This window comes from Stylophora pistillata, chromosome 1 (assembly GCF_964205215.1).
Source record: "Stylophora pistillata chromosome 1, jaStyPist1.2, whole genome shotgun sequence".
NCBI classification, from domain to species: domain Eukaryota; kingdom Metazoa; phylum Cnidaria; class Anthozoa; order Scleractinia; family Pocilloporidae; genus Stylophora; species Stylophora pistillata.
Genome location: NC_142519.1, coordinates 49,003,460 through 49,075,548, shown reverse-complemented (window position 1 = coordinate 49,075,548; position 72,089 = coordinate 49,003,460). Strand labels below are relative to the sequence as shown.

General features: G+C 39.1%; 1 long non-coding RNA gene and 3 pseudogenes across 3 annotated transcripts; 1 reads left to right on the top strand and 3 right to left on the bottom strand.

The window, feature by feature from the left end:
• Positions 1–22,578: 22,578 nt before the first annotated feature.
• Positions 22,579–26,799, bottom strand: LOC148742891 (uncharacterized; annotated as a pseudogene). The gene is made up of 7 exons (XR_016001469.1): positions 26,709–26,799; positions 26,461–26,524; positions 26,163–26,285; positions 25,369–25,788; positions 24,934–25,119; positions 24,386–24,720; positions 22,579–23,380 (listed from the first exon to the last, which is right to left on the bottom strand). The product of XR_016001469.1 is annotated as an uncharacterized LOC148742891 (transcript).
• A 14,510-nt stretch (positions 26,800–41,309) lies between these two features.
• On the bottom strand, positions 41,310–51,505 carry LOC148742888 (uncharacterized; annotated as a pseudogene).
• LOC148742890 (uncharacterized) lies at positions 46,611–49,678 on the bottom strand (annotated as a pseudogene). Its single transcript, XR_016001460.1, has 4 exons — positions 49,416–49,678; positions 48,981–49,166; positions 48,445–48,767; positions 46,611–47,426 (listed from the first exon to the last, which is right to left on the bottom strand). The product of XR_016001460.1 is annotated as an uncharacterized LOC148742890 (transcript).
• On the top strand, positions 46,878–50,144 carry LOC148742889 (uncharacterized). Its single transcript, XR_016001467.1, has 2 exons — positions 46,878–47,309; positions 49,434–50,144. It is a non-coding gene; the product is annotated as an uncharacterized LOC148742889 (long non-coding RNA).
• Positions 51,506–72,089: the final 20,584 nt, after the last annotated feature.

The window sequence follows — 72,089 nt, the reverse complement described above, 5'->3', positions numbered from 1 at the left end:
TTACCGAAAGAAACAGGTAAAGTTGGGAAAAATTTAAAGCGTGTAAGGCAAGGTGAGAAAAATATTTTATTTGATCTAATGTCTTTTCTGGGCTATTAAACCCTGATGAAATTTAAAGAGGGCATAACATACTTTCATTACCCAAGTTAAATGGCGACAATCTGCTTCAAGGAAACTTAGTGCGGCTGCTTAGTCCAGTGTTTAAACCAATCAGTGCCGCATTGTTTAGGTAGTCGTCTGTTGAGATTCTTGCCAGAGTTTATGAAGTAAGACCATTAAACACGTAATGTTATAAGCCAGTTCTGTATAACCACTTCAATTTTTGTTTTAATGTATTTGTCTGACGTTATCTCTGCATCAGTTGCTAACAAATTCGTGTTGTGGAACACTTGATAAATATTATTCACTTACAGCCTCTGTAGTCTGACCAATGTAGCAAACGAGTCACCATGCAGCCTCTTGATGTTGTTTTTGTCTAAAAATCTATAAGTATTTCAAATTTTTTCAAATCAAAATACTCTGCTCGCGTAAATAAGCAAGTAAAGTAAACCAAGAGAAAAAATACGTTAGCCACCAAGATAGGTAGAGAATGTCTCATTTCTGTAAATATAGCTAGCTAAATGGATTTTTCATTCTGCAATCACACAATCCTTTCATAAAATGGGATTGATAACTTTGAATTAAATTCTCGATATCAAAACTGTGAACTGGGAACATATTTAATAGGCAAAATAAATCAGACCTGTATACCGCCTTTTTGCAATTGTCTCCCGTTTTATCATGATTAAATTTACTTGTTGTAACAAATAGTCAATGTTAATCGATAGTTTTTCTTTGTAATCCTTTTTTTTTTTCAGTTGGGAAAAGACAAGGAAGTGATGGGTAAATTGTGTCCTCTTAAACATATTTTTTTATTTCGGTCGGATAAATAAAACGGCAAATGGGTCTAAAGATTCTAAAAACAAAAAAGTGCAATGAAGTCCCTAACTGAGCAACAGAACTACACGGCTCGAAAAGCTACGAAACAGAAATTGAAGTCTCAATTTGTTTCAGGAGTCTTCTCCGTCTGGAGAAGATCCTTGGAATTTGAGTGGAAGCCCCCAGAAGTTTAGTTATCAGTTATCATTTATCCCAGGGGAGAAGGGGAGGGGGTGGGTGGAGGATTTTGGTTTTGTCCCTAAAGCCCTGGTAAAACGGCGCATGATAGTCGATGATAGTTGAAGCGCGCGCTTCCGTTTGACCACCAACTATCATGCACTATCATCGACTATAACCAACTATCATTCCTTTTGAGCTTGTTCAAATTCTTCATGATAGTCCATGATAGTTTATCTCGTTTGACCACGCGTATGATAGTTCATGATAGTTTCAGGTCAGCTGTTTTCCCCGAAAATCGGCGGGCTCGTTTGGTAATCTCAGCCCCGATAGCGGTCAATATTTCCTGCAATCTTTCAAAGTTCATTCGCAACATTTCCTTGTAAGCGGCAGTGTCCTCCACTCGCAATTCTTCCAATAATTTCAACGTACCCCTTTCGTTTCTCTTTTTAATCCATTTCCTTGTCCGTCCTCTCTTCCACCAACGCTCTCCAGACTCATCCTCCGTACATTCCTCCAACAAATCGATTACTAGTAAGCAAGCTGCCGCCCTCTTTCGTCGTGATAAATTCATACTTCAACAAGTTTGTTTGTCTCACGCGAAGCTATGTTAGCGCTCACATTTTACGCAGAAAGAGCCTGGAACTAGCTTCTCGCGTGACTGCTGGTGAACTATCAGTAACTATCACGAACATTTTTGGCCGTTTGACCATGGGAATGATAGTTGGTGATAGTTGACGATAGTTTGAAGAGAATCAACTATCATCGACTATCATGCGCCGTTTGACCAAGGCTTTAGGCGGTAATAAATGGCTAATCCCTTACCTTTTAGAGTACTTTAGAAAGATAACAAACACAGCTGTATCCCTTTGATTTCAACATATATAAACAATAGCCTCTTTTAGCGCGAAAATATGCACGGATATAAGTGATGTAGCCTGAATTTCAGCTCTCTCTTCGAGTGATTAGGGACTTTAAGCAGTCAGGACAGCAACGCCACGGAAGACGTCGATTAAAAAATTAGTTTCTACTGTTAGTTAGAATTTCAAAAATGACTGCATCTGTTTACCGTCTCATAGGGCGCCAGACCTCAAACTCAACATAACACATAAAAGTAGCGTTGACTTCCAAAAGTAAATGAAATTAATTTGCCGCCGCGGTTTCGCTTAGCAGACGACGCAAATTTTGGTTATTTCACGTTGTCGTTTTGCAAAGGACGGCTAAGAAATGTACAAAGTTTTAAAACGCACGTGCTGGGCTATTGTTCTGCCAATTAGATCTATTGTTTTTTCCACGTTCTCGTTGCCGTAGCCGTCGTGGTTTGCTTAAAGTCCCTACTTAGCGAGCGTAGGAGGCGGCTGAAATTCAGGCTATGAATGATGCGAAAGTCGTGAGTTTCGAGGAACAGACAATGTTCAGGGGCAAATATACGACCATTTTTGGGGAAAAATGGAGAATGGTGTGTTTATTATCCCTCAAATATGTTTAAAACGCTCTCTATTGGCGGACATATTCCCGAATTTTTTTTTATACGCAAGATGGATGTGTACTCAAGAATAATTTGGTTATTTACAAGAGGGTTAGCTTAGTGAACATAAATAGGTAGAATAAATTGGACCTGAATCCTGCCTTTAACAGTGCAACAGGACAACAGGGCAACAGGGCTTAATGTCATCCAATTCTGTTTCTAATCCTACTCATGATTACCAAATTGATTTTGTTAATCACTCATATGATTGCGGGTCAAATTAGACTAAATATGGGTCAGTTATCTACTGGCGTCCAGAAGTGTCTATGATTTCCTTTTCTAGCTAAAGTTAAAAACGTTCGAGTGCTAAAAGTATGAGAAGTATGTGCGTGTGAGTGTTTAAGCCCAGGGACCTTCGAAAACCATAATATGCCACTAAAAGAGAGTGGCATCATTTGTAGAGAGTGTGTGAGCAAAACGAAAGCAGGTTTCTCTGTTTTGCAGTTACCTTTATAAGATTTCTCAGTTATCAACGGATGACCAAATCCACCTTAGCAGGGCTGTGATTTCTTTTAGAAAACACAGAAAGCTTAATTACTGGTGATTATATTCTCAGACAAAGTTTTTTTAAAATCATCTATAGATGGTTACAGGAAAACAACATCAAGAAATTTCATGTAGATTTATTTTCTCCATCGGTCAAGCTGCAGTGGTTGTAAGTGAATGACATCGATTGCCAATTCTATTAACGCATACTTAACCTATGATTAATACTACCTCGCCACGCGTTGAAAAAAAAGCGAAGTTCAAACACACACAAACACACACACACACATATATATATATAAATTCTTGGACTTGATATGAATGTATTTCAAAGAGCGCTCAACTCTTAGAGGAGCATTGATAATTATTACGAACTGGTTCAAGACTTCAGAAGCAGTTCATCGTGAACCAGTTCGTAATAATTATATATATATAATTGGTTTTTTAAAGGCTTCATTACGAGAGCTTTCCCTTCCACTTTTTTGGGATTATCTACTGTATTTTTTTAATAATAATAGAAAAATCAAAGAAAATCAAAGAAAATCAAAGACACAACCAGATAACTATTCCAATTGTAGTCTGATTTGGCCTTTAATCATGTCAGTGATTAGTCAGATTAGTAACGATTGAAATCGCATTTCTGTTAAAATACAGAACCGCGATGTGATGGTTAAGGCAAAATTGTCCTCCAGAAGAAATTTTTTTATAGGTATTGTGGTTGATGTTATAACCTTTGACTGGGTGATGATATGGGTTGAATAAATTAGATTAACAAAACGTAAATAACGTTCCTTAAACCAATTTTTTTTAATGCACTGGGACCGATGACAATGCAAATGGAATTCTTATCAAAATTTGGAACCGTGTTTTTGGTAAAAGAGCGCGTTGAGATATAAGATTTGCATCAGTTTCCATGCTTTAAGCCTCAGTATTAGTCCCTTAAAATTTTGTGTCGTGGAGCACACAATAGATGTTTTTTTCTCACGTACAACTCTTACAGCTCGACAAATCGGGTAGATAAATATTACGCAGTTTCTTGATGATGTTTAAGTGTAACATTCATTGGGGTTTTAAAATCTTTCTTCTTGATAATAATTCATTGTTACTAGTCATAAAGATACATACGCTTATACAGACGAAATAGATGCCCTAAGAAGGCGGAAATGGTCACCTGCTACAGTCAAGAAATCTTGTTCAAGTATTCAGTAACTGATAAAAAAAAGTTATTCACCTCTGTTCGACTCACACGCTCTAACAGTCATGTCACTCTCTTTCAATCGCATATTATGACTGTCGAAGACTCCTGAGCTTAAACACCTCAGACTCAGCTTTAACAAAAACTGCAGCCTTACAAACTCTTTCTGATGCAAGAAATCAAAGAAGGAGCTTAGTACCGAGGTTAACGAGACTGCGCTGTTAATAAAGAGATTTTGAGGTCATATTCTAATCAACCCATCAAATATCAACTTGTGAATGTATTACTTACAGTCTAGTCAACTCGGAGTAGTTACTGAAGACTCCAGCTGGCAGCTTCTTGATTTTGTTTTCATTTAAGTGCCTAAGAAATGGAAATAAATTAGATTTAATATGTAGCCTTAATGGGTAATCATGATTCCTAAAGTGAGCCAGTCTATGTTATTCTGTCGTTTTACAAAAGAGCTTGAGAACTATAATAGCTAAAGTTCTTGGAGGTAACATTTCACAAATAAGGGCAAGTGTTTTATCAGGGTTTCTTGATCACGAGGAAACTGGAAAATCACGCATAATTATATTCAGTTTACCTTTCTTTTGCTTCGTTAACACATGTATATTTTGCCAGCTAATGTAATGAAAGGTGTTTCATTTAAATCAGAGGCAGTTGCACTCTGCATTGATCTCTTCCTCTTCAATTGCAATTTTGAGAAGCGGAAGAAGCAGCAATGACTAAGTCTACCTGGTTTTGAACTCTAAAAGTTACCACAAGGAAGTTTTTGTGTTTGAACCTTCGAAGCCTAAAAGTACACAGCAGAAACATAAGTGGGCTGTTCATGTTTTTGAAATTGAAATGGTGCACGTGACAAAATAGTTCCCTTTTACTTGAGCCGGATAGTGTGTTCAAAGATTATGATTTTCACCGAGTGCAAAGTTTTGAAGAAAGGTTAGAAGGCGTGGACACCTTTTCCCAAAACTTCTGGCTTACAAAGTTCGTCTGAACAAACGAACAAGCACTTGTTCAAGTACTGCATTCTTTGGCAAATTGATTTCCAACCACGCTTGCTCATCTGCGTTGTTTACTGGGGCTATCAATTTTCGAAATGGTGAATGACTGAAAAATTTAACATTATACCAACGTTTTCAGATCTCTGAAACGGACGGCAGATTCATTGTTCGCTCTTAGTAAAACTGAAGAAAGGCACGATGTTCATCGCATGTTATTCAGCACCAAGAAAATACCAATGAATAGCTGTTTTCTTTAATGTTTTTGTCAAGTTTTCCCGTGCGCGTGAACGCTGCATTTCCCAAGCGTCTTCCCACAGAATAACTAATGGTGAATGACACGAAAACATGATGTTTGGGATTGTATTCCTGCTCCACGAAAACGCTAGCATATAGCTTGTTTTCCTAAACGTTTTACTATAGTTTTCCCGAGCGTACGAAAGCTGGATTTCAGTTTCCAAGCGTTTTACCGCAGAATTACCAACGGTGAATGCCATGAAAACATGTTTGTTGACTGTGAGAGCGATCTTCCCAGTAACAAACACGACGTAAGAGTGAGTGTTCGCAAGAATCAAACAAAATCGGAAACAAGCGGCAAAAATGTGAAAAGCGAAGTTTGCTCAAACTCCGGCTACTAATAGTCGATACTGAACTACTCATCGCTATGTGGTTCATTTCTCGAATAGATTTTTGTTTTGGCGGAAAATGGCGATACTAGATTTCAGGGCCAGATGTGGGCAAATTAGGCTTGGAAATTAGCAATTTTCAAGAAAACCTTGTGCCTTAAAAAAAGAGCCAGAAGATATTCACATGCAATCAGCTTATTTCACAACTTTTCCAGGTTTTACACTGTAATTTATATGACATTTGAAAAGAATTCTGATATTGTGCGAGATTTAAAAGATCCCCCCATTTTTCTTTAAGGAAATCACTACCTAGCTTGAAAATACAATTTACTCTACTACCTTTAGCACAAATTAACCGAAACTTAGAGGTCAAACCCCTTCAAAAATGGGCTTCTAGCTGGTATGACTTTTGTTCTGGGGAAATAAGGCTGTAGTCAATGAGAGAGCGCTTAAACTCGCACATATTCGCGAAATCAGACAAGAGACTTTGCGACCGACCTTGACAGACAGATCTATAATTTCCGCCCATTCTCAACGAAAAAGCTCATTGAAAATATAGTGGTCATTCCTGTGGTAGTTGAGTCGTGCTATTTACATGTATTAATTTTTTTGTTGTCGCTTTTACCGTTATTCTTGTATTATCTTTATCTTTAACATGTATATGTTAACGTGCTTGTGTGTTTTGCTGGCTGGGAAGTCCATATAGTGAAAAAACTGTAAGCTGGTCAACCTCGGGCTTGAAAATGCTTCCCGAGGTCCCAGGACTCGGGCAGCATTTTCAAGCCCGAGGTTGACTGGTTTATTTTTTCCTACGGTAAATCGGCTTTCAAGTGGGTTTGTTTACGCCACTGTGTTTTTGAATTGGCTTACGGGCCTTCTACAAACGATTCATAAAAAAAATTTCATAACAGCTAACTTAGATACTAGACACCAATGTATATGTTACAGAACAGATACTTCTCAATTTTACAACAAACTAAGAGCGAATGTCTCCAAGGATTAAACGAAATCGTAAATTAGGGGCAAAAATGCGAAAACTCGAAATTGTTCAAACTCCGGCTATCAGTCGTCCCTATAATAGTATTTATCTCTAAATAAGGTTCATTTGTCAAATAATTCGGTGTTTCGCCAAAAAATGACGAGAATCATTTTGGTGGCCAGATACGATGAAATCGAGCTGCCAGGTAGTAATAACGTCTACCGACTACAGTTATGAGCGCTTGCCACAGCTACAGGTACAGCCTTGTACCAGGTTTGAGAGCAAGGCCACAAATGGCTTTTTCCTTCCAACTGTAATTTCCGATATGGCAAGACCAAAGGATTCACAGATACCCCGTAACATAGGTACAGAAAAGGGGCCAAGCTAAGAGTTCAACACTAACTCACAGATGTTGTAGGAGTCATATATGATTAAATGTGAATGCTGAATGCTGGCTCAGAAGCAAAGCGAGAAAATTAACTGCTAATTTGCTGGTTTGTGAGAAAATTCCCAAAGCTAGATAGTCTCTCCCCGTTGCTATCTTTTGCATTCCTCATGGCTTTAGAGACTTCATCAGTCGGGTCCGCTTGTCTTCCCTGTTCTCTCTCCATTTTGAAACTTGGAATTGAGGTAATGCTTTTGATTGTCAGTAACCTTTGTACTACGGGACTGTGTCGATTTCAGTGCCCATCCCATCGGAAGAGTAGTGGGTACAGTTGGTAGTGATGGTTTACTACCTTCTAGGACCGTTGGGCATTTACTCGATCCACAATCCAGATTAGTCGCATATTCTATCGTGGCCCTGTCAAAGAGCGTTTCATACTCTAGAACATGCTTGTGCTTTCCATAGCCCAAGTGTTGAACCAGCGATGAATGCCGTATAAACGTCTTGACACATCCCTCTTCTACGCATGTAAATAATGGACAATTGTTAGCAACATCAACATCAACGCCTGTCTCATCTGAAGACTCATCTACACAATAGGAGTTGCGGGGGTTCGGCCACCTATTCGTCTGGGTACTACTGGAACAAAGCTTGTGATAATCTCGCTAGTCGAGGGCCTGATCTCCATCGTCGGCAGTTCCGATTGTTCAGCGACATCGCAGTTTGTCCAGGGAATACTTTTTCCAGAGCCAATGTCGTAGGCTCTCCACGTTCTTATCCCTTCCTGGCCGTAGCAAAGGTTTCTGACAAAACTCACTTTCTCCCACTTGAAACTCTTGATGGATGGAGCATTGGGAGGACTGCACACTTTCACAATTACGCCACACACACCCCTTGGAAGACTCCATAGCTTCTTTCATCAGTACAGCAATCTCAACGTCGTGTCTAGAATTGAGATATTTCGCCATGTGTGACTTTATAGTGGCTGCCTTGCGATCGGAAGCGTCCTTTCCTCGACTCCCTGTGGCTCAGAAAAGTCAATCCGAGAGATCTGAAGGTCATGACGTATGGCAATCTGAGGAGCTGTAATCAGAGTCTGCGCAAAATGATAACATCCAGCGTTGTAGCTTAGAATATGGATGGTCTCCAGTTCTGGCATAATAGTTTTGAGTTGAATAAAGACGTCATCAAGTATGGCTGACATCGAGCTCCTGTCTTGGGCGGTAGCACTCTCAAACACATGAACGAATGTCATCATCTCCATTTCTCCGCTGTTGCATGTAATCGCCACTGCTATATGCCACGATATACCTCTTTTATCAAATCAATCCGACTGGCTTTCCCGGAACTTACGTGGAAGATATTTCATCACCCAGTCAAGTACTAGAAAAATGGGTGGGGCGCTAAGGCCGCTCATGATGTCAAGTCTGCATTGATCCTGATTTATAGACCGCGATAAATGGGCTTTCCAGCATTTAATGCTCTGTTTGGCCTGGGAAATAACAAAAGACAGTTATTCATTTTCATTGTCCGAGCATTCAGCCGTTTCTAAGCCTTCCTCAATCTCCCTCATTACAGACGAGACAAGCAACCAGCGGTCACAGCTGTCACAATGGGCGTGGCCACAAGTCACAGAACAATTTGGGTCGTCAGGATCACTCAGAGCGTATGCTCTACAGTGGTCAGGGACAGCGGAGCTGAGAGTTAATTCACCACTTTCGAAGTTCCTCGATCCGCTTTTCTATTTGCTCCATGTTGGGATAAGATTTGTGGCACAAAGCACTTGGAAATGCTTTACCGCCAGTCAGGTCCGAGTTCACGGCGGTGGTGTGAGCAGATTGTGTCTAAACTCTGCGTCTCGTCCTCGCGGAAAACACCCACTCTAGCAAGTATAATTTCACTTTCCGTTTTCATTCCAGAAAATGACCAGTAAGAACAATGATTCGAAATATCCTTTGAGCAATTGCGTAAGTAACAATTTCAAGACTCTTGCTTTTATCTAACCCATCAGACGAGCAGTCTGTTCCAGTTATTCTCTGAAAGGAGCATGAGAATGCCATTGCTGAGTTGCATAGCGTGAGACAGGCCGTGGGAAAAATTCCCTATAATTGAATAGGGATCACAACTTGTTTATGAATAGCAACCATAACAACAATGATAAATAGTTCATTTCAAGGCTTTTAGACCAACAATTGAGTAGCCCCTAGTGATCACTGATGAAATCTTGATTCTTTAAACTATAAATTATCTCCAGCTGGCGGCTGTTCTAAAATAGAAATGGTATCAATTGATTAACCCTTGTACCTGTAAAACGGCATCATTCACCTGAAAAAATACTGTGAATGTGCTGCATAATTATGCACTGTTCACATAAAAATATCATCCGTTAGTAATATAACAAGCATTCCGTTAGCTGCTGTATTTTCTCAAAAAATTAATAAATAACAAAACTCCACCACAACAATAAGATATATTTTAATCGACTTTGGGGCTTTGGGCTGGAATGATAGAGCTGTCTGTCACCGTCGGTCACGCAATCTCTTGTTTGATTTTCCGAAAAACTGCAATTTTGAGCACACTTTCACATAGCACAACCTAATCTCCCCAGAAAAAAAAAACTATATCGATATCAGCTAAAATCCCACTTCTTCTGCATTCTAAGCAAAAACATTTCATTTGAGTTGTGATAAAGGTAGTGGGGTAAATTATTTTTTGAAGTTTACTAGTTATTTCCAATGAAAAACAGAGGGCTTCCTTTCAGGTCTCACTCAATACCTTATTGTTTTTCAAATGTCATAGGAATTATAATATGAAACCTGCAAACATTGCAGAATAAGCTGATTGCAAGTGGTTCTCTTTTGGGTTTATAGTTACGGCAAGCCGTCAGCTTTACAATGGCTAATTTTTTAGTCTAATTTTTCAATACTTGGCCCTGAAATCGGGTATCATCATTTTCTGCAGAAAGAAAACACCATTTGACAAATCAAGCCCATAGCGATAAATAGTTCAATTTGGACTACTAATACCCAAATTTTGGACGATTTTAAAGTTTTTGAAAATTTGAAATTTACCGCTGAATTCTTGATCAGTTTATGGACGCACACTCTCAAGCGGTAATAAAAATGAGGCCTGAAATAAATTCAGGCCTGTACGGGATTCGAACCCATGATCTCTGCGACACCGGTGCCGTGCTCTACCAACTGAGTTAACAAGCCAACTGGGAGCTGGTCATTATGTTGGTTCGTAATAAACCCGTCAATTGAAGAATCAACGTTTGTGAAAATATGAAGGTCATAGATTTGTACTGCGGTTAAAGAACGAGTATCAGAACGAGTATCAGAACGATCGCGGTAACGATCACCGTGGTGTTCGTTACCGCGGCTCAAGTGGTAGTGAAAATAAGGGCTGTAAAAACTTCAGGCCTCTACGGGATACGAACCCATGACCTCTGCGATACTGGTGCAGTGCTCTACCAACTGGGCTAAGAAGCCAACTGAGAGCTGGTCATTAGGTTGGTTCGTAATATACCCGTGAAAGGATGAATCAACGCTTAAGTAGGGTTCATTACTGCAAAGATCGCTCTCATACTCGCTCTTTAACCACAGTTCAAATATATGACTTTCATATATTCATAGACGTTGATGATAGTTGTTGATTGTTTTCCAGCTCCACGAGAACTCTGGTGAACATTTTTCTGTAGTTTTCTTAAGCACGCGGAAGCTGCACTTGCCAAGCGTTTTCTCACAGAATAACTAATGGTGAATGCCATGAAAACATGATGTTTGTCGATTGTTTTCCTGCTCCACGAAAACGCGAGTTTATTGCTTGTTTTCCTGAGCGTTTTACTGTTGTTTTCCTAAGCGTGCAAACGCTGTACTTGCCAAGTGTTTTCTAACAGAATTACTAACGACTATGATTAGGCCATGAAGACGTGTTCTTCGTCTATTCTTTTCTTACCCCCTTGAAAGGCTAGTGAACAGCTTGCATTGTTTTCCTGTACGAATTTCTGAAGTTTTCGTGAGCGCACGAGTGCTGCCATCTTCTAACCGTTTTCACACAGAATTACTAATGATGAATGGCAAGAACACACGATGTTCGTCGATTGCTTTCTTGCTTCATAGAAACGCTAATGAATAGTTCGTTTTCCGGAACGTTTTTCTGCTGTTTTCCAACGCGTTTGAGCAATGCATTTTTAAAGTGTTTTTTCTGGAAAATGATGACTGTCAACGCCCTGAAAATAAGACGTTCGTCAATCGTGATCATTATTTCCTGCTCTTTAATCCTGCTCCATGAAAATGCTAGTAGATATCTGGTCTAATCTAGGAGATTGACCCCGATTAGGTCATTTCAGGCAAATCAGTCATTTGAGCCGTTTGGATCATTTGAGGAAATTGAGCTTATCGGGTCACTTGCACTAATTGGGTCGAAAAGCGATTAACCGAGCGTAAAACGGCTGTGAATGGCAGAATACATGGTATTTTCCAAACGTTAACCGATCAGCAAGACATGTAAATGGTAAAACGCAGAAAAATGCGTTTCAACAAATTTATCTCGAATTCACAATCGTGGAAAAATGTTGGAAAATGCATGCATTCGACCATTAAACTCTTTTGAACATTTCGTTCACCGGGTGAAAAATGGTTGCGAACTGAAGAAAACATGACATTTTCTGTACGTTACACGAACGGCAAACCCAGGAAAACATTACGTTTTCCTCTATTTATACACATTAACCTTCCCGGAAAATGCGTGTTTTCAGCCGTTCGTTCAGGTGAATACGTTGTTGTTCACTCGAGAAATGCCAATGAACAAAACGAAAACAAACTGTTTGCCATGCGTTAACCGAGCGGTTAATGCCGGAAAATGAATTGTTTTCGGCGAAGAAAAACTAACGAATAACTAAACGGATACTGGGATTTACCGATGCGAAAACACACAGAGAACGTCCGGTTTTCCGTTAGCAAAACACAGGTAAACGTTGGTAAAATGCAGCGTTTTCCGTAAATTCTACCTTCATTTTCCATAAGGTGAACGCTAGTTTGTTTTTCAATATGTGTTATTTGTATGTAATGCTTGTTGTATAGGTTATTAAGACCCTACTTTTTTGTTGTTGTTGTTTTTTGTTTTTTCTTATTTTAGATCAAATTGTGCCATTAATACGGTCTTTGCTCTAGAGGTATTTGCTCTTTGGTCCTCTGTTGGACGGAACAATGGCTAATTCTTTGTTTACTGATTCCAATTTTTAATTATCTCAGACGCCCTTTTGCTTGCTATTAATAACAAAGTCTATTTTAGTACAAATTTGGCAAAGGGCGTACAGCCAGTCACTTAGCGGGAACGTGAATATTTTACTTACAGTTCAGTCAGCTTCCTGTTGTTACTGAAGAGTCCAGCTGGTAGCTCTGCTATCTCATTGTCCTGTAAGTACCTACAAAAAGAAGTTTACCCTGAATTTACGGTCTGTTTTAAGTTAATATTTCAGGTTCAGAGTCAGTTTGTGGTTAAAGTAGTGAGTGTCGAAGGTTAATATAGAACAGAGACCCAATGGTGTTTATAGGGTAGCAATTTTTTAGCTACATAATCGTTCCCAAAACTATACTGACTCTTGCTTCTCGTTTCTATTCAATTTTGCTTATCGTACCGGTTTTTGCTGGTCTTGCTGATGTATGATACCAGAACAAGATGTTGCGAAGCAATTTTCCTTAGGGCTAGGTATTTACCCGCTTTACAGGTTTATTTCATGAAGCTTTGAGGTGTCGTCAATGTTCTTTGTGTCCAAAAGATACTAAAGGGCTGTGCTAGGTCATAAAGGGGTAAAGGGGAGAGCAGGTGTCTGGGTTTTGTCTATCTATGTACTGGGAAAGGGGAATTCTAGCAGTTAGCACTAGATCAAACACTCTTACTAGAAAAGTGCTGGAGAACTTGAGCTGAAGCTATTGGAACTGTCCTCCATTTGGAAAGGAAGTGGCTTCTTTCTTTCATTCGTTATCAAAGTGTAAGATTTTTATCAACAACTCGGGGCTATGCACTTTGTTGGTTATTCATCATCTCACATTCGACTTGCTCTCATAAAATAATTGTTAACTAGCATTTGGATAATTTTGGTGCTGTCATTAAACACCCCGAAAGGTACCCCCATTATCTCTGTAAAAAATCTTCTGACGAAGCAAGAGGCTTGGGTCGAAACTCCACAGAAATATGTATTAAACAAACATGTGTTGAAGTAACCACAACATTCTGATTAAATAAAAATTGAGAAACTTCTTAGAATTCCAAACTGAGAGATAACAAATTGCCTTGAACGAAAACTCAAAAACAGTAAACAAATCCATAAAAACAAAACAACCAAACATGCGCGAGAAAAATTGTCCACGTCAATTTTCCAGTGTCAAGGTTAAAGTTCTTTGACCTTATTGACTAATTTGTAAAATCAGGCGCGCTGCGCGTGAATACAAAAACAATACAAAAAGGAAGGAGGAAAATTGCAATTTCAAATTAAAAAAGAAAGACATTTTCTACAATCTGATTGTTACCCAATCCCTACAGGAATATTTTCCTAGATTTAAGAATAAAGTCGTACATCTTCAGCGTTGTTGCCATGACGTAACATTTTCTCGTATTTACAGTTTTTTTTCCACACTTTTGGAAAGGGAAACAAACTCGCTGAGGACCTAGCAAAGAACAATAAAAACTATACGCAAAAACTTTCCAGGAAAAATGTTATCCTTTCCAGTGAAAATAAATATAAAGTAAGAATCCTCACTTACAGCTTCTGCAGCTCAACCAGTGAAGTAAACACGTCACCAGGTAACTTCACAATCTTGTTATTACGTAACCTCCTACAGAGTCATTCATGTTTTCCACAAATGGTACATTATCAGATGAATAATATATAATTACATCCAAGACATAAAATAGGCCATAAAAAGTTCAATATTATTGAGTTGGTCTTAACTGACACTCTCTAAGCCAGCCTAAGCTCAATGAATTCCTTAGTATCAACACTGAAGACAACCACAAGTATGGTCTGGTGCACTTAATCTCGAGTACTTGACACTGAAAAAAATGCCAACCAACTCCAAGTGGTCTCTGCCACAAAAATGAGAAGCCCAACTGCACCTACCACTGTACGATGGTTCGCTCTATTTAAATATCAAGCAGTACATTTCGCCACTGGAAAGCGCAGCAACTCATTTCTTACCACAAAGTGCATGGTGATATGTAGTCTTTCAACTGCATGCATTTTAATTTAGTGGATCAAACTTTTTATTCCCTGCTTTGGAGAATGATACTTCCCCAGCCTATCAAGCCTGATTATTTTTTTAAAGATCTATGCTTAAATAGTAAAGTTGGCTTGCCATTTTAGCCGGCAGAAATTTGTGCTTTAAATTTGCAAATAGCGAAAAGGTAGGCAATTGCCGGGCAGATTAAAAAAAGAATTATCAAGCTAATCTTTAAATCCTCGAGTTTTTAACTTACAGATTTATCAACTTGAAGTTCGTATGGAAGGCTCCGGGTGATAGCTCTGCTATCTGATTGTCATGTAAGGACCTGCGTCAAGGATGTGCCGAGAAGTTAAGGTTTGACCTTAACTTTAAACCAATCAGAACTCCATTGGAGGCCCTATTTTAATTTCAAGTCTTGGGAATGATAAATTTCCTAGCCTTTCAAGCCTGATTATTTTTGTAGAGATCTATGCTTAAATAGTAAAGTCGAGAGAGTGCTACGAATGTAACATTTGATCTAGATTTTTAAAACTAATCAGAGCCAGCTTGCAATGAAATTACAAGGTGCTCTTGTCATGGAACAGCGACCCAATCAATAAGTAGATTATTATTACTAGTATTTATGTGGCTATTCACATCAGCATAACTGTCTTGATTCTTGTATTCAGTCGGTCGTTTGTGGAAAGTCTTGCTAGTCTAGTTGACAATGAAGCAAGACGATTGGACAAGTGATGTTGTGAGTCAGTAATGTCTAAAGCTTGATTTGTAGGGGAGAAAAGTGGGGAGAAAAGTTACCCCTGGTATCCGACTGAGAAAAGAGTACTGCAGTAGGTCTACACATTATATAAAAGGGTTTATAAAGTCCCTCGCAGTTCGGAGAAACAGTTATTGAATTATCTTGTCGAATGGCCCATTATTTTCAATTCAGGATATGCATTCATTGTATGCAAAAAGTCCAAATCGATTATTATATCTCATGATTGCTTATGTTAGTGGAAAAACCCCATAAAAAGGTGTTCCGCTGACCTGTTTGAAATCATATTTCTGTCAAAATATTCTATATATCCTAAACAATCCATCAAATTTTTTACCTTATGAATGTCTTACTTACAGTTCAGTCAACTCGGAGTCGTTATTGAAGACTCCAGCTGGCAGCTTCTTGATTTTATTTCCATTTAAGTACCTAAGAAATGGACAAAACTGAAACTAAGAACGCTCCTTAATGGATAATTATGAATCCTACAGTGAGTCTATGTTATTTACCCTTTGACCATTTTTTCTTTAAATTGGGCTAGATAAACTAACGGGCTCTCTGCTCAGGGAAGAGAGAAAATGTTCCTTATCCTCGGAGAGGATTGACGGTTTTGTCACAAGGCGCTTCGCCCGGTGAAACAATACAGGGCTTAACTGATCAAGGGTGGTGTGCATCATACGGTAAGCACATACGTGTCAAGAAAGGCAATCTTAGTGTGAGTCTATGCTATTTGTCCTTTTCAAATATTTTTTGTTTAAATTGAGTTATAGATAAACTATACTAAGAATGGGTTTAAAATACCATTTAACTGAAAAGTGTCATGAAGTACTTTATGTTATTGCTTAGCTTTTCCCTCTGGAGAAAAGGGGAGAGTTGCGTTTTTCCTCCTTAGGATGGCTTATCTTCTGCTCTGCCAAAGATGTCTGACTGAGCATTTATTGAAACTACGGAAAATATCTGCACGCTTGATACGTTTAGAAAGTTATGGTCTATGATTTGTTGTACGTGATGTTGTAAACCAGTTATGTCTAAGGCTTGATTTGTACTAGCTCTAATAATTTAGGTCATAAATTATAATCACATCGCCATCGGCTTCTGTCTCACGCAGATATTACTATAGGAATATGGAGTGTCCTAAGAAAATAAATAGGCACTGGGGCGAGGGGGGCTGAGATTTATCTATTTTCGTAAGAGGCAAGAACAAAACAAGGAGCTTGGAAAAACAGTTACCCCTGGTGTCGGACTGAGAAAAGAGTACTGTAGTACTCTTATAATCATTTAAAACATTTTATGAAGGCCCTGGGAGCTCGAAGAAACAATTCTTAAATCATTTTTTCGAATGCCCCATTTTCTTCAGTACAGCATATGCATACCTGGTATGCCGAGAAATCCAAGTGGACTATTTTTTATTTTGATTGCTTTTGTTAGGGGAAAAATGACATGAAAGGTGATCCGCTAACCTGTTTTGAGACAGTGGGATTAGTTACGATTGATAAAATACAACACCGTGATTTTAAGATTAAGGTCAATTTGTCTTTCTCAACAATTCGTTTTTCAATTTTTATTGGGACTGATAATATTACCTTGGACTGGGTGATCATATGGGTTGAATAAACTTGATTGATATAACGGAAATTGTGTTCCTCCAACCCCTTTTTCTTTTTAAAGTAGTGGGATTGATAACAATGGCAATGGGATCTCGAATCCTGCCAATTAAGCGCGTGATAGGATCTGTATTAGTCGCTTAAAAATGTGTCGTGAAGCAGACACATTTTTAAGACGGAGATGTTTTTTTTTTAACTTGCAACTCTTGCAGTGTGATAGATGGACCAAAGAAATCTCCACGCAGTTTCTTGATTGTGTTATTAATGAAAGTTCTTCTAACATTACTTTATTGTTACCAGTCAGGAAGATGTGTTCGCAAATGCAAATGAAGTAGGTGCTCTAAGAGGGCGGAATTGGTCACCAGTGATGGTTAAGATATCTTATTCAAGTCACCTGTAACTAATGAAAAAAGATACTCTCCTCTGATTAACTCACACGCTCTAAAAGTCATTCCGCTCTCTTTTAATCACGTATTATCCCTTTCGAAGACCCCTGAACTTAAATACTCTTAAATTAACTTTCCTTCTCGTCAATAAGTTTCTAAATGACTTATTAAACGTACTTAATGAAATATTTGAAGGAGAATGAACACAATATTCCCGTTTGACCTAAAAATAAGACTGAGTGTTTGTCCTTTTATTATTTTTTCCCTTGAAGCTCACAGTTTCTCTCAAGCCTCGCTCTCTTAATTTTGCAGAACAGATAACGGACAAATATCGGAGCATTTCTTCGAGGCAAACGATGGCCGGTCTTGTTGGCATGCTTAAAAACGGCGGAGGTCTCGGTACGGGTTAAAGATATAGCTCTTTCGTGTTCTCTCATTCTCTTCTGCATAGGTCTTCTTGTTTCACTAATCTAAATTTTACCACATTCACAGTGACTCCTCTAAACTGCACTGTACTGTCTAGCTGGATTGAGAGTGCCTTCTGGTCGTACTAAATGCGATCTTTAATATTGCGCGAATGCCTTGTCGTTTGCAGTTTCCCTCTAGCCTCGCTCTCCATTTTTCAGAACAGAAAATGGACAAATATATGAGCATTTCTTCGTACCAGACGGAAGCTGTTGTTGATAGATTTATGGCAAATGACTGATAATCGCTGTATTTGGGAAGAAATCAAGTAGTGGCTCCTTCATCAAGTTGTCTCAAGTCTGTAGATGGTGGATATATCCTAAATTTAGGTTAAACATCAATTTTATCATCTATGTATTTTTGTTGTCCCAGTTTCTGTCTGGCCAAAGAAAATTTAAAATTCTGCAATACGTCTCTTCGAATGGCTGCCTCCAGGTGGTAGCTCATCTATTTGGTTATCATCCAAGTCACTACGAGAAGGATATATCCTTAATCTAATGTCTTCTCTGGTTTACTAAACCTAAGTTTTTTTTAGCCCTAATGAGATTTAAAGAGGCCATAGCATACTTTCATTATCAAAGTTAAATAGCGCTATTTCGCTTCCGAGTAACTTAGTGCGGCTGCTACTAGCCAGCAATTTCTTAAGCACAAAAGAACCGTAAGGTGTTGTTGCGGACTTCGCCGAGTTAATTGTTTTTTTTTTACGAAAATCTATGAGCGATGTCTAGTTACTTTCTCGATTTTTGTGATAGTTTTGATCAATTGGTAACCGGACCTCTTGCTTCGCGGTTGTCCTATTTTTTTGATCGATCGTATGATTACAGACCGAATTGTACTCCACCTGGTCAGATATTAACGCCTGAGTTTGTTATGTACAGGCGAGTCTACCCGGAGCTGTCATTGAAAACTCCAGGTGGTAACTCCTTGATTTGGTTTCTATACAAGTAACGAAATTGGCAAAGCTAAAAGGGTAATCACAATTATAGAGTGTGGTTTATGTTACTGTGTTCTTTTGAGCATAATTTTTCAATTTTGTTAGAAAAAATTTAACTAGGAATGGCTGGACCTGGAGTTCTTAGGAGTAGAGCTCTTAAATTATCTTTTCGAATGGCCGAGTTTCTGCAGTTCAGCAATTCCACTACAAAGCTTACAAGAATGAAAGATTACGCCATTATCTTTATTGGGAAGCACTGGATAAGTTATGGTAATTGACTTCCTGAAAAGGGAGGGAGGGATGGCATAACAGTTCAACTCGTTATGTACATTGATAGATATGATACTTGTACACATACCATTCACGAGTTTTATGGTTGCGTTTGGCAGGGATGTCCTAGATGGTTTCCAGATCGCGGTGAAGGCTTGTGAACATCCCGACCGCACCATAGGAGAACTTTGGGAACTCACCCATGGTAAGAATTCACGAGGTGTGCCACTTTCCCAAAGAATAAAGAGACGTTTTGCCAATTGTGTCAACACCTGGCTGAAAATTAATCAAGAGGCTAGCCGTTGACCATCGTGGGTGACAATGCGAGAATTCCGATCCAGGCCCGGTATGTGCGAGAGTATAAGGAGCGGGAGAAAATCAAGTTAGTTTCTGAGCAGTTTCAGAAGAACCCAGGTCGTAAAACCGTCGGTGGCTTTATTGACGTTAAACTCCTTCTGGGGCAAGTTTGGGGAACGCCTCAACAAATCCACAGCATAACAAATCACAGCTCCACACGAACTGTTTCAACTGGTAAACAACCCTCTCCTGAACATACCATGTTTTCGTATTTCGTCTAAACTGTCGGCGATAAAGAAGGAGAAGAAACAAGAGACGGAAACCGAAGAACATTGTGCAGATCACTTGGTAAATATGACAAGGCCTGAGAGTATCAGGAGGAGGCACTCTCAGTCAGAATAGAAATCGGCGGAAAAAAAGGGAAGCGGGAAGCCACGGAAACTTACTGAACTAGGAGGTCGTGCTTATAAATGTTTGGGACGAAATTAAGCGCCCTCTTGCAGATGAGAGACGCAATTGAGATGTAGTCACGCTTTATCAGAGAAGCCTCCATTACTGGAAGTCAAAACTGTGAAACTAGTCAAACGATACGGACTGCGGGTCTTTAACAAGCGGGTAGCGAACAGAGAGACTTTCATTTCGTATCCTTATGGATATGCACGATTGCCTTTGGACGAAGATGTGGACATGAGCAATGTAGATAAGTTAAGTAATTAGTAAGATAAAGAAACAATGCTTCGATTTTATGTTTACGGTTTTTTAAAAGAATCGTGCATGAGAGATTGAAGTTTTACAGCTCGAACGACGTTCGAGTGTGCTAAGGAACGTGATATTCACGTTGCCATTGGTGGAATATACGTTTGACGATTTAGTATAGTTACATTTTTGAGAATGTTTAATAACGAGGTTTATTAATTATGGGTTGATTGCTCGTTTTACAACCTGAGTGGTTTTTTAGCTTGAATAATTTTCTTTGCTATTTGCTCCATCAAGGTCGTCTTGCCCGCCAAGTTGCTGACAGCTTTCACCATCTTGTCATTAGCAACGCACTTGTTTAATAAACTCCTAGCGTTGGCACAGACGATGTCATGTTGTTTGGCAATTCAGTCCAGCCTGTTAATATCAAGATCTCCTTGAGTCAATCTCTTTTTTAAATTCGTTCCAGGTCCCTGATGTTGATGCCATTTCTTTTCTGAGGGAGAGTAAGGGTAGAATTCTACGCCCAGAGTTCAAGAAATATTCTTTGATCTCTTCTACGAAGAGATAGCCGAAAATTGATGTTACTTGTAAAAACGTCTCATTACCCAAAGAAAACGTTCCTGAAGAGCATTCTCCGCAGGAGCATAAATAAAGGCTGGCAATTGCAAACTCTCCTATATTCCATTTATGCTTACTGACGTACGCCTTGCTGCTGTAAGACATCTTCTGCCCTTATAAGACCTATCAGAGTTGTTTGCTCAGTTGGTAAGAGCGCCGGATTGTGTTGTGCGAGAGGTCGAGGGTTCAAGCCCCGGCCGGATCAATACTCATGGTCTCAAAATAGCTAAGGGGAGTTTGCTACCTTTCTAGAACAAGAAATGGATAGATAGTCTAGTCTTCTCGGATAAGGACAAATAAACCGTAGGCCTCGTCTCCTGCAGGGTTAGGGGTAGCAGACGTTAATTTCCTACGCACGAGAATACTGTGTGGTGGATGTCCTCCCCTGGGGTGGGATGGGGGGTGCTGGCCCTGAAAAGCCCTTATGGGGAGTGGTCAATTTAATCTATGTAACCTATGTAAAAATTGGATAAGGTTACACCTGTGTGATCAGTGATGGAGGTACAAGTCATAAACCAAATTAAAAACTAGACAAGAAAGTCTGCAGAATTGTAGGTCGGACAATTTGCAGGCTCGGATATAAATTTTTTGCCTTTACTTTCTACACCAGACTTGTTAGCATGTACATTTTGTTTCCCAATTCAGGCATACTCTGGGGCCTTAAGTCGCCGTAACTTTGGGCGACTTTGAGCAATTTAAGGTGACTTAAGGCGACTTAAACAAGATTGGCAAAAAGAACATTGCAACTTTAGGCGATTCAAGTGGACTTCAAAGTGACTTAGGGTAATTCATGATATAAACATTAAAAAAATGCAATAAAAAAATGGGGTCAACGTGCTTGTTTAAGCGTCAGCAGGCTCTTAAAATGGGGTATTTTTACTGGTTGTGCATTAAAAATTCGAAACAAAATCACCTTTATACAGAATTTAGCCTTGGTAACTTGAAAGACACAAAATTTTACTTTAAAATTAAAGCTTTTTTTATCAAAATAAGTAGCATTGCTTCTTTTTAGCTGTTTTTGATGGCCTGGTTGTGGGGATTTTGCACTTTTTCGGACAGTTTCGTGGTTAGCTTGAAGTCCTCGCCTTGGCCAAAATACACCAAGTACGGAACTATTTTCCAAAAAGAATTGTTCTCCGATCAAAATTTTTCCTTCTTCAAATATGTTCTTTCTTAGACTATTCATAGCCAATACCAAAAAAAAAAAAAAAAAAAAAAAAAAAAAAAACAGGTGTCACCGTGCTTGTCTCCTCACAAACTGCCGTGAAAGGTGGACATGGTTTTGAGATCACAGTCAGGATAGAGAATTTGCACGCTGAGGACTGGGGGACTGGGACGAGACACAAAATGGTGCCCACCGTGTTCGAAGTATGCACTCGATATTAAGCTTGTTTTCGGTTGTTTTCATGTGTTTGATATCGCCAACACAGAAATTCATACTTAGAAAGCCTGCATAACTAACAGATATGAGGTAAGTCAAGATTTGATGAGATTTTGAAGCTATAAACCTTTAGTTGAAACTGTTTTGTTGCGCTGGCGTTTTGTTAATTCCAGTGAGCTAGGGTTTAAAATTTTTTGCTTTGGGGCAATAAAGGCTTGACAAAGAAACTTGAAAAAAAAGACTGTTGATTCCTATTCTTTGTATGTTTTCTTTTTTGGTTTCTATACACAGCAAAATGGGAATTCTTCACCCCATCACTCTAATAGGAGTTCTTAATTAAGAAATATTTAAAGAGGGAGCCCAGCTCGCCATTAGCGGTTTTCAGTGAGGACCTTAAAACTAACAATGTATACAATGAGTAATCATGTAATTAATAAGTCAAAACTCACGCTGGAAATATGAAATATGAAATATCGAAAAGTGATATCTACAGTAGAATGTAGTATGCTCTGAAAAATACAAACTGTACTTTAAAATTTGCTTTTTATACTTCCCTGAGAACCACACTTCAATGTCTCACTGGTCCTCATTCTGACTACCACATTTTCTGTGCAAAAATTATTTCAAAGCATTAATTGCGCAAATCACAATCTTAATTTGCATTATCTATAGAGTACTGACATATTTGCGCCAGCACCCGCTTGTTTGAGGAGACTCTGGGTTTGTTGTCAAACCTCTCCATCAGAACTTGCTTCACCCCTTCTTCCTTGCCTCTTTGGCATACCACTTGTAGGTGAGGGAGACCCAAACCTGAGCTTGTACACTTAATGGCCATTGAGGCTGAAATGTACTTCTCTCTAACTAATGGCTGCAGGGTATTGACCAGAAGTTTCTTTTCTTTCAGGAGCTTTTGATAGGATGCCACCCATGAAACTTTCAAGCTGTGCTTTTGTATCAGTTTGACATTTAGAAACTTGTTCACTATAGCTGGTAGAGTGTTTACACATCTGCAAGAGCATTGTGAGCTTCATAGGATTTACACAGAAGATCTTGTACAAGGTTTTCTTGGCTATGGGATTTCCTTTCAGGGAGCAATTCCCTGAGTGCTGGAAGAGAGTCTGTAAAGCCAGAAACTGTTTTAACTAAGTCCTCCATGACTCCATTTTTCTCTGCTGCTTGCACCAAGAACCTGGCATCAAAGGATTTGCAATTGTGTACAACTAAAATGCAAGGCATTCTTGATTTTCAATTTTCAATGAAGGTCTTAAGGGCCACATCAGTTGCAATGGCATCAGTGATTGGCTTCCCATCATAAAACAGTATTCCTCTTTGGAGGGTAAGTTTGTTCACAGCAGATGCTTCTGGTGATATTACATTACAGGGCTTGATATAAATAGAGAACTCATCTTTACCATCTGTTGCTGCAATTTGTAGGATTTCAGCATCATTACCTGTTTTACAATATTGTAATCCAATTATTACTTTATAAAGATAATACAAAGAAAAGTGTAATAAAAAAGCTTAGTGCATCCATGCAGGGTATATCTAAAGTAAAAATAGGAGCCATTTCTGAATACCTGTCCTGCTAATTTGCATCTCACCTATTTTGTTTAAAGGGCACCTAAACCCCAAATTTTTTTTTCGCGTAACAAAAAAGGGTTTTTTTTTTGGAGTATTTCTATGCAAAAATTTTTTTATTTGGTCAAATCTTCAATTTTCTGTGCCCAGTCAAAATACAGAAAATCGGCCGCCATCTTGGCTCAGAACGGAGTTTAAAGAGGAATGGTTCTATGGCGGGTAATGTGACGTCAACTCGAGAACATGAAAGTCTGCATTTCACACATTTTCACTTGTTTGGGAAGGTTGTCGTCGATATTGTCCGAAATATGCCGACTAGGTGTGCTGTAGGAGGAATGTATGAAGCGCGATACCTTCTTGCAAATTTCGCACATTGCTACATAGTCCTATGTCCAACACACTTAGTCGACATATTTTCGGACAATATCAACTACAACCTTCCCAAAAAAATGAAAATGTGCGAAATGTAAACGTTCGTGTTCTTAATTTGACGTCACATTACCTGCTACAACCATTCCTCTTTAAACTTGGTCGTTAGCCAAGATGGCGGCAGATTTTCCTCATTTTGACTGGGCAGAGAAAGTGGAAGATTTGAGCAAATCAAAAAGTTTTTGCAAAGAAATACTCCAAAAAATACCCTTAAGCAAAAAAAAGTTTTTCGGTTTAGGTGCACTTTAAGAACAAGGCATGATAAAACAAAGGAATCTATGTGATGCAAATTATTAAGATGAGTATTCAGCAATCTAGCAAAATAGAAAAACAATTCCATCATTAAACATAATTATTCTCTAATGTGCAATTCAGAAATACCCTGCTAAGACAAACATCATTATATTCACTTTGTTACATTTTTACTAAACTAGCTGCCGCCACCCTGCAAAGCTAATTTCCTCTTCCAGATGTTTCCAAATCAAATATGATTTGATGGTAGTCTTTGGTCAATGATACTTTCTCAATCTTTGAGGCTGCAGGTGGTACTGGAATTTCCTGAGCAGCATTGTGTCCATGAAAGCCCATTCCACAACTATACCGTTGCCCTTCTCTGTTCTCAAGCTGTTTTGTCTTTTTCAACTGCTTCTCTTTCTTCTCAATTCTTTTCTTCTTGTACTCTCTTGTTCTCTGTTTCTCTTTCAAACTTAGAGTTTTTCTTGTCCATTTTCTTTGCAAACTTTAAAGAAATGGAACCTGGAGATACTTGTGTCTTCATAAAAGCCTAAGAAAAATTCACCAGTCTTAGTGAAAACCATATTCTAAGTTATAATATTGTGAGGTATTACTGATTTGTTTTTTTTTTTTTTTGGTGACTTATGATATGCAAGGTACTGGTAGTACAACACTGGACATGGTGGATAATGTGTAATGTTCAAATTATGGATCTCACAAATTGGGAAGTGTACAAAATGCTCATAATATTATATCTGCTCACCTGAGAAACATTAGATTGGTCTAAGTTCTTTTGGCGAACAGCACATGCAACACCGGAAGTCATTGCTTTCGCTAGATCCATAGTGTCTGGTCTTTGGAGCTTTGCTTCCTATAGTGTTGTTGAGTGCTTCATTTACCTGGTTCAACCCAAGGGGTCAGCTAGCTTCTTGGCATTTGAAGCATAAATCTAAATTGAAGAAACAAATGATTTTTATTCACTAAAATTTGGTATCTCATAAAAGCTTGTAAAACTGAAAAAGAAATTGATAGTCCCCTAACACTTATAACTTTATCCCTTGTAGTTATTAATTAGAATACAATCATAAGCACGAACACTATTTTCTAAGAGTTGTGTTCCTCTACTACATGTAAAATGGTGGGAATAGGGAATTTGTGAGGAGCGAGCTGTGCCACCATACATGTACACTGTACTTACTTCTAGGATCTTTTCCAGGGACTGCCTCAAGCTTTTGTCCATCAGATCCTTGCCATGGGGAAGGCCTCTGTGTTTGTAGGATGCAGAATTTTTTAAGTAGCCACACCAGTTGCCACAGGAAGAATGGTCACCATAAGCATGGGGCACAATAGACTTCACACCATTTCGCACACCTTCTTCATCATCCTTACTCTGCTTTAGTGCGTAACCAAAGCATCGCTGGAAATACTGTATCACCATATCTGTCAGGCTTTCTTTTGGGTCTTGATGCTGTATAGTGAGCTACCAAAGGATCTTTCAGCATGGACTACGTCTGACCATTTTTCAACCTCATGCTCAACTTTTTTCCTCACTTTGCTTATGGTGGATGAGTCATCATCCCCAACATGTACAGATACAACTACATTTTTTTCTCCACAACTGTTAAGCAGAGTAAAACCACAAAAATAAATTTTTTTGCCATAAAAAGTGAGGGCATTCAAACTACACCAAGGCATTATCCTAAAGTATTTTCTTTTCTGCATTTTTAACATACTCATATTATAAAATGAAGGTGCATTTTTATGTTTGCTTTCTTGTCAAATTTTGAATCCTTATTACCAAGGCTGTAAGGTATTGTAACACTTTCCACTGTTTATGGCTCAAGTGTCATTACTATAACACTGATATCATAAGAACAGATTCCACAAGTCTCTCTTTGCAGCAATAAACTGTGATTTTAACATGTTAACAACTATATTATAATTGTTATTTTATATTTTATTTTTACTCTTACATACCTGGTTAGTAATTACCTTTTGACTAGATCAACACAAACATCAGCTTCCATAGCTTTTGACGAGCCTTCCCAGTTGAGCCTGCAGTTGTGTATGTGAGACTTTTTTGACTGTCTGCTGGCAGTTTCACATGTTGCACACCTTTGCAAAAGACATTGTGAGTAAAGGTCCTGGGTAACACTTTCAATAGGAGGCAAATATGGGTGAGGTCATATGTCGAATGATTCTGTACTTTTTTGGTCAAATTGAAAAAAAACCATAGCTCTTGTTGTTTACAACAAGGTGCTAGTAGACAAAATACATGTATATACATTACCTTTTTGACCTTGAACCATAGCAAATCACCTTGCCAGTTTTTAGGCCAACCATGGAGCCAACACCTAGCGGTGAAAGTGAGGATATAATATTTTATTCATTTGTTTAATTAATTTTGACTATTGGCTGACACCAGAACTGTCAGTAAGCTAAAGAACAATCCAGAGAAAAAAAATAGCAGCTTTGTATGAAAATGCATATCCAAATGCGCCCTTTTCAATTCTTTCAGATGTAGAATTTGGAGTGTACCTGTCAGGCTGTTGTGGGCTTTTCCCCTTTTTTGCCATCCTATGTCATATGATGCTCCTATCTCCACATTTCCCTTTTCATTATCATCTTTCCACAGGTTTCTTTCGCATTCTAAACTTTCCAGACAATTCCTTTGCCAACTTTTTAATTTGGGGCCCTACTTCCGTCTCGCGAACCTTCAGCGTGGACTCTCCAAGTGATGGTATATTAATGGCTGACAACAACCCGTTTACGTGGGTAGGACCTATTCCTACGTGTAGCATTCCTATAGATATGTCCATTCAACATTTCAAAAAATTGGCTAGATCTTAAATAGATGCTGGAAAACAATATTTTTATCAACGTTAAATGTAAACAAACCTGCAGCGAGCTTCCTGTTTTCACTAAAGATTGGTCTCCCTCGCGTTGTTCCGGTGCTACGGTGGGTCTTGTTTGTTCGACCGATATTTGTCTCTCTACATTCAGAGTTTGAACAGCATATGTAAAGTAAGGATCCTAGCCCAGACAGTGTTTCTCATATGCAGTCGGAGAGCCGTAGAGCTGTTCCACAGGCTTCACAGCGTCCATCGAAAACCTCAGTGAGGACATTTAATTCTACAACTCGACGGCTGCAAAGTGGAAATCCACTGGGGACATCCGGATCATGCATATTCTTTTCATTTTCTTGTTTCTTAAGAGCAGACCAGGAAGCTTTCAGCCAATTTTTGGCATTCTTATTGCGAATAAAAGCTTTCGCTTTTCAAAAGCGGCCCTTGTCCTTCTCACGCTCGCGGGAAGAATGGCCGCCATCTTCGATGTTGCAATGTTATGCGCAGAAAAGGTTGCGCAGTGCAAAACAAGGGAATCACCATAAGTAAATTTGTCCTCCTGCTGAGCAGTTGTTTAGAGGTATTGTGGTTGATGCTATAACCTTTGACAGGGTAAATTTGCCTCTGTTCAACTCACACGCTCTAACAACAATGCCACTTTCTTTCAATCCCATATTATGGTTGTCGAAGACCCCTAGGTTTAAACACCTCAGACTCAGCTTTAACAAAAATTGCAGCCTTACAAACTCTTTCTGATGCAAGAAATCAAAGAAGGAGCCTAGAACCGAAGTTAACGAGATTGCACTGTTAATAAAGAGATTTTGAGGTCATAAGAAATACCTAAGAAATGGAAATAAATTGAATATAACATCTACTTAACGGGTAATCATGATTCCTAGACTGAGTCTGTTTTATAATGATAGTAAACATAATAAACAGTTTTGAACGTGGAGAAACACTTAGCTAAAAGCTAGTTTACAGGTTTTCCACCAAACAACTGTTTTATTGAGTCCTTTAGAAAAGAGCTCGGGAACTACAGCTAAAGTTCTTGGAGGTAGCATTTCATAAAAAGGGCAAGTGTTTTATCAGGGTTTCTTGATCACGAGGAAAGTGGAAAATCACGCAAATATTTAGTTTATCTTTCTTTTGCTTCATTAACACATGTACATTTTGCTAGCCAATGTAATGAGAGGTGTTTTCATTTTAATCGGAGGCAGTAGCACTTTCCATTGCCCTCTTGAATTGCAATTTTGAGAAGCGGAAGAACTAGCAATGTGTAAGTCTACCCGGTTTTGAACTAAAAAAGTTACCACAAGGAAGTGTTTGAGTTTGAACCTTCGAAGCCTAAAAGTACACAGTACAAAGATAAGTGGGCTGTTCATGTTTTTGAAATTGAAATGCTGCACGTGACAAAATAGTTCCTTTTTACTAGAGCTGGATAGTGTGTTCAAAGATTATGATTTTCACCGAGTGCAAAGTCTTGAAGAAAGGTTGGAAGGCCTGGACACCTTTACCCAAAACTTCTTGCTTACAAAGTTCGTCTGAACTAACGAACAAGCACTTGTTCAAGTACTGCATTCTTTGGCAAATTGATTTCCAACCACGCTTGCTCATCTGCTTTGTTTACTGGGGGTATCAAGGTTCGAAATGGTGGATGACTGAAAAATTTAGATTCTGTCCTCGTGTACCGGTTCACAAGAGCCGATACAAAAGACCGGACAATACACAACAGCTAACCAATGACTCCTAAACAAAGAAAGAACAATGGCAATTCCCTTGTGAACTGGTACACCAGGACAGAACCAAAATTTAACATTAGACCAACGCTTTCAGATATCTGGAAACGGACGGCAAATTCATTGTTCGCTCTCAGTAAAGCTGAAGAAAAGCACGATGTTCATCGCATGTTATTCAGCACCAGGAAAATACCAATGAATAGCTTTTTTCCTTAATGTTTTTCTCAAGTTTTCCCGTGCGCGTGAACACTACATTCCCAAGCGTCTTCCCACAGAATAACTAATGGTGAATGCCATGAAAACATGATGTTTGGGATTGTTTTCCTGCTCCACGAAAACGCTAGTATATAGCTTGTTTTCCTAAATGTTTTACTATAGTTTTCCCGAGCGCAAGAAAGCTGGATTTCAGTTTCCAAGCGTTTTACCGCAGAATTACCATCGGTGAATGCCATGAAAACATGATGTTTGTTGACTATGAGAACGATCTTCGCAGTAACAAACACAACCTAAGAGTGAGTGTCAGCAAGAATCAAACAAAATCGGAAACTAGCGGCAAAAATGTGAAAAGCGAAATTTGCTCAAACTCCGGCTACTAAATATATCTTATTAACCAAGCGCGAGGGCCGTACGGGGAGAATATCGGCCCGAGGTCTTGACAGTACGGACCTCGCTGTGCTCGGTCCGTAAAAAAAAGACCGAGGGCTGATATTCTTCCAGTACGGTCCCGAGCAAGCTTGGTTAATAAGAGATTTATTACACGACTGAAGTTCGAAGGGACACAAGAGCGGTATCATTCGGGACCATTCGGGACAGCGCCCGGTCCAATACTGACAGAATATTGACCGACAATAGAGCATTTCGATTGGTTGATTTTAGTTATTGGCCCTCTGACTGCCCGAGTTATGTAATGATAGTCCATACTGAACTATTCATCGCTTTGCGGTTCATTTCTCGAATAGATTTTTGTTTTGGCGAAAAATGGCGATACTAGATTTCAGGGCCAGATGTGAGCAAATTAGGCTTGGGAATTAGCAATTTTCAAGAAAACGTGATGCCTTAAATAAAGAGCCAGAAGATATTCACATGCAATCAGCTTATTTCAAAACTTTACCAGGCTTTGCACTGTAATTTCTATGACATTTGAAAAGAAATCTGACATTGTGCGAGATCTGAAAGATCCCCCCATGTTCAGGCTTTATGGAAATTACTTCCTTGCTTGAAAAAACAATTTTACCCTACTACCTTTATCACAAATTAAATTAAACTTAGGGGTCAAACCCCTTTACAATTGGGCTTTTAACTGATATGACTTTTGTTCTGGGGAAATAAGGCTGTAGTTAGTGAAAGCGCTTAAACTTGCACATATTCGCGAAATCAAACAAGAGATTTTGCGAACGACCGTGACAGACAGATCTATTATTTCCACCCATGCTCAAAGAAAAAGCTCATTAAAAATAGAGTGGTCATTCCTGTGGTAGTTGAGTCGTGCTATTTGCATATATTAATCTTTTTCTTGTCGTTTTTATCGTTATTCTTGTTTTATTTTTATCTTTAACATGTATATGTTAACGTGCTCGTGTGGTTTGCCGGGTGGGAAGTCCATATAGTGAAAAACTGTAAGCTGGTCAACCTCGGGTTTGAAAATGCTTCCCGAGGTCGCAAGACTCGGGCAGCATTTTCAAACCCGAGGTTGACTGGTTTATTTTTTCCTACGGTAAATTGGCTTTCAAGTGGGTTTGTTTACGCCACTGTGTTTTTTAATTGGCTTACAAGCCTTCTACAAACCATTCATAAAAACTTTTCGCAACAACTAACTTAGATACTAGACACCAAAGTATATGTTACAGAACAGATACTTCTCAATTTACAACAAACTAAGAGCGAATGTCTCCAAGGATCAAACGAGGTCGTAAATAGGGGAAAAGAATGCGAAAACCCGAAATTGTTCAAACTCCGGCTATCAGTCGTCCCTATAATAGTATTTATCTCTAAATAAGGTTCATTTGTCAAATAATTCGGTGTTTCGCCAAAAAATGACGAGAATCACTTTGGTGGCCAGATACGATGAAATCAAGCTGCCAGGTAGTAAAAACGTGTACCGACTACAGTTATGAGCGCTTGCCACAGCTACAGGTACAGCCTTGTACCAGGTTTGAGAGCAAGGCCACAAATGGCTTTTTACTTCGAACTGTAATTTCCGATATCTCAAGATCAAAGGATTCACAGATACCCCATAACATAGGTACAGAAAAGGGGCCAAGCTAAGAGTTCAACACTAACTCACAGATGTTGTAGGAGTCATATAAGATTAAATGTGAATGCTTAGAAGCAAGGCGAGAAAAGTAACCGCTAATTTGCTCGTTTGTGAGAAAATTTCCATAGCTAAATGGTCTCTCCCCGTTGCTATCTTTTGCATTCCTCATGGCTTTAGAGACTTCATCAGTCGGGTCCGCCTGTCTTCCCTGTTCTCTCACCATTTTGAAACTTGGAATTGAGGTACTGCTTATGACTGTCAGTAACCTTTGTACTACGGGACTGTGTCGATTTCAGTGCCCATCCCATCGGAAGAGTAGTGGGCACAGTTGGTAGTGATGGTTTACTACCTTCTAGGACCGTTGGGCATTTACTCGCGCCACAATCCAGATTAGTCGCGTATTCTATCGTGGCCCTGTCAAAGAGCGTTTCATACTCTAGAACACGCTTGTGCTTTCCATAGCCCAAGTGTTGAACCAGCGATGAATGCCGTATAAACGTCTTGACACATCCCTCTTCTACGCATGTAAATAATTGACAATTGTTAGCAACATCAACATCAACGCCTGACTCATCTGAAGACTCATCTACACAATCGGAGTTGCCTTCTACAACAGTTGCGGGGATTCGGCCACCTATTCGTCTGGGCACTACTGGAACAAAGCTTGTGATAGTCTCGCTGGTCGAGGGCCTGATCTCCATCGTCGGAGATTCCGACTGTTCAGGGACATCGCAGTTTGTCCAAGGAATACTTTTTCCAGGGCCAATATCGTAGGCTCTCCACGTTCTTATCCCTTCCTGGCCGTAGCAAAGGTTTCTAACAAAACTCACTTTCTCCCACTTGAAACTCTTGATGGATGGAGCATTGGGAGGACTGCACACCCCTGGAAGACTCCATAGCTTCTTTCATCAATGCAGCAATCTCAATGTGGTGTCCAGAATTCAGATATTTCACCATCTGTGACTTTATAATGGCTGCCTTGCGATCGCAAGCGCCCTTTCCTCGACTCGCTGTGGCTCAGAAAAGTCAATCCGAGAGATCATGACGTTTGGCAATCTGAGGAGCTGTAAACAGAGTCTGCGCACAATGATAACATCCAGCGTTGTAGCCTCGAATATAGATGGTCTGTAGTTCTGGCATAATAGTCTTGAGTTGAATAAAGATGTCATCAAGTATGGCTGACACCGAGCTACTGTCTTGGGCGATAGCACTCTCAGACACATGAACGAATGTCATCATCTCCACTTCTCCGCTCTTGCATTTAATCGTCACTGCTATATGCCACGATATACCTCTTTTACCAAACCAATCCGACTGGCTTTCCCGGAACTTACGTGGAAGATATTTCATCACCCAGTCAAGTACTAGAAAAATGGGTGGGGCGCTGAGGCCGCTCATGATGTCAAGTCTGCATTCATCCTGATTTATAGACCGCGATAAATGGGCTTTCCAGCATTCAATGCTCTGTTTGGCCTGGGAAATAACAAAAGTCAGTTATTCATTTTCGTTGTCCGAGCATTCAGCCGTTTCTAAGCCTTCCTCAATCTCCTTCATTACAGACGAGACAAGCAACCAGCGGTCACAGCTGTCACAATGGGCATCGCCACAAGTCACAGAATAACTTGGGTCGTCAGGATCACTCAGAGCGTTTGCTCTACAGTGGTCAGGGACAGCGGAGCTGAGAATTAATTCACCACTTTCGAAATTCCTCGATGCGCTTAACTATTTGCTCCATGTTGGGATAAGATTTGTGGCACACAGCACTTGGAAAGGTTTTACCGCCAGCCAGGTCCGAGTTCACGGCGGTGGTGTGAGCAGATTGTGTCTAAACTCTGCGTCTCGTCCTCGCGGAAAACACCCACTCTAGCAAGTATAAGATCACTTTCCGTTTTCACTCCAGAAAATGACCAGTGAGAACAATCATTCGAAATATCCTTTGAGCAATTGCGTAAAGTAACAATTTCAAGAGTCTTGCTTTTATCTAACCTATCAGACGAGCAGTCTGTTCCAGTTATTTTATGAAAGGAGCATGAGAACGCCATTGCTGAGTTGCATAGCGTGAGACAGGCCGTGGGAAAAACTCCCTATAATTGAATTGGGATCACAACTTGTTTATTAATAGCAACCATAACAACAATGATATATAGTTCATTTCAAGGCTTTTAGATCAACAATTGCATAGCCCCTAGTGATCAGTGATGAGATCTTGATTCTTTAAAATATAAATTACCTCCAGCTGGCGGCTGTTCTAAAATAGAAATAGTATCAATTGATTAACCCTTGTACCTGTAAAACAGCATCATTCACCTGAAAAAGTACTGTAAATGTGCTGCATAATTATGGACTGTTTACATAAAAATATCATCCAAGTTAGTAATATAACAAGCATTCCATTAGCTGCTGTATTTTCTCAAAAAATTAATGAATAACAAAACTCTGCCACAACAAGAAGATATATTTTAATCGACTTTGGGGCTTTGCGCTGGAATGATAGAGCTGTCTGTCACCGTCGGTCACGCAATCTCTTGTTTGATTTCCCGAAAAATTGCAATTTTGAGCACACTTTCACATAGCACAACCTAATTTCCCCGGAAAAAAAAAACTATATCGATATCAGCTAAAATCCCACTTCTTCTGCATTCTAAGCAAAACCTTTTCATTTGATTTGTGATAAAGGTAGTAGGGTAAATTATTCTTTGAAGTTTACTAGTTATTTCCATGGAAAAACAGAGGGCTTCCTTTCAGGTCTCACTCAATACCTTATTGTTTTTCAAATGTCATAGGAATTATAATATGAAACCTGCAAACATTGCAGAATAAGCTGATTGCAAGTGGTTCTCCTCTGGGTTTATAGTTACGGCAAGCCGTCAGCTTCAAAATAGCTAATTTTTTAGTCTAATTTTTCAATACTTTGCCCTGAAATCGGGTATCATCATTTTCTGCCGAAAGAAAACACCATTTGACAAATCAACCCCATAGCGATAAATAGTTCAATATGGACTACTAATAGCCAAAGTTTGGGCGATTTTGAAATTTTTGAAAATTTGAAATTTACGGCTGAATTCTTGATCAGTTTATGGACGCACACTCTCAAGCGGTAATAAAAATGAGGCCTGAAATAAATTCAGGCCTGTACGGGATTCGAACCCATGATCTCTGCGACACCGGTGCCGTGCGCTACAACTGAGTTAACAAGCCAACTGGGAGCTGGTCATTATGTTGGTTCGTAATAAACCCGTCAATTGATGAATCAACGTTTGTGAATATATGAAAGTCATATATTTGTACTGCGGTTAAAAAACGAGTATTAGAACGATCTTCGCGGTAACGAACACCACCGTTGTGTTCGTTACCGCGGCTGAAGTGGTAGTGAAAGTAAGGGCTGTGAAAACTTCAGGCCTCTACGAGATACTAACCCATGACCTCTGCGATACTAGTGCAGTGCTCTACCAAATGGGCTAAGAAGCCAACTGAGAGCTGGTCATTTGGTTGGTTCGTAATATACCCGTGAAATGATGAATCAACGCTTAAGTAGGGTTCAATACTGCAAAGATCGCTCTCATACTCGCTCTTTCACCACAGTTCAAATATATGACTTTCATATATTCATAGACGTTGATGATAGTTGTTGATTGTTTTCCGGCTCCACGAGAACGCTGGTGAACATTTCTCTATAGTTTTCTTAAGCACGCGGAAGCTGCACTTGCCAAGCGTTTTCTCACAGAATAACTAATGGTGAATGCCATGGAAACATGATGTTTGTCGATTGTTTTCCTGCTCCACGAAAACGCGAGTGTATTGCTTCTTTTCCTGGACGTTTTTCTGTTGTTTTCCTCAGCGTGCAAACGCTGCACTTGCCAAGTGTTTTCTAACAGAATTCCTAACAACTATGATTAGGCCATGAAGACGTGTTCTTCGTCTATTCTTTTCTTGCCCCATTGAAAGGCTCGTGAACAGCTTGCATTGTTTTCCTGTACGATTTTCTGAAGTTTTCGTGAGCGCACGAGTGCTGCCATCTTCTAACCGTTTTCACACAGAATTACTGATGGTGAATGGCAAGAACACACGATGTTCGTCGATTGTTTTCTTGCCTCATAGAAACGCTAATGAATAGTTCGTTTTCCGGAACGTCTTTCTGCTGTTTTCCAACGCGTCTGAGCAATGCATTTTTAGAGTGTTTTTTCTGGAAAATGATGACGGTCAACGCCCTGAAAATAAGACGTTCGGGAATCGTGATCATTATTTCCTGCTCTTAATCCTGCTTCATGAAAACGCCAGTAGATATCTTGTCTAATCTCGGAGATTGATCCCGATTAGGTCATTTCAGGCAAATCAGTCATTTGAGCCGTCTGGATCATTTGAGGAAATTGAGCTTATCGGGTCACTTGCACTAATTGGGTCGAACAGCGATTAACCGAACGCAAAACGGCTGTGAATCGCAGAATACATGGTATTTTCCAAACGTTAACCGATCAGCAATACATGTAAATGGTAAAACGCCGAAAAATGCGTTTCAACTAGTTTTCTCGAATTCACCATCGTGGAAAAATGTTGGAAAATGCATGCGTTCGACCAGTAAACTCTTTTTAACATTTCGTTCACCGGGTGAGAAATGGTTGCGAACTGAAGAAAACATGACATTTTCTGTACGTTACACGAACGGCAAACCCAGGAAAACATTACGTTATCCCCTATTTATACACATTAACCTTCCCGGAAAATGCGTATTTTCAGCCGTTAATTCAGGTGAATACGTTGTTGTTCACTCGAGAAATGCCAATGAACAAAACGAAAACAAACTGTTTGCCATGCGTTAACCGAGCGGTTAATGCCAGAAAATGAATTTTTTTCGGCGAAGAAAAACTAACGAATTACTAAACGGATACTGGGATTTACCGATGCGAAAACACACAGAGAACGTCCGGTTTTCCGTTAGCAAAACACAGGTAAACGTTTGTAAAATGCAGCGTTCTTCGTGATTTCAACCTTCATTTTCCATAAAGTAAACGCTAGTTTGTTTTTCCATATGTGTTATTTTTATGTAATGCTTGTTGTATGGGTTATCAAGACCCTGCTTTTTTGTTGTTGTTGTTTTTTTTTTGGTTTTGTTTTTTTTTTTTTTTTGTTTTTTCTTATTTTAGATCAAACTGTGCCATTAATACGGTCTTTCCTCTAGAGGTATTGGCTCTTTGGTCCTCTATTGGACGGACCAATGGCTAATTCTTTGTTAACTGGTTCCAATTTTTAATTATCCCAGACCCCCTTTTGCTTGCTATTAACAACAAAGTCTATTTTAGTACAAATTTAGAAAAAGGCGTACAGCCAGTCACCGTGACCGTGAATACTTTACTTACAGTTCAGTCAACTTCCTGTTGTTACTGAAGAGTCCAGCTGGTAGCTCTGCTATCTCATTGTCCTGTAAGTTCCTACAAAAAGAAGTTTACCCTGAATTTACGGGACCAGTCACAGCGGGACCGTGAATACTTTACTTACAGTTCAGTCAACTTCCTGTTGTTACTGAAGAGTCCAGCTGGTAGCTCTGCTATCTCATTGTACTGTAAGTTCCTACAAAAAGAAGTTTACCCTGAATTTACGGTCTGTTTTAAGTTAATATTTCAGGTTCAGAGTCAGTTTGTGGTTAAATCAGTGAGTGTCGAAGGTTAACATAGAACAGAAACCCAACGGTGTTTATAGGGTAGCAATTTTTTAGCTACATAATCTTTCCCAAAACTATAGTGACTCTTGCTACTCGTTTCTATTCAATTTTGCAAATCGTACCGGTTTTTTACTAGTCTTGCTGATGTATGATACCAGAACAAGATGTTGCGAAGCAATTTTCTTTAGGGCTAGGTTTTTACCCACTTTACAATTCTATTTCATGAAGCTTTGAGGTTTCGTCAATGTTCTTTGTGTCAAAAAGATACTAAAGGGCTGTGCTAGGTCATAAAGTGGTAAAGGGGAGAGCAGGTGTCTGGGTTTTGTCTATCTGTGTACTGGGAAAGGGGAATTTCAGCAGTAAGCACTAAATCAAACACTCTTACTAGAAAAGCGCTGGAGAACTTGAGCTGAAGCTATTGGAACTGTCCTCCATTTGGAAAGGAAGTGGCTTCTTTCTTTCATTCGTTGTCAAAGTGTAAGATTTTTATCAACAACTCGGGGCTATCCACTTTGTTGGTTATTCATCATCTCACATTCGACTTGCTCTCATAAAATAATTGTTAACTAGCATTTGGATAATTTTGGTGCTGTCATTAAACACCCCAAAAGGTAACCCCCTTATCTCTATAAAAAATCCTCTGACGAAGCAAGAGGCTTGTGTCGAAACTCCGCAGAAATATGTATTAAACAAACATGTGTTGAAGTAACCACAACATTCTGATTAAATAAAAATTGAGAAACTTCTTAGAATTCCAAACTGGGGGATAACAAATTGCCTTGAACGAAAACTCAAAAACAGTAAACAAACCCATAAAAACAAAACAACCAAACATGCGCGAGAAAAACTGTCCACGTCAATTTTCCAGTGTCAAGGTTAAAGTTCTTTGACCTGATTGACTAATTTGTAAAATCAGGCGCGCTGCGCGTGAATACAAAAACAATACGAAAGGGAGGAGGAAAATTGCAAATTGAAATTTAAAAAAGAAAGACATATTCTACAATCTGATTGTTACCCAATCCCTACAGGAATATTTTCCTGGATCTCCGCACTTTTGGAAAGGGAAACAAACTCGCTGAGGACCTAACAAAGAACAATAAACACTTTACGCAAAAACTTTCCAGGAAAAATGTTATCCTTTCAAGTGAAAATAAATATAAAGTAAGAATCCTCACTTACAGCTTCGGCAGCTCAACCAGTGAAGTAAACACGTCACCAGGTAACTTCACAATCTTGTTTTTACGTAACCTCCTACACAGTCATTCATGTTTTCCACAAATGGTACATTATCAGATGAATAATATATAATTACATCCAAGACATAAAATAGACCATAAAAAGGTCAATATCATTGAGTTGGTCTTAACTGACACTCTCTAAGCCAGCCTAAGCTCAATAAATTCCTTAGTCTCAACACTGAGGACAATCACAAGTATGGTCTGGTGCACTTAATCTCGAGTACTTGACACTGAAAAAAATGCCAACCAACTCCAAGTGTTTTATGCCACAAAAACGAGAAGCCCATTTCACCTACCACTATACGATGGTTCGCTCTATTTGAGTATCAAGCAGTACATTTCGCCACTGGAAAGCGCAGCAACTCATTTCTTACCACAAAGTGCATGGTGATATGTAGTCTTTTAACTGCATGCATTTTAATTTAGTGGATCAAACTTTTTATTCCCTGCTTTGGAGAATGATAATTCCCCAGCCTGATTATTTTTTTAAAGATCTATGCTTAAATAGTAAAGTTGGTTTCTTTAGAGAGTGCAATGGTTTGTTAGTTACTATGTAAACATGCCTGGCCTCGTTTTGTTTGCCATAAAAAAGGGGCCATTTTAGCCAGCAGAAATTTGTGCTTGAAATTTGGAAATAGCGAAAAGGCAGGCAATTGGCGGGCAGATTAAAAAAAGAATTATGAAGCTAATCTTTAAATCCTTGAGTTTAACTTACAGATTTATCAACTTGAAGTTGGTATGGAAGGCTCCGGGTGGTAGCTCTGCTATCTGATTCTCATGTAAGGACCTGCGTCAAGGATGTGCCAAGAATTTAAAGTTTGACCTTAGCTTTAAACCAATCTGAACTCCATTGGAGGCCCTATTTTAATTTCAAGTCTTGGGAATGATAAATTTCCCAGCCTTTCAAGCCTGATTATTGTTGTAGAGACCTGTGCTTAAATAGTAAAGTCGAGAGAGTGCTACGAATGTAACATTTGATCTAGATTTTTAAAACTAATCAGAGCCAGCTTGCAATGAAATTACAAGGTGCTCTTGTCATGGAACAGCGACCCAATCAATAAGTAGATTATTATTACTGATATTTATGCGGCTATTCACATCAGCATAACTGTTTTGATTCTTGTGTTCAGTCGGTCGTTTGTGGAAAGTCTTGCCAGTCTAGTTGACAATGAAGCAAGACGATTGGACAAGTGATGTTGTAAATCAGTAATGTCTAAAGCTTGATTTGTACTAGCTCTAATATTTTAATTCACAGATTATAGTGACATTGTCATCGGTTTCTATGTCACGCAGATATTGCTAAAGGGATATGGAGTGTCGTAAGAAAATAAATAGGCACTGGGTTCAGGGGGCTGAGATTTTCGCACCGGAAAAGAGCGAAACCAAGAAGTGGGGAGAAAAGTTACCCCTGGTTTCGGACTGAGAAAAGAGTACTGCAGTACGTCTACACATTATTTAAAAGGGTTTATAAAGTCCCTCAAAGTTCGGAGAAACAGTTATTGAATCATCTTGTCGAATGGCCCATTATTTTCAATTCAGGATATGCATTCATTGTATGCAAAAAGTCCAAATCGACTATTATCTCTCATGATTGCATATGTCAGTGGAAAAACCCCATAAAAAGGTGTTCCGCTGACCTGTTTGAAATCATATTTCTGCTAAAATATCCGATATATCCTAAACAATCCATCAGATCTTTTACCTTATGAATGTCTTACTTACAGTTCAGTCAACTCGGAGTTGTTATTGAAGACTCCAGCTGGTAGCTTCTTGATTTGATTTCCATTTAAGTACCTAAGAAATGGACAAAACTGAACCTAAGAAGGCTCCTTAATGGATAATTATGATTCCTACAGTGAGTCTATGTTATTTACCCTTTTGACCATTTTTTGTTTAAATTGGGCTAGATAAACTAATGGGCTCTCTGCTCAGGGAAGAGAGAAAATGTTCCTTATCCTCGGAGAGGATTGACGGTTTTGTTACAAGGCGCTTTGCCCGGTCAGACAATACTGGGCTCTACTGATCAAGGGTGATGTGCATCATACGGTAAGCACTAGTCCGTGTGATTTGGTTTTCTGTAGACACTGCATGGTGTTCAGGCGTCTGTCTGGTTCCTTCGTAACTGACGTGTCAAGAAAGGCGATCTTAGTGTGAGTCTATGTTATTTGTCCTTTTCAAATATTTTTTGTTTAAATTGAGTTATAGATAAACTAAACTAGGAATGGGTTTAAAATACCATTTAACTGAAAAGTGTCATGAAGTCCCTTTATGTTATTGCTTAGCTTTTCCCTCTGGAGAAAAGGGGAGAGTTGCGTTTTTCCTCCTTAGGATGGCTTATCTTCTGCTCTGCCAAAGATGTCTGACTGAGCATTTCTTGAAACTACGGAAAATATCTGCACGCTTGATACGTTTAGAAAGTTATAGTCTATGATGTATTGTACGTGATGTTGTAAACCAGTTATGTCTAAGGCTTGATTTGTACTAGCTCTAAAAATTTAGGTCATAAATTATAATCACATCGCCATCGGCTTCTGTGTCACGCAGATATTACTATAGGACTCTGGAGTGTCCTAAGAAAATAAATAGGCACTGGGGCGAGGGGGGCTGAGATTTATCTATTTTCGTAAGGGACAAGAGCAAAACAAGGAGCTTGGAAAAACAGTTACCCCTGGTATCGGACCGAGAAAAGAGTACTGTAGTACTCTTATAATTAAAAAATTTTATGAAGACCCTGGGAGCTCGAAGAAACAATTCTTAAATCATTTTTTCGAATGCCCCATTTTGTTCAGTACAGCATATGCATACCTTGTATGCCGAGAAATCCAAGTGGACAATTTTTTTTTTTTTTTGTTGCTTTTGTTAGGGGAAAAATGACATGAAAGGTGATCCGCTAACCTGTTTTGAGACAGTGGGATTAGTTACGATTGATAAAATACAACACCGTGATTTTAAGATTAAGGTCAATTTGTCTTTCTCAACAATTCTTTTTTTGATATTTATTGGGACTGATAATATTACCTTGGAAGGGGTGATCATATGGGTTGAATAAACTTGATTGATATAACGGAAATTGTGTTCCTCCAACCCCTTTTTCTTCTTAAAGTAGTGGGATTGATAGCAATGGCAGTGGGATTTCGAATCCTGCCAATTAAGCGTGTGATATGACCTGTATTAGTCGCTTAAAAATGTGTCGTGAAGCAGACACATTTTTAAGACGCAGATGTTTTTTTTTAACTTGCAACTCTTGCAGTGTGATAGATGCACCAAATAAATCTCCACGCAGTTTCTTGATTGTGTTATTAATGAAAGTTCTTCTAACATTACTTTATTGTTACCAGTCATGAAGATGTTTTCGCAAATGCAAATGAAGTAGGTGCTCTAAGAGGGCGAAATTGGTCACCAGTGATGGTTAAGATATCTTATTCAAGTCACCTGTAACTAATGAAAAAAGATACTCTCCTCTGATTAACTCACACGCTCTAAAAGTCATTCCGCTCTCTTTTAATCACGTATTATCCCTTTCGAAGACCCCTGCGCTTAAATACTCCTAAATTAACTTTCCTTCTCGTCAATAAGTTTCTAAATGACTTATTAAACGTACTTAATGAAATATTTGAAGGAGAATGAACACAATATTCCCGCTTGACCTAAAAATAAGACTGAGTGTTTGTCCTTTTATTATTTTTTCCCTTGAAGCTCACAGTTTCTCTCAAGCCTCGCTCTCTTAATTTTGCAGAACAGATAACGGACAAATATCGGAGCATTTCTTCGAGGCAAACGGTGGCCGGTCCTGTTGGCATGCTTAAAAACGGTGGAGGTCTCGCTACGGGTTAAACATATAACTCTTTCGTGTTCTCTCATTCTCTTCTGCATAGGTCTTCTTGTTTCACTAATCTAAATTTTACCACATTCACAGTGACTCCTGTAAACTGCACTGTACTGTCCAGCTGGATTGAGAGTGCCTTCTGGTCGTACTAAATACGATCTTTAATACTGCGCGAATGCCTTGTGTTTTGCAGTTTCCCTCTAGCCTCGCTCTCCATTTTTCAGGACAGAAAATGGACAAATATCTGAGCATTTCTTCGTACCAAACGGAAGCTGTTGTTGATAGATTTATGACAACTGACTGATAATCGCTGTATTTGGGAAGAATTCAAGTAGTGGCTCCTTCATCAAGTTGTCTCAAGTCTGTAGATGGTGGATATATCCTAAATTTAGGTTAAACATCAATTTTATCATCTATGTATTTTTGTTATCCCAGTTTCTGTCTGGCCAAAGAAAATTTAAAATTCTGCAATACGTCTCTTCGAATGGCTGACTCCAGGTGGTAGCTCCTCTATTTGGTTGTCATCCAAGTCACTACGAGAGGGATATATCCTTAATCTAATGTCTTCTCTGGTTTACTAAACCTAAGTTTTTTTTTTAGCCCTGATGAGATTTAAAGAGACCATAGCATACCTTCATTATCAAAGTTAAATAGGGCTATTTCGCTTCCGAGTAACTTAGTGCGGTTGCTACTAGCCAGAAATTTCTTAAGCACAAAAGAACGATAAGGTGGTATTGCGGACTTCGCCGAGTTAATTGTTTTTTTTTTTTTTTTACGAAAATCTATGAGCGATGTCTAGTTACTTTGTCGATTTTTTGTCATAGTTTTGATCAATTGGTAACCGGACCTCTTGCTTCGCGGTTGTCCCATTTTGTTGATCGATCGTATGATTACAGACCGAATTGGGCTCCACTTGGTCAGATATTAACGCCTGAGTTTGTTATGTACAGGCGAGTCTACCCGGAGCTGTCATTGAAAACTCCAGGTGGTAACTCCTTGATTTGGTTTCTATACAAGTAACGAAATTGGCAAAGCTAAAAGGGTAATCACAATTACAGAGTGTGGTTTATGTTACTGTGTTCTTTTGAGCATAATTTTTCAATTTTGTTAGAAAAAATTTAACTAGGAATGGCTGGACCTAGAATTCTTAGGAGTAGAGCTCTTAAATTATCTTTTCGAATGGCCGAGTTTCTGCAGTTCAGCAATTCCACTACAAAGCTTACAAGAATGAAAGATTACGCCATTATCTTTATTGGGAAGCACTGGATAAGTTATGGTAATTGACTTCCTGAAAAGGGGGGGAGGGATGGCATAACAGTTCAACTCGTTATGTACATTGATAGATATGACACTTGTACACGTACCATTCTCGAGTTTTATGGTTGCGTTTGGCAGGGATGTCCTAGATGCTTTCAAGATCGCGGTGAAGGCTGGTGAACATCCCGACCGCAACATAGGAGAACTTTGGGAACTCACCCATGGTAAGAATTCACGAGGTGTGCCACTTTCCCAAAGAATTAAGAGTCAAGAGACGTTGTGCCAATTGTGTCAACACCTGGCTGAAAATTAATCAAGAGGCTAGCTGTTGACCATCGTGGGTGACAATGAGAAAACTCCGATCCAGGCTCGGTATGTGCGAGAGTATAAGGAGCGGGAGAAAATCAAGTTAGTTTCTGAGCAGATTCAGAAGAACGCAGGTCGTAAAACCGTCGGTGGCTTTATTGATGTTAAACTCCTTCTGGGGCAAGTTTGGGGAACGCCTCAACAAATCCACAGCACAACAAATCACAGCTCCACACGAACTGTTTCAACTGTTGAGCAACCCTCTCCTGAACGTACCATGTTTTCGTATTTCGTCTAAACTATCGGCGATAAAGAAGGAGAAGCAACAAGAGACGGAAACCTAAGAACATTGTGCAGATCACTTGATAAATATGACAAGGCCTGAGAATATCAGGAGGAGGCACTCTCAGTCAGAATAGAAATCGGCGGAAAAAAAGGGAAGCGGGAAGCCACGGAAACTTACTGAACTAGGAGGTCGTGCTTATAAATGTCTGGGACGAAATTAAGCGCCCTCTTGCAGATGAGAGGCGCAATTGAGATGTAGTCACGCTTTATCAGAGAAGCCTCCAGTAAAGAAGTCAAAACTGTGAAACTAGTCAAACGATACGGACTGCGGGTCTTTGACAAGCGGGTAGCGAACAGAGAGACTTTCATTTCGTATCCTTATGGATATGCACGATTGCCTTTGGACGAAGATGTGGACATGAGCAATGTAGATACGTTAAGTAATTAGTAAGATAAAGAAACAATGCTTCGATTTTATGTTTAAGGTTTTTTAAAAGAATCGTGTATGAGAGATTGAAGTTTTACAGCTCGAACGACGTTCTAGTGTGCTAAGGAACGTGATATTCACGTTGCCATTGGTGGAATACACGTTTGACGATTTAGTATAGTTACATTTTTGAGAATGTTTAATAAAGAGGTTTATTAATTACGGGTTGATTGCTCGTTTTACAACCTGAGTGGTTTTTTAGCTTGAATAATTTTCTTTGCTATTTGCTCCATCAAGGTCGTCTTGCCCGCCAAGTTGCTGACAGCTTTCACCATCTTGTCATCAGCAACGCACTTGTTTTATAAACTCCTAGCGTTGGCACAGACGATGTCATGTTGTTTGGCAATTCAGTCCAGCTTGTTAATATCAGGATCTCCTTGAGTCAATCTCTTTTTTAAATTCGTTCCAGGTCCCAGATGTTGATGCCATTTCTTTTCTGAGGGAGAGTAAGGGTAGAATTCTACGCCCAGAGTTCAAGAAATATTCTTTGATCTCTTCTACGAAGAGATAGCCGAAAATCGATGTTACTTGTAAAAACGTCTCATTACCCAAAGAAAACGTTCCTGAAGAGCATTATCCGCAGGAGCATAAATAGATGCTGGCAATTGCAAATTCTCCAGTATTCCATTTACGCTTACTGACGTACGCCTTGCTGCTGTAAGACATCTTCTGCCCTTATAAGACCTATCAGAGTTGTTTGCTTAATTGGTAAGAACGCTGGATTGTGTTGTGCGAGAGGTCGAGGGTTCAAGCCCCGGCCGGATCAATACTCATGGTCTCAAAATAACTAAGGGGAATTTGCTACCTTTCTAGAACAAGAAATGGATCGATAATCTAGTCTTCTCGGATAAGGACAAATAAACCGTAGGCCTCGTCTCCTGCAGGGTTAGGGGTAGCAGACGTTAATTTCCTACGCACGAGACTACTGTGTGGTGGATGTCCTCCCCTGGGGTGGGATGGGGGGGTGCTGGCCCTGAAAAGCCCTTATGGGGAGTGGTCAATTTAACTTATGTAACCTATGTAAAAATTGGATAAGGTTACACCTGTGTGATCAGTGATGGAGGTACAAGTCATAAACCAAATTAAAAACTTAGACAAGAAAGTCTGCAGAATTGTAGGTCGGACAATTTGTAGGCTCGGATATAAATTTTTTGTCTTGTCTTTCTACACCAGACTTGTTAGCATGTACATTTTGTTTCCCAATTCAGGCCTACTCTGGGGCTTTTAGTCGCCTTAACTTTGGGCGACTTTGAGCAATTTAAGGTGACTTAAGGCGACTTAAGCAAAATTGGCTAAAAGAACATTGCAACTTTAGGCGATTTAAGTCGACTTCAAAGTGACTTAGGGTAATTCATGATATAAAAATTAAAAAAATGCAATAAAAAAAATAGGGTCACCGTGCTTGTTTAAGCGTCTGCAGGCTCTTAAAATGGGGTATTTTTACTGGTTGTGCATTAAAAATTCGAAACAAAATCACCTTTATACAGAATTTAGCCTTGGTAACTGGAAAGAGACAAAATTTTACTTTAAAATTAAAGCTTTTTTTATCAAAATAAGTAGCATTGCTTCTTTTTAGCTGTTTTTGATGGCCTGGTTGTGGGGATTTTGCACTTTTTCGGACAGTTTCGTGGTTAGCTTGAAGTCCTCGCCTTGGCCAAAATACACCAAGTACGGAACTATTTTCCAAAAAAAATTGTTTTACTATCAAAGTTGTTCCTTCTTCAAATATGTTCTTTCTTAGACTATTCATAGCAAATACCAAAAAAAAAAAAAAAAAAAAAAAAAAAAAACCGGGTGTCACCGTGCTTGAAAGGTGGACATGGTTTTGGGATCACGGTCAGGATAGAGAATTTGCACGGTTAGGACTGGGACGAGACACAAAATGGTGCCCATCGTGTTCGAAGTATGCACTCGATATTAAGCTTGTTTTCGGTTGTTTTCATGTTTTTTATATCGCCAACACAGAAATTCATACTTGGAAAGCCTGCATAAATAACAGATATGAGGTAAGTCAAGATTTGATGAGATTTTGAAGCTATAAACCTTTAGTTGAAACTGTTTTGTTGCGCTGGCGTTTTGTTAATTCCAGTGAGCTAGGGTTCAATATTTTTTGCTTTGGGGCAATAAAGGCTTGACAAAGAAACTTGAAAAAAAGACTGTTGATTCCTATTTTTTGTATGTTTTCTTTTTTGGTTTCTATACACAGCAAAATGGGAATTCTTCATCCATCACTCTAATAGGAGTTTTTAATAAAGAAATATTTAAAGAAGGAGCCCAGCTCGCCATAGCGGTTTTCAGTGAGGCCCTTAAAACTAACAATGTATACAATGAGTAATCACGTAATTAATAAGTCAAAACTCACGGTGGAAATATGAAATATGAAATATCGAAAAGTGATATATATAATAGAATGTAGTATACTCTGAAAAATACAAACTGTACTTTAAAATTTGCTTTTTATACTTACTGAGAACCACACTTCAATGTCTCACTGGTCCTCATTCTGACTACTACATTTTCTGTGCAAAAATTATTTCAAAACATTAACTGCGCAAATCACAATCTTAATTTGCATTATCTATAGAGTGCTGACATATTTGTGCCAGCACCCGCTTGTTTGAGGAGACTCTGGGTTTGTTGTCAAACCTCTCCATCAGAACTTGCTTCACCCCTTCTTCCTTGCCTCTTTGGCATACCACTTGTAGGTGAGGGAGACCCAAACCTGAGCTTGTACACTTAATGGCCATTGAGGCTGAAATGTACTTCTCTCTAACTAATGGCTGCAGGGTATTCACCAGAAGTTTCTTTTCTTTTAGGAGCTTTTGATAGGATGCCACCCATGAAACTTTGAAGCTGAGCTTTTGTATCAGTTTGACATTTAGAAACTTGTTCACTATAGCTGGTAGAGTGTTTGCACATCTGCAAGAGCATTGTGAGCTTCATAGGATTTACACAGAAGATCTTGTACAAGGTTTTCTTGGCTATGGGATTTCCTTTCAGGAAGCAATTCCCTGAATGCTGGAAGAGAGTCTGTAAAGCCAGAAACTGTTTTGACTAAGTCCTCCATGACTCCATTTTTCTCTGCTGCTTGCACCAAGAACCTGGCATCAAAGGATTTGCAATTGTGTACAACTAAAATGCAAGGCATTCTTGATTTTCAATTTTCAATGAAGGTCTTCAGGGCCACATCAGTTGCAATGGCATCAGTGATTGGCTTCCCATCATAAAACAGTATTCCTCTTTGGAAGGTGAGTTTGTTCACAGCAGATGCTTCTGGTGATATTACATTACAGGGCTTGATATAAATAGAGAACTCATCTTTACCATCTGTTGCTTCAATTTGTGGGATTTCAGCATTATTACCTGTTTTACAATATTGTAATCCAATTATTACTTTATAAAGATAATACAAAGAAAAGTGTAATAAAAAAGCTTAGTGCATCTATGCAGGGTATATCTAAAGTAAAAATAGGAGCCATTTCTGAATACCTGTCCTGCTAATTTGCATCTCACCTATTTTTTTTAAAGGGCACCTAAACCCCAAATTTAATTTTTCGCGTAACAAAAAAGGGTTTTTTTTTTGGAGTATTTCTATGCAAAAAATTTTTTATTTGCTCAAATCTTCAATTTTCTGTGCCCAGTCAAAATACAGAAAATCGGCCGCCGTCTTGGCTCAGAACCGAGTTTAAAGAGGAATGGTTCTATAGCGGGTAATGTGACGTCAACTCGAGAACATGAAAGTGTGCATTTCACACATTTTCACTTGTTTGGGAAGGTTGTCGTCGATATTGTCCGAAATATGCCAACTAGGTGTGCTGTAGGAGGAATGTATGAAGCGCGATACCTTCTTGCAAATTTCGCACATTGCTACATAGTCCTATGTCCGACACACTTAGTCGGCATATTTTTGGAAAATATCAACTACAACCCTCCCAAACAAATGAAAATGTGCGAAATGTAAACGTTTGTGTTCTTAATTTGACGCCACATTACCCACTAGAACCATTCCTCTTTAAACTCGGTCGTGAGCCAAGATGGCGGCAGACTTTCCTCATTTTGACTGGGCACAGAAAGTTGAAGATTTGAGCAAATCAAAACGTTTTTGCAAAGAAATACTCCAAAAAATACCCTTAAGCAAAAAGAAGTTTTTGGGTTTAGGTGCACTTTAAGAACAAGGCACGATAAAACAAAGGAATCTATGTGATGCAAATTATCAGGATGAGTATTCAGCAATCTAGCAAAATAGAAAAACAATTCCATCATTAAACATAATTATTCTCTAATGTGCAATTCAGAAATACCCTGCGAAGACAAACATCATTATATTCACTTTGTTACATTTTTACTAAACTAGCTGCCGCCACCCTGCAAAGCTAATTTTCCCTTCCAGATGTTTCCAAATCAAATATGATTTGATGGTAGTCTTTGGTCAATGATACTTTCTCAATCTTTGAGGCTGCAGGTGGTACTGGAATTTCCTGAGCAGCAGCATTGTGTCCATAAAAGCCGATTCCACAACTATACTGTTGCCCTTCTCTGTTCTCAAGCTGTTTTGTCTTTTTCTACTGCTTCTCTTTCTTCTCAATTCTTTTCCTTCTGTACTCTCTTGTTTTCTGTTTCTCTTTCAAACTTTGAGTTTTCTTGTCCACTTTCTTTGCAAACTTTAAAGAAATGGAACCTGGAGATAGTTGTGTCTTCATAAAAGCCTAAGAGAAATTCACCAGTCTTAGTGAAAACCATATTCTAAGTTATAATATTGTGAGGTATTACTGATTTGTTTTTTTTTTTTTTTGGTGACTTATGATATGCAAGGTACTGGTAGTACAACACTGGACATGGTGGATAATGTGTAATGTTCAAATTATGGATCTCACAAATTGGGAAGTGTACAAAATGCTCATAATATTATATCTGCTCACCTGAGAAACATTAGATTGGTCTAAGTTCTTTTGGCGAACAGCACATGCAACACCGGAAGTCATTGCTTTCGCTAGATCCATAGTGTCTGGTCTTTGGAGCTTTGCTTCCTATAGTGTTGTTGAGTGCTTCATTTACCTGGTTCAACCCAAGGGGTCAGCTAGCTTCTTGGCATTTGAAGCATAAATCTACATTGAAGAAACAAATGATTTTTATTCACTAAAATTTGGTATCTCATAAAAGCTTGTGAAACTGAGAAAGAGTTTGATAGTCCCCTAACACTTATAAGTTTATCCCTTGCAGTTATTAATTAGAATACAATCATAAGCACGAACACTATTTTCTAAGAGTTGTGTTCCTCTACTACATGTAAAATGGTGGGAATAGGGAATTTGTGAGGAGCGAGCTGTGCCACCATACATGTACACTGTACTTACTTCTAGGATCTTTTCCAGGGACTGCCTCAAGCTTTTGTCCATCAGATCCTTGCCATGGGGAAGGCCTCTGTGTTTGTAGGATGCAGAATTTTTTAAGTAGCCACACCAGTTGCCACAGGAAGAATGGTCACCATAAGCATGGGGCACAATAGACTTCACACCATTTCGCACACCTTCTTCATCATCCTTACTCTGCTTTAGTGCGTAACCAAAGCATCGCTGGAAATACTGTATCACCATATCTGTCAGGCTTTCTTTTGGGTCTTGATGCTGTATAGTGAGCTACCAAAGGATCTTTCAGCATGGACTACGTCTGACCATTTTTCAACGTCATGCTCAACATTTATCCTCACTTTGCTCATGGTGGACGAGTCATCATCCCCAACGAGAACAGATACAACTACATTTTTTCTCCACAACTGTTAAGCAGAGTAAAACCACAAAAATAAATTTTTTTGCCATAAAAAGTGAGGGCATTCAAACTACACCATGGCATTATCCTAAAGTATTTTCTTTTCTGCATTTTTAACATACTCATATTATAAAATGAAGGTGCATTTTTATGTTTGCTTTCTTGTCAAATTTTGAATCCTTATTACCAAGGGTGTAAGGGATTGTAAGGCTTTCCACTGTTTATGGCTCAAGTGTCATTACTATAACACTGATATCATAAGAACAGATTCCACAAGTCTCTCTTTGCAGCAATAAACTGTGATTTTAACATGTTAACAACTATATTATAATTGTTATTTTATTTTTTATTTTTACTCTTACATACCTGGTTAGTAATTGCCTTTTGACTAGATCAACACAAACATCAGCCTCCATAGCTTTTGACGAGCCTTCCCAGTTGAGCCTGCAGTCGTGTATGTGAGGTTTTTTTGACTGTCTGCTGGCAGTTTCACATGTTGCACACCTTTACAAAAGACATTGTGAGTAAAGGTCCTGGGTAACACTTTCAATAGGAGGCAAATATGGGTGAGGTCATATGTCGAATGATTCTGTACTTTTTTGGTCAAATTGAAAAAAAAACATAGCTCTAGTTGTTTACAACAAGGTGCTAGTAGACAAAATATATGTATGTACATTACCTTTTTGACCTTGAACCATAGCAAATCACCTTGACAGTTTTTAGGCCAACCATGGAACCAACACCTAGTGGTGAAAGTGAGGATATAATATTTTATTCATTTGTTTAATTAATTTTGACTATTGGCTGACACCAGAACTGTCAGTAAGCTAAAGAACAATCCAGAGAAAAAAAATAGCAGCTTTGTATGAAAATGCATATCCAAATGCGCCCTTTTCAATTCTTTCAGATGTAGAATTTGCAGTGTACCTGTCAGGCTGTTGTGGGCTTTTCCCCTTTTTTGTCATCCTATGTCATATGATACTCCTATCTCCACATTTCCCTTTTCATTATCATCTTTCCACAGGTTTCTTTCGCCTTCTAAACTTTCCAGACATGATTCCTTTGTCAACTTTTTAATTTGGGGCCCTACTTCCGTCTCGCGAACCTTCAGCGTGGACTCTCCAAGTGATGGTATATTAATGGATGACAACAACTCGTTTACGTGGGTAGGACCTATTCCTACGTGTAGCATTCCTATAGATATGTCCATTCAACATTTCAAAAAATTGGCTAGATCTTAAATAGATGCTGGAAAACAATATTTTTCTCAACGTTAAATGTAAACAAACCTGCAGCGAGCTTCCTGCTTTCACTAAAGATTGCTCTCCCTCGCGTTGTTCCGGTGCTACGGTGGGTCTTGTTTGTTCGACCGACATTTGTCTCTCCACATTCAGAGTTTGAACAGCATATGTAGAGTAAGGATCCTAGCCCAGACAGTGTTTCTCATATGCAGTCGGAGAGCCGTAGAGCTGCCCCACAGGCTTCACAGCGTCCATCGAAAACCTCAGTGAGGACATTTAATTCTACAACTCGACGGCTGCAAAGTGGAAATCCACTGGGGACATCCGGATCATGCATATTCTTTTCATTTTCTTGTTTCTTAAGAGCAGACCAGGAAGCTTTCAGCCAATTTTTGGCATTCTTATTGCGAATAAAAGCTTTCGCTTTGCAAAAGCGGCCCTTGTCCTTCTAACGCTCGCGGGAAGAATGGCCGCCATCTTCGATGTTGCAATGTTATGCGCAGAAAAGGTTGCGCAGTGCAAAACAAGGGAATCACCATAAGTAAATTTGTCCTCCTGCTGAGCAATTGTTTAGAGGTTTTGTGGTTGATGCTATAACCTTTGACAGGGTAAATTTGCCTCTGTCCAACTCACACGCTCTAACAACAATGCCACTTTCTTTCAATCCCATATTATGGTTGTCGAAGACCCCTAAGTTTAAACACCTCACACTCAGCTTTAACAAAAATTGCAGCCTTACAAACTCTTTCTGATGCAAGAAATCAAAGAAGGAGCCTAGAACCGAAGTTAACGAGATTGCACTGTTAATAAAGAGATTTTGAGGTCATAAGAAATACCTAAGAAATGGAAAGAAATGTAATTTAACATGTACTTAACGGGTAATCATGATTCCTAGACTGAGTCTGTTTTATAATGATAGTAAACATAATAAACAGTTTTGAACGTGGAGAAACACTTAGCTAGAAGCTAGTTTACAGGTTTTCCACCAAACAACTGTTTTATTGAGTCCTTTAGAAAAGAGCTTCGGAACTACAGCTAAAGTTCTTGGAGGTAGCATTTCATAAAAAGGGCAAGTGTTTTATCAGGGTTTCTTGATCACGAGGAAAGTGGAAAATCACGCATATATTTAGTTTGTCTTTCTTTTGCTTCATTAACACATGTACATTTTGCTAGCCAATGTAATGAGAAGTGTTTTCATTTTAATCAGAGGCAGTAGCACTTTCCATTGCCCTCTCCAATTGCAATTTTGAGAAGCGGAAGAACTAGCAATGTGTAAGTCTACCCGGTTTTGAACTAAAAAAGTTACCACAAGGAAGTGTTTGGCTTTGAACCTTCGAAGCCTAAAAGTACACAGTACAAAGATAAGTGGGCTGTTCATGTTTTTGAAATTGAAATGCTGCACGTGACAAAAAAGTTCCTTTTTACTAGAGCTGGATAGTGTGTTCAAAGATTATGATTTTCACCGAGCGCAAAGTCTTGAAGAAAGGTTGGAAGGCCTGGACACCTTTACCCAAAACTTCTGGCTTACAAAGTTCGTCTGAACTAACGAACAAGCACTTGTTCAAGTACTGCATTCTTTGGCAAATTGATTTCCAACCACGCTTGCTCATCTGCTTTGTTTACTGGGGGTATCAAGGTTCGAAATGGTGGATGACTGAAAAATTTAACATTATACCAACGCTTTCAGATATCTGGAAACGGACGACAAATTCATTGTTCGCTCTCAGTAAAGCTGAAGAAAAGCACGATGTTCATCGCATGTTATTCAGCACCAGGAAAATACCAATGAAAAGCTGTTTTCCTTAATGTTTTTCTCAAGTTTTCCCGAGCGCGTGAACGCTACATTCCCAAGCGTCTTCCCACAGAATAACTAATGGTGAATGCCATGAAAACACGATGTTTGGGATTGTTTTCCTGCTCCACGAAAACGCTAGTATATAGCTTGTTTTCCTAAATGTTTTACTATAGTTCTCCCGAGCGCACGAAAGCTGGATTTCAGTTTCCAAGCGTTTTACCGCAGAATTACCATCGGTGAATGCCATGAAAACATGATGTTTGTTGACTATGAGAGCGATCTTCGCAGTAACAAACACGACCTAAGAGTGAGTGTCAGCAAGAATCAAACAAAATCGGAAACTAGCGACAAAAATATGAAAAGCGAAATTTGCTCAAACTCCGGCTACTAAATATATCTTATTAACCAAGCGCGAGGGCCATACGGGGAGAATATCGGCCCGAGGTCTTGACAGTACGGACCTCGCTGTGCTCGGTCCGTAAAAAAAAGACCGAGGGCTGATATTCTTCCAGTACGGTCCCGAGCAAGCTTGGTTAATAAGAGATTTATTACACGACTGAAGTTCGAAGGGACACAAGAGCGGTATCATTCGGGACCATTCGGGACAATGCCCGGTCCAATACTGAGAGAATATTGACCGGCAATAGAGCATTTCGATTGGTTGATTTTAGTTATTGGCCCTCTGACTGCCCGAGTTATGTAATGATAGCCCATACTGAACTATTCATCGCTTTGTGCTTCATTTCTCGAATAGATTTTTGTTTAGGCGGAAAATGGCGATACTAAATTTCAGGGCCAGATGTGAGCAAATTAGGCTTGGGAACTAGCAATTTTCAGGAAAACCTGATGCCTTAAATAAAGAGCCAGAAGATATTCACATGCAATCAGCTTATTTCAAAACTTTTCCAGGTTTTGCAATGTAATTTCTATGACATTTGAAAAGAAATCTGACATTGGGCGAAATCTGAAAGATCCCCCCATCTTCAGGCTTTATGGAAATTACTTCCTTACTTGAAAAAACAATTTTACCCTACTACCTTTATCACAAATTAAATTAAACTTAGGGGTCAAACCCCTTTACAATTGGGCTTTTAACTGGTATGACTTTTTTTCTAGGGAAATAAGGCTGTAGTTAATGAGAGCGCTTAAACTTGCACATATTCGCGAAATCAAACAAGAGATTTTGCGAACGACCGTGACAGACAGATCTATTATTTCCGCCCATGCTCAACGAAAAAGCTCATTGAAAATAGAGTGGTCATTCCTGTGGTAGTTGAGTCCTGCTATCTGCATGTATTAATTTTTTTCTTTTCGTTTTTATCGTTATTCTTGTTTTATTTTTATCTTTAACATGTACATGTTAACGTGCTCGTGTGGTTTGCCGGGTGGGAAGTCCATCTAGTGAAAAACTGTAAGCTGGTCAACCTCGGGCTTGAAAATTCTTCCCGAGGTTGCAAGACTCGGGGAGCATTTTCAAGCCCGAGGTTGGCCGGTTTATTTTTTCCTACGGTAAATTGGCTTTCAAGTGGGTTTGTTTACGCCACTGTGTTTTTTAATTGGCTTACAAGCCTTCTACAAACCATTCATAAAAAAGTTTCGCAACAACTAACTTAGATACTAGACACCAAAATATATGTTACGGAACAGATACTTCTCAATTTTACAACAAACTAAGAGCGAATGTCTCCAAGGATCAAACGAAGTCGTAAATTAGGGGCAAAAATGCGAAAACTCGAAATTGTTCAAACTCCGGCTATCAGTCGTCCCTATAATAGTATTTATCTCTACATAAGGTTCATTTGTCAAATAACTCGGTGTTTCGCCAAAAAATGACGAGAATCATTTTGGTGGCCAGATACGATGAAATCGAGCTGCCAGGTAGTAATAACGTGTACTGACTACAGTTATGAGCGCTTACCACAGCTACAGGTACAGCCTTGTACCAGGTTTGAGAGCAAAGCCACAAATGGCTTTTTACTTAGAACTGTAATTTCCGATATGTCAAGACCAAAGGATTCACAGATACCCCGTAACATAGGTTCAGAAAAGGGGCCGAGCTAAGAGTTCAACACTAACTCACAGATGTTGTAGGAGTCATATATGATTAAATGTGAATGCTGAATGCTGGCTTAGAAGCAAGGCGAGAAAAGTAACTGCTAATTTGCTGGTTTGTGAGAAAATTCCCATAGCTTAATAGTCTCTCCCCATTGCTATCTTTTGCATTCCTCATGGCTTTAGATACCTCATCAGTCGGGTCCGCCTGTCTTCCCTGTTCTCTCTCCATTTTGAAACTTGGAATTGAGGTACTGCTTTTGATTGTCAGTAACCTTTGTACTACGGGACTGTGTCGATTTCAGTGCCCATCCCATCGGAAGAGTAGTGGGCACAGTTGGTAGTGATGGTTTACTACCTTCTAGGACCGTTGGGCATTTACTCGCGCCGCAATCCAGATTAGTCGCGTATTCTATCGTGGCCCTGTCAAAGAGCGTTTCATACTCTAGAGCACGCTTGTGCTTTCCATAGCCCAAGTGTTGAACCAGCGATGAATGCCGTATAAACGTCTTGACACATCCCTCTTCTACACATGTAAATAATGGACAATTGTTAACAACATCAACATCAACGCCTGACTCATCTGAAGACTCATCTACACAATCGGAGTTGCCTTCCATATCAGCTGCGGAGGTTCGGCCACCTATTCGTCTGGGTACTATAGGAACAAAGCTTGTGATAGTCTCTTTGGTCGAGGGCCTGATCTCCATCGTCGGCAGTTCCGATTGTTCACGGACATCGCAGTTTGTCCAGGAATACTTTTTCCAGGGCCAATGTCGTAGGCTCTCCACGTTCTTATCCCTTCCTGGCCGTAGCAAGGGTTTCTGACAAAACTCACCTTCTCCCACTTGAAACTCTTGATGGATGGAGCATCGGGAGGACTGCACACTTTTACAATTACGCCGCGCACACCCCTGGAAGACTCCATAGCTTCTTTCATCAATGCAGCAATCTCAATGTGGTGTCCATATTTCAGATATTTCACCATCTGTGACTTTATAGTGGCTGCCTTGCGATCGCAATCGCCCTTTCCTCGACTCCCTGTGGCTCAGAAAAGTAAATCGGATAGATCTGAAGGTCATGACGTTTAGTAATCTGAGGAGCTGTAATCAGAGTCTGCGCACGATGATAACATCCAGCGTTGTAGCCTCGAATATAGATGGTCTGTAGTTCTGGCATAATAGTCTTGAGTTGACTAAAGATGTCATCAAGTATGTCTGACACAGAGCTACTGTCTTGGGCGGTAGCACTCTCAAACACATGAACGAATGTCATCATCTCCATTTCTCCGCTGTTGCATTTAGTCGCCACTGCTATATGCCACGATATACCTCTTTTACCAAACCAATCCGACTGGCTTTCCCGGAACTTACGTAGAAGATATTTCATCACCCAGTCAAGTACTAGAAAAATGGGTGAGGCGCTGAGGCCGCTCATGATGTCAAGTCTGCATTCATCCTGATTTATAGACCACGATAAATGGGCTTTCCAGCATTCAATGCTCTGTTTGGCCTGGGAAATAACAAAAGACAGTTATTCATTTTCATTGTCCGAGCATTCAGCCGTTTCTAAGCCTTCCTCAATCTCCCTCATGACAGACGAGACAAGCAACCAGCGGTCACAGCTGTCACAATGGGCGTAGCCACAAGTCACAGAATAATTTGGGTCGTCAGGATCACTCAGAGCGTATGCTCTACAGTGGTCAGGGACAGCGGAGCTGAGAATTAATTCACCACTTTCGAAATTCCTCGATCCGCTTTTCTATTTGCTCCATGTGGGGATAAGATTTGTGGCACACAACACTTGGAAAGGTTTTACCGCCAGCCAGGTCCGAGTTCACGGCGGTGGTGTGAGCAGATTGTGTCTAAACTCTGCGTCTCGTCCTCGCGGAAAACACCCACTCTAGCAAGTATAAGTTCACTTTCCGTTTTCACTCCAGAAAATGACCAGTGAGAACAATCATTCGAAATATCCTTTGAGCAATTTCGTAAAGTAACAATTTCAAGACTCTTGCTTTTATCTAACATATCAGACGAGCAGTCTGTTCCAGTTATTCTATGAAAGGAGCATGAGAACGCCATTGCTGAGTTGCATAGCGTGAGACAGGCCGTGAGAAAAATTCCCCACAATTGAATTGGGATCACAACTTGTTTATGAATAGCAACCATAACAACAATGATAAATAGTTCATTTCAAGGCTTTTAGATCAACAATTGCATAGCCCCTAGTGATCAGTGATGAGATTTTGATTCTTTAAAATATAAATTATCTCCAGCTGGCGGCTGTTCTAAAATAGAAATGGTATCAATTGATTAACCCTTGTACCTGTAAAACAGCATCATTCACCTGAAAAAATACTGTAAATGTGCTGCATAATTATGGACTGTTCACATAAAAATACCATCCAAGTTAGTAATATAACAAGCATTCCATTAGCTGCTGTATTTTCTCAAAAAATTGATAAATAACAAAACTCCGCCATAACAAGAAGATACATTTTAATCGACTTTGGGGCTTTGGGCTGGAATGATAGAGCTGTCTGTCACCGTCGGTCACGCAATCTCTTGTTTGATTTCCCGAAAAATTGCAATTTTGAGCACACTTTCACATAGCACAACCTAATTTCCCCACAAAAAAAAAACTATATCGATATCAGCTAAAATCCCCCTTCTTTTGCATTCTAAGCAAAAACATTTCATTTGATTTGTGATAAAGGTAGTAGGGTAAATTATTTTTTGAAGTTTACTAGTTATTTCCATGGAAAAACAGAGGGCTTCCTTTCAGGTCTCACTCAGTACCTTATTGTTTTCCAAATGTCATAGGAATTATAATATGAAACCTGCAAACATTACAGAATAAGCTGATTGCAAGTGGTTCTCTTCTGGGTTTATAGTTACGGCAAGCCGTCAGCTTCAAAATGGCTAGTTTTTTAGTCTAATTTTTCAATACTTTGCCCTGAAATCGGTTATCATTCGTTTTCTGCCGAAAGAAAACACCATTTGACAAATCAACCCCATAGCGATAAATAGTTCAATATGGACTACTAATAGCCAAAGTTTGGGCGATTTTGAAATTTTTGAAAATTTGAAATTTACCGCTGAATTCTTGATCAGTTTATGGACGCACACTCTCAAGCGGTAATAAAAATGAGGCCTGAAATAAATTCAGGCCTGTACGGGATTCGAACCCATGATCTCTGTGACACCGGTGCCGTGCTCTACCAACTGAGTTAACAATCCAACTGGGAGCTGGTCATTATGTTGGTTCGTAATAAACCCGTCAATTGATGAATCAACGTTTGTGAATAGATGAAAGTCATATATTTGTACTACGGTTAAAGAACGAGTATCAGAACGATCTTCGCGGTAACGAACACCACCTTGGTGTTCGTTACCGCGGCTGAAGTGGTAGTGAAAATGAGGGCTGTAAAAACTTCAGGCCTCTACGAGATACGAACCCATGACCTCTGCGATACTGGTGCAGTGCTCTACCAACTGGGCTAAGAAGCCAACTGAGAGCTGGTCATTAGGTTGGTTCGTAATATACCCGTGAGATGATGAATCAACGCTTAAGTAGAGTTCATTACTGCAAAGATCGCTCTCATACTCGCTCTTTAACCACAGTTCAAATATATGACTTTCATATATTCATAGACGCTGATGATAGTTGTTGATTGTTTTCCGGCTCCACGAGAACGCTGGTGAAAATTTTTCTATAGTTTTCTTAAGCACGCGGAAGCTGCACTTGCCAAGCGTTTTCTCACAGAACAACTAATGGTGAATGCCATGAAAACATGATGTTTGTCGATTGTTTTCCTGCTCCACGAAAACGCGAGTGAATTGCTTTTTTTCCTGAACGTTTTTCTGTTGTTTTCCTTAGCGTGCAAACGCTGCACTTGCCAAGTGTTTTCTAACAGAATTCCTAACGACTACGATTAGGCCATGAAGACGTGTTCTTCGTCTATTCTTTTCTTGCCCCATTGAAAGGCTCGTGAACAGCTGGCATTGTTTTCCTGTACGATTTTCTGAAGTTTTCGTGAGCGCACGAGTGCTGCCATTTTCTAACCGTTTTCACACAGAATTACTAATGACGAATGGCAAGAACACACGATGTTCGTCGATTGTTTTCTTGCCTCATAGAAACGCTAATGAATAGTTCGTTTTCCGGAACGTTTTTCTGCTGTTTTCCAACGCGTCTCAGCAATGCATTATTAGAGTGTTTTTTCTGGAAAATGATGACGGTCAACGCCCTGAAAATAAGACGTTCGTCAATCGTGATCATTATTTCCTGCTCTTAATCCTGCTTCATGAAAACGCCAGTAGATATCTTGTCTAGTCTAGGAGATTAACCCCGATTAGGTCATTTCAGGCAAATCAGTCATTTGAGCCGTCTGGATCATTTGAGGAAATTGGGCTTATCGGGTCACTTGCACTAATTGGGTCGAACAGCGATTAACCGAACGCAAAACGGCTGTGAATGGCAGAATACATGGTATTTTCCAAAAGTTAACCGATCAGCAATACATGTAAATGGTAAAACCCCGAAAAATGCGTTTCAACTAATTTTCTCGAATTCACCATCGTGGAAAAATGTCGGAAAATGCATGCGTTCGACCACTAAACTCTTTTGAACATTTCGTTCACCGGGTGAAAAATGGTTGCGAACTGAAGAAAACATTACATTTTCTGTACGTTACACGAACGGCAAACCCAGGAAAACATTACGTTTTCCTTTATTTATACACATTAACCTTCCCGGAAACTGCGTATTTTCAGCCGTTAATTCAGGTGAATACGTTGTTGTTCACTCGAGAAATGCCAATGCACAAAACGAAAACAAACTGTTTGCCATGCGTTAACCGAGCGGTTAATACCAGAAAATGAATTGTTTTCGGCGAAGAAAAACTAACGAATAACTAAACGGATACTGGGATTTACCGATGCGAAAACACACAGAGAACGTCCGGTTTTCCGTTAGCAAAACACAGGTAAACGTTTGTAAAATGCAGCGTTCTCCGTGAATTCAACCTTCATTTTCCAAAAGGTAAACCTACTTTGCTTTTCCATATGTGTTATTTTTATGTAATGCTTGTTGTATGGGTTATTAAGACCCTGCTTTTTTGTTGTTGTTTTTTTTTTGTTTTGTTTTGTTTTTTGTTTTTTTTGTTTTTTCTTATTTTAGATCAAATTGTGCCATTAATACGGTCTTTCCTCTAGAGGTATTGGCTCTTAGGTCCTCTGTTGGACGGACCGATGGCTAATTCTTTGCAGTAAATGGTTTGAACCATTTACTGCTAAGAAAAGGCTAATGGCTAATTCTTTGTTTACTGGTTCCAATTTTTAATTATCCCAGACCCCCTTTTGCTTGCTATTAATAACAAAGTCTTTTTTAGTACAAATTTGGCAAAGGGCGTACAGCCAGTCACTTAGCGGGACCGCGAATATTTTACTTACAGTTCAGTCAACTTCCTGTTGTTACTGAAGAGTCCTGCTGGTAGCTCTGCTATCTCATTGTCCTGTAAGTTCCTACAAAAAGAAGTTTACCCTGAATTTACGGTCTGTTTTAAGTTAATATTTCAGGTTCAGAGTCAGTTTATGGTTAAAGTAGTGAGTGTCGAAGGTTAACATAGAACAGAAACCCAATGGTGTTTATAGGGTAGCAATTTTTTAGCTAAATAATCTTTCCCAAAACTATAGTGACTCTTACTACTCGTTTCTATTCAATTTTGCTAATCGTACCGGTTTTTACTGGTCTTGCTGATGTATGATACCAGAACATGATGTTGCGAAGCAATTTTCCTTAGGGCTAGGTTTTTACCCGCTTTAAAGGTCTATTTCATGAAGCTTTGAGGTGTCGTCAATGTTCTTTGAGTCAAAAAGATACTAAAGGGCTGTGCTAGGTCATAAAGGGGAGAGCAGGTGTCTGGGTTTTGTCTATCTGTGTACTGGGAAAGGGGAATTCCAGCAGTTAGCACTAAATCAAACACTCTTACTAGAAAAGCGCTGGAGAACTTGATCTGAAGCTATTGGAACTGTCCTCCATTTGGAAAGGAAGTGGCTTCTTTCTTTCATTCGTTGTCAAAGTGTAAGATTTTTATCAACAACTCGGGGCTATGCACTTTGTTGGTTATTCATCATCTCACATTCGACTTGCTCTCATAAAATAATTGTTGACTACCATTTGGATAATTTTGGTGCTGTCATTAAACACCCCAAAAGGTACCCCCCTTATCTCTATAAAAAATCCTCTGACGAAGCAAGAGGCTTGTGTCGAAACTCCGCAGAAATATGTATTAAACAAACATGTGTTGAAGTAACCACAACATTCTGATTAAATAAAAATTGAGAAACTTCTTAGAATTCCAAACTGAGGGATAACAAATTGCCTTGAACGAAAACTCAAAAACAGTAAAGAAATCCATAAAAACAAAACAACCAAACATGCGCGAGAAAAACTGTCCAATACTGACCCAATCAATAAGTATATTGTTATTAATAATATTTATTCGGCTATTCAGATCAGCATAACTGTTTTGATTCTTGTGTTCAGTCGGTCGTTTGTGGAAAGTCTTGTCAGTCTAGTTGACAATGAAGCAAGACGATTGGACAAGTGATGTTGTAAATCAGTAATGTCTAAAGCTTGATTTGTACTAGCGCTAATATTTTAATTCACAGATTATAGTGACATTGTCATCGGTTTCTATGTCACGCAGATATTGCTAAAGGGATATGGAGTGTCGTAAGAAAATAAATAGGCACTGGGTTCAGGGGGCTGAGATTTTCGCACCGGAAAAGAGCGAAACCAAGAAGTGGGGAGAAAAGTTACCCCTGATGTCGGACTGAGAAAAGAGTACTGCAGTACGTCTACACATTATCTAAAAGGGTTTATAAAGTCCCTCGAAGTTCGGAGAAACAGTTATTGAATCATCTTGTCGAATGGCCCATTATTTTCAATTCAGGATATACATTCATTGTATGCAAAAAGTCCAAATCGACTATTATCTCTCATGATTGCTTATGTTAGTGGAAAAACCCCATAAAAAGGTGTTCCGCTGACCTGTTTGAAATCATATTTCTGTTAAAATATCCTATATATCCTAAACAATCCATCAAATTTTTTACCTTATGAATGTCTTACTTACAGTTCAGTCAACTCGGAGTTGTTATTGAAGACTCCAGCGGGCAGCTTCTTGATTTGATTTCCATTTAAGTACCTAAGAAACGGACAAAACTGAACCTAAGAACGCTCCTTAATGGATAATTACGATTCCTACAGTGAGTCCATGTTATTTACCCTTCTGACCATTTTTTGTTTAAATTGGGCTAGATAAACTAACGGGCTCTCTGTTCAGGGAAGAGAGAAAATGTTCCTTATCCTCGGAGAGGATTGACGGTTTTGTCACAAGGCGCTTTGCCCGGTCAGACAATACTGGGCTCTACTGATCAAGGGTAGTGTGCATCATACGGTAAGCACTAGTCCGTGTGATTTGGTTTTCTGCAGACACTGCATGGTGTTTAGGCGTCTGTCTGGTTCCTTCGTAACTGACGTGTCAAGAAAGGCGATCTTAGTGTGAGTCTATGTTATTTGTCCTTTTCAAATATTTTTTGTTTAAATTGAGTTATAGATAAACTAAACTAGGAATGGGTTTAAAATGCCATTTAACTGAAAAGTGTCATGAAGTCCCTTTATGTTATTGCTTAGCTTTTCCCTCTGGAGAAAAGGGGAGAGTTGCGTTTTTCCTCCTTAGGATGGCTTATCTTCTGCTCTGCCAAAGATGTCTGACTGAGCATTTCTTGAAACTACGGAAAATATCTGCACGCTTGATACGTTTAGAAAGTTACGGTCTATGATGTGTTGTACGTGATGTTGTAAACCAGGTATGTCTAAGGCTTGATTTGTACTAGCTCTAATAGTTTAGGTCATAAATTATAATCACATCGCCATCGGCTTCTGTCTCACGCAAATATTACTACAGGACTCTGGAGTGTCCTAAGAAAATAAATAGGCACTGGGGCGAGAGGGGCTGAGATTTATCTATTTTCGTAAGGGACAAGAGCGAAACAAGGAGCTGGGAAAAACAGTTACCCCTGGTGTCGGACTGAGAAGAGAGTACTGTAGTACTCTTATAATCATTTAAAACATTTTATGAAGTCCCTCGGAGCTCGAAGAAACAATTCTTAAATCATTTTTTCGAATGCTCTATTTTCTCCAGTACAGCATATGCATACCTTGTATGCCGAAAACTTTTCGTACATACTTTTTATGTACGATCTTTAATATTGCGCGAATGCCTTGTCGTTTGCAGTTTCCCTCTAGCCTAGCTCTCCATTTTACAGAACAGAAAATGGACAAATATCTGAGCATTTCTTAGAGCCAAACGGAAGCTGTTGTTGATACATTTATGGCAAATGGCTGATAATCGCTGTATTTGGGAAGAATTCAAGTAGTAGCTCCTTCATCAAGTTGTCTCAAGTCTGTATATGGTGGATATATCCTAAATTTAGGTTAAACATTAATTTTATCATCCATGTATTTTTGTTGTCCCAGTTTCTGTCTGGCCAAAGAAAATTTAAAAATTTTGCAGTACGTCTCTTGGAATGGCTGACTCCAGGTGGTAGCTCCTCTATTTAGTTTAGTGTCATCCAAGTCACTACGAAAAGGATATATCCTTAATCTAATGTCTTCTCTGGTTTACAAAACATAAGTTTTTTTTTTTTAGCCGTGATGAGATTTAATGAGACCGTAGCATACTTTCATTATCAAAATGAAATAGCGCTATTTCGCTTCCGAGTAACTTAGTGCGGCTGCTACTAGCCATCAATTTCTTAAGCACAGAAGAACGATTGTTGTGGGCTTCGCCGAGTTAATTGTTTTGTTTTTTTTTTTACGAAAATCTATGAGTGATGTCTAGTTACTTTCTCCAATTTTGTCATATTTTTTATCAGTTGGTAACAGGGCTTCTTGCTTCGCGGTTGTCCTATTTTGTTGATTGATCGTATGATTATAGACCGAATTGGACTCCTGACTTGGTCAGATATTAACGCCTGAATGTATTATGTACAAGCGAGTCTACCCGGAGCTGTCATTGAAAACTCCAGGTGGTAACTCCTTGACTTTGTTTCTAGAGGGGAATCCTTGTTTACGATATTTGCCTCATTAGCATAAGCATTTCAGTTTCCGATGGAGCTAAAAATAGATCAGTTCTGAATATTGAAAGGTCAAAGTACGATTAACTCGGCCAATGAATAGGAGCCTGATGCATTAATACTTTTTGTGCAACACGGGTTTAAAAACTCAAAATTTTACAGAGAATGTATGAGCTCATTAGCGCTTTTGCCACCCAGAAATTTTGCAGTTTTTGATGGACTATTTCTCCTTGAATATTACACCCAAAGAGCTAAAAAACTCACCATGTACTAAGGTTTCCTAGCTCTTTAGCTGCCTGAAGTCAATTTGTATCTAACATGCTTCCTTCTTTACGCAAAGCCGTATGCAAATGAGCAAAAATGTAAACAATGACGTCAGCATGAATCCGCCTATACAAGTAACGAAATTGACAAAGCTGAAAGGGTAATCATAATTTTAGAGTGTGGTTTATGTTACTGTGTTCTTTTGAGCATCATTTTTCAATTTGGTTAGTAAAAAATTTAACTAGGAATGGCTGGACCTGGAGTTCTTAGGAGTAGAGCTCTTAAATCATCTTTTTGAATGGCCGAGTTTCTGCAGTTCAGCAATTCCACTAAAAAGCTTACAAGAATGAAAGATTACGCCATTATCTTTATTGGGAAGCAATAGATTAGTTATGGTAATTGACTTCCTGAAAGGGGAGGAGGGATGGTATAACAGTTCAACTCGTTATGTACATTGATAGATATGATACTTGTACACGTACCATTCACGAGTTTTATGGTTGCGTTTGGCAGGGATGTCCTAGATGCTTTCCAGATCGCGTTGAAGGCTGGTGAACATCCCGACCGCACCACAAGAGAACTTTGGAAACTCACCCGTGGTAAGAATTCACGAGGTGTGCCACTTTCTCAAAGAATAAAGAGTCAAGAGACGTTTTGCCAATTGTGTCAACACCTGGCAGAAAATTAATCAAGAGGCTAGCCGTTGACCATCGTGGGTGACAATGCGAGAATTCCGATCCAGGCCCGGTATGTGCCAGAGTATAAGGAGCGGGAGAAAATCGAGTTAGTTTCTAAGCAGATTCAGAAGAACCCAGATCATAAAACGGTGGCTTTATTGATGTTAAACTCCTTCTGGGGCAAGTTTGGGGAACGCCTCAACAAATCCACAGCATAACAAATCACAGCTCCACACGAACTGTTTCAACCGGTGAACAACCCTCTCCTGAACATACCATGTTTTCGTATTTCGTCTAAACTATCGGCGATAAAGAAGGAGAAGCAACAAGAGACGGAGCGGGAGAAAATAAAATTAGTTTCTGAGCAGATTCAGAAGAACCTACGTCATAAAACGGTGGCTTTATTGATGTTAAACTCCTTCTGGGGCAAGTTTGGGGAACGCCTCAACAAATCCACAGCATAACAAATCACAGCTCCACACGAACTGTTTCAAGCGGTGAACAACCCTCTCCTGAACATACCATGTTTTCGTATTTAGTCTAAACTATAAGCGATAAAGGAGGAGAAGCAACAAGAGACGGAAACCTAAGAACATTGTGCAGATCACTTGGTAAATATGACAAGGCCTCAAATTGTGACTTTTTTATAAAAAACTCGGGACTGTGCACTTTGAAGGTTATTTATAATCTCACATTAAATCGCACTTGAAAAATTTTGATGCTGTTATTGAACTTTCCAAACATATCAAACTGCCTCCCCACTGCGATGGACATTTGTTTTTGTCGGTTCCAGCCTGGCGCGGCCGCTAACCCAGATGCCCTCCTGAGCAAATTTTCAAAATGGCGGACAAGCCAAAGAGAGAGATAAGAGAACCAAAGCGATTCTGCAACGAATACTCAGCATACACCCCTGTTAAAAAGGTGATTTCACAGAGAAAAGATACAAAATTGTATGATGTTGAGGTCACGGAGGTTGACAAACCCAACAAGAGACTGAAAATTCACCACATTGACTACAGTACACGCTACGATGAGTGGAGACCCTTCGGGGACGGTGAAGCATCTGAATATTTTCCTTCGAAATTGTATAGATTAGTAGGCTGGAAAAAAATTTTATTGGACGACGTTTAGGGTAAAAACAACATTCTAACCTGAAAAAAATGTATTTATTCCGACTCTTTTGGAGAATAACTTTACAAATCTTACTTGTTTATCTCGTAAGTAGACGATGGTAAATTAATACCCGGAGCGCTTTCCGAGCTACCCGATTCTTCTCCCACTGCTTTCTCGCTTATAAAACAGGAAACGAGCAAAAGGAGGAAGGTGTGGCTGTTTTGACTAGCCATTTGACGAGGTTCAATCTGCTCCTTGTTTGACAATTTACATATCAAAACAAAGGAAATTTGTTCCTCTCTTTGATTTTGGTGGCACATTTTCAATTTGCGCTTGCGTAAGAGAGAAATCGCCCAAGACTCCTCGCTCGGTCTTGTTTTGACCACGAACGCCTTCTTAATCTTGACGGACCCGCTCGGGAAAAGGTGAAAATGACGAGGGAAAAACTTTACTTTGTAGTACGAAAATACACCAAATGGAAAGCCATGATATTATAGTTCAATATTTCGGTGGTACATTGTTAACTTTTTACACAGAGAGTCGGCAAGATGGTATAACATCCAAAAATCGCACTCGATTTGAGTGGGCCGATGAAGTGGGCGTGGTCACGAAATTCAGTATCAAACTATTTGGACCCCGTGAGTTTGATATGGATACTCTCATTATCTGCGTAAAAAATCCAATATCGAAAGTAGATACTAAAGGGCTGTGATAGGTCATAAAGGGGTAAAGGGGAAGGCATGTGTCTGGGTTTTGTCTATCTGTGTGCTGGGAAAGGGAAATTCCAGCGGTTAGCACTAGATCAAACACTCTTAATGGAAAAGGGGTGGAGAACTTGAGATGAAGCGATTGGAACTCCACTCCATTTGGAAAGGAAATAGCTTTTTACTCCTGTTCGTAGTCAAAATGTGAGCTTTTTATAAACAACTCGGTGCTGTGCAATTTGTTGGTTATTTAACATCTCACATTCGACTTGCTCTCGTAAAATAACTGTTAAATAGCTCTTGAAAAATCTTAGTTCTGACGTATATGTGAACGATCCTTCGCAGTAAAGCACTATTTGAGCAATAGTGAAAATCAGACCTGAAAAAAATTTCAGGCCTGTACGGGATTCGAACCACTGACCTCTGCGATACTAGTGCAGCGCTCTACCAATTGAGCTAACAAGCCAACTGGGAGCAGGCCATCAAATTAATTCGACATAAACCCGTAGATGATAAATCAAACAACAACAAACATATGAAACATATGTATGAACTGCGGTTCATACATATGTTTCATAAATCAAACAACAACAAACATATGAAACATATGTATGAACTGCGGTTCATACATATGTTTCATACATATGTTTCATATGTTTGTTGTTGTTTGATTTATCATCTACGGGTTTATGTCGAATTAATTTGATGGCCTGCTCCCAGTTGGCTTGTTAGCTCAATTGGTAGAGCGCTGCACTAGTATCGCAGAGGTCAGTGGTTCGAATCCCGTACAGGCCTGAAATTTTTTTCAGGTCTGATTTTCACTATTGCTCAAATAGTGCTTTACTGCGAAGGATCGTTCACATATACGTCTCATAACCGCAGTTCATACATATGTTTCATATGTTTGTTGTTGTTTAATCTTAGTTCTGTTACTGAACACCCCAAAGGGTACCCCCAGCATCTGCGTAAAAAAATCTAATAATGAAAATACAGGCTTAAGTCTAAACTCCACAGAAATATGTATTTTACACACATGCATGTGTTACATACAGGTGAGTCAACTTGGAGTTGTTAGTGAAGACTCCAGGTGGTAGCTCCTTGATTTGGTTTCCATTTAAGTACCTAAGAAATGGACATATTTAAATTTAAGATCTCTCCTAAAAAGATAACTGTCAATCCGAGAGTGTGCCTATGTTATTGTAATTTTTTACCCTTTTTTTTCAGTTGGTTCATAGTAATAGAAAAAGATAACATTTAGAAGTGTTATGAAGCGCCTTAATAAACGCAAATATCATAATAGCAGTTTAGGGATTTCGTAACATTTTTAACACACTGAAAAGTTAAAAAAAGAAACCTTTGTTCGAAATAGAAAATAACTCTAAACTTGTTTTCAGATTTCTCAACACATGGCACGTTGGGAACGACGCAAACTTAAGAGGGTTGAAGGATGAATTTTCTCTTTTCAGGCTTATTTTCGGCAATTGCTAATATTTTAGCTCACCCGTTAGTAATAAAGCTCTATTTGACTGTCAATGCCCCCGATCATATGGAATTGACCCAATTATAAATTATTTAATGGATAATTACTGAGGCATATTGGATTATGGGAAATATTGCAGCCAGCTGAGACCGTAGGTCTCAGCTGGCTGTAATATTTCTCATAATGCCATGTGCCGAAGTAATTATCTATGATAATTATTGATCCCCATGAAATCCTATTGTTCTGTGTCTGTGTTGGATCTTCGATTTTAGTCGCACCTATGTGTGATAATTGTGATGCTCATTGCTATTGTTCTTTGCTGTGATGAGTATATTTTAGATTTTGATTGTGCCGAGGGTTGTTATTGTAGCTCGTTGTTAAATTTATTCAAAGAGTGCGAATGATCGAATTAATTCGTGTAAGGCGTGTAACACTGCTAATCTGCGTACTTTATAAACCAGAGAATGCAATCATTTTACTCAGTGCGAACGCGGGTTTAGAATGAGGATGGATTCGTCGGAAGACGAAGGATTACTTATTACACAGAGCTCTACGGGGAGAATTGTACTGCACGAGAGGTTAAAGTAGTAAGTCCGGAAAAATGTGATCAAGAGGGTAGTAATCATTCAGTAGTTGTTAGCACTAATTCCGCTAGAATTGTTATTTCCTATAAATAGTGGCATCCTCGTCTCGGAGAGGCGATGGTCAGCGCATCAGTGTTGGTGGGCTCTTGAGTGGCTCAAAAGCCCGATTCTTGAGTGGTAATAATAAACTTAATACTTCTTAAATACAGTAAATTGTGCTCCATACTATCAGTCTCCTTAATTGTATTTATTTTCAGTGTTTGAAAGTTTTAGTTGATTAAAGTGGCACTTCGAAACAAAAAGTTAAGTTGCAATGAACGAGAGTTAAACGCAAACGGTAATGTTGACAATGTGGTAAGCTATCAGTTTTGGTGCGCTTTATACATTAAATTTCCTAAAAAAAGCTGCAATATTTTTAATAATTGTAACCTGCACGCTGCAATATTTTTCATATTGCAGCCTGGACACTGCAATATTTTTAATATTGCAGCATGCTTATTTAGCGTGTTTAATTATAATACCCCTAATAATTTCCCTCCTACAGTTGTTTTGTCATCTTAAAGACTACAATCGTTGATTTAATGCAGAGAGAGAACAATAGAATTTTATGGGGATCAGTAATTATATGAGTCCCCTCCACGAGAAAGAAGAACCCTCTCAACTGTAACTCGCTTTCAACGTGTGGCTCTGTAGCTCACTGGGTAGAGGGGCTGAGTTAGTATGTGGGAAGCATGGGTTAGAGTCCCGTTCAAGCCTGAGTTCATCCAGGCTTAAATACGAAGACGCGCTATAAAAGGAGCTTTAGGTCCCACTGGACCACTCGTCAATCAACCGTCGTGTGATGTAGAACTCTTAGAGTCAAGTCACCTTGAGTTACAGCTACTCCAAAGCAGTGAACAGCGGGCGCATTCCTCAAAATTGTTTTATGTCTTCATCACAATACAAGAATTAATGAGATTTGTATTTCCTTTCTCCAATGGAAAGTGTCTTTATTTGTGGCGGTAAATTTCAGATCGAGGTAGGTGGTTCGCACGTTACCTCATGCGAACATGCTGGTGTATGTAAACAATAGATATCTCATAAGCCCCTTTTGTTCGTCTACCAGCATTCGAATTTGACCCGCACACGTTAACGGGGAGTGACAAATGAGCATTGGTCTTCCCAGGGAAGACTTCCTTATATAGAGGTTTTGCACAGCAGCCATGTTGGATGGCAAGAAGAATAGATTATTTTACCAATGGGAAAAAAATTCCTTCTTATGCAAAATATTTTCATTGTTCCTGCCATCCAACATGGCTGCTGTGCAAAACCTCTATAGCGCACCTTCGTGTTTAAGATAATGAACATATATCAGAGCGTTTCTTTCAAGCCGAATAAAAATTATTCTTCATGTAATAATGATAAATGACTGATAATTGCTGTAATAGACCCCCTATCAGGTTGCTAAAGTCTGTTGATGGAGGACATATCCTGGATTTAGGTTAAACATTTTATCTTTTTCATTTTATTTATCATTTTCTTTTGGCAAACGTAAATTTAAATTTCGCAATAACTTTCTGAAAATGTTTTGCGTCCTGACATATTTCGAGAGCCAGTCAATGTTTTTGAGTGGTTTGCAAGGCACTCAAGAAGCTAGCGTTACTCTCGGCTATCGCCTTGTGCGACTCCTAAGCTTCTGAGTTTCGTGTTTAGAAACCTCCCGCACCATCCAAAAACTCAGTGGTGTACGCTATGGTGTTCACCATTAGTTAAATTTGATTTTCAATCCGCTGATCAAAAGAAAATATTTCATTAGGAATTCATAGATTAATGTCGTGCAGAAAAATTAAACCGCTTTTTCGACGATGAACTGTTTTTAAATGATTTATTATCCGCACTTCTAAGAATATTTAAAGGATAATGAACACAATATTCCCGTTTGACCTAACAATATGCCTAGATATTTTTTTGTTATTAACATAAACTGTTCCTTTGAAGCTCGTAGTTTCCCTCGAGCCTCGCTCTCTTTTGTTTTGTTTTTTTTTATTCATATTATCACTGTCGAAGACCCCTGAGCTTAAACACCTCAGACTCAGCTTTAACAAAAAATGTAGCCTTACAAACTCTTTCTGATGCAAGAAGTCAAAGAAAAAGCTTAGAACCGAAGTTAATAAGATTGCACTGTTAATAAAGAGATTTTGAGGTCATAAGAAACACCTAAGATATCGAAATAATAAAATTGAATTTAACATGTACTTAACGGGTAATCATGATGCCTAGACTGAGTCTGTGTTATTGTGTTCTTTAGAAAAGAGCTTGGGAACTAGAAGTATAGTGTTTGGAGGTAGCATTTCATAAAAAAGGGAGAGTGTTTTACCAGGGTTTCTTGATCACGAGGAAAGTGATCACGCATATATTTAGTTTATCTTTCTTTTGCTTCATTAACACATGTACATTTTGCTAGCCAATGTAATGAGAGGTGTTTTCATTTTAATCAGACGCAGTTGCACTTTGCATTGACCTCAATTGCAATTTTGAAAAGCGGAAGAAACAGCAATAGGTAAGTCTACCCGGTTTTGAACTCTAAAAGTTACCACAAGGAAGTTTTTGTATGAATCTTCTAAGCCTAAAAGTACACAGTACAAAGATAAGTGGGCTGTTCATGTTTTTGAAATTAAAAGGCTGCACGTGACAAAAAAGTTCCTTTTTACTAGAGCTGGATAGTGTGTTCAAAGATTAGGATTTTCACCGAGTGCAAAGTCTTGAAGAAAGGCTGGAAGGCCTGGACACCTTTACCCAAAACTTCTGGCTAACAAAGTTCATCTGAACAAACGAACAAGCACTTGTTCAAGTACTGCATTCTTTAGCAAATTGATTTCCAGCCACGCTTGCTCATCTGTGTTGTTTACTGGGGTTATCAAGGTTCGAAATGGTGAATGAATGAAAAATTTAACATTATACCAACGTTTTCAGATATCTGGAAACGGGCGGCAAATTCATTGTTCGCTCTAAGTAAAACTGAACAATAGCACGATGTTCATCGCATATTATTCAGCACCAGGAAAATACCAATGAATAGCTGTTTTTCCTTAATGTTTTTCTCAAGTTCTCTCCTGCGTGTGAATGCTGCATTTCCCAAGCGTCTTCCCACAGAATAACTAATGGTGAATGCCATGAAAACATGATGTTTGGGATTGTTTTCCTGCTCCACGAAAACGCAAGTATAT